We start from the raw sequence: 72,089 nt of genomic DNA, 5'->3' as shown, positions 1-72,089 counted from the left end.
TCCACTCTTAGCTCGACTTAGCGATCTTATGGAAGATCCACCATTATATAGAAGTATCATTGGAGCTCTGCATTATGTCACCATCATTAGACTTGAGATCTTATATTGTGTTAAGCAAAGTTTGTCAATTCATGCAATATCCCTCGAACATTCATTAGAAGGTAGTCAAATGAATATTGAAATACTTGAAGGGAACAACTAATCATGGTATGTTACTTCACTAACCCAACAATCTCTTTGTCATAGGCTACTTTGATTTTGATTGGGTCTCTAACCTTGATGATAAAAGATCTACTTTAGGTTATTGTGTCTATTTAGGTGGAAATTTGGTGTCATGGAGCTCCAAGAAACAACAACCTATTTCAAGACCCTTCAATAGAAGCACAGTATCGTAGTTAAGATCATATAACTATAGAGATCCTATGGTTACAAAGTCTTCTTGGAGAATTGGGTGTCAAACAAACCAAGGCACCATTGGAATGGTATAATCATATTAAAATAGTCTCCTTGTTAGTGAACCCAATACTACATTCACTCACAAAACACATGAAACTCTTAGAGGAAGTCATTGAAAAGAAACTACAAGTTTATCATGTTCCTTCTCTGGATCCAATGGTGGATATACTCACAAAGGCTTTATTAGCTTCACATTTTCATAGAATAAAAGGCAAGCTAAATGTTGTTTAATTGACCTCAATTAGCTTGAGGGGAAGTATTGAAGCTAGTAATATGTAAATAGTGTGGTAGTGGATTATTGTCAAGGAGTGTGACATGTATATAAGTTGTTTGGAATTTGTTTTAAATTTGAAAATGACATGTATTGGTTAATTTCCTTTCACAAAATAAAAATAGGGATGCCAGAGCCCAAAAATAATTATTTTTCTTGAATAAAGTGACATCCATTTATTTTTCTGCCTATTTTTCCTTGTCAATTTCTCTATTTCTATACACACTTGATGAGAAAAGAGTTTGATAGATTAGACTACCCAGCCTTCAAAAAATGAACAAATATTTTTTATTCCACCTAAAAATCACCTACCTCAATCAAAGGAACTTTTAATTGGTTCTTTAATATTTTCTACCACTTCAATTACCAAATTCATTGTTAAGATGAAGCCAATATTGCAATCACAATCACAACATGGCTCAATAGTCAAAGGTATCCTAGGCCTTTATTTCAAGACCGACTCAACTTGAGGTAACAAGTTTTAGGTAGGCCATTGGAATCTTTTTTCATTGGATGATAGAATTTCTTAATTATAAAAATACTTAAATAAATTTTATCACACTTGAGCCCCCCACCCCAAAAAATAACAATAATAACAATAATCTCACAACATGCTTACAAAGCTTCAACTAATCCTCTACCAAGCCACTTGTGGGACATATGTATCATTTCTGTGATGCTCAAGTATGAAAATAATTCATGGATGCCACACTAAATTTAATACTCTCTCTCTCACCACAAATGCCACCACCACGTCACCACTTGTTTGCTGATATGGATTCTGTTATGCTAAACGCGCCAAAATCTAGTTAAATTTTCATTATGTCACATCAAAATTATTAATTATCAAAAGTATAAATATTAATTAATTTTCTCTAGAAATGTGTATAGTTTGTTAATAAAAGCATTGCCAATTAAAACCTTTTTTTTTTATTACAACTCCTCCCAAAAATAGGTTCAAAAGTGTAGAGGATATATAATATGGGATAAAAATAAATAAATTAAAGAGGATTAAAAAACTTTTAAATTATTAATTTTTTTAAAATTTTGAAATAAAATCTTAGAACCTGTTTAAAAACTATTTTTGAGAATAGTTTTATGCTTTCCTAAATAAAAATTATAAATAACATAATATTTTTTCATAACATCTTTTAATTATTTTATATTTCTTTTATTTATTTTTTGAGGATTGTTTTAAGAAAGAATTATATAAATATATAAAATGATTAAGAAAATTTGAGTTTTCTTTTTTTTTTTTTCTTTTAATTTAAAATAAACAAATGATATGATTTGTCAAAAATATCTAATAAAAACTAGAAAAATAATGAAGCGGGGGGCCGAATCAATTGCCTTCCTTGATAGAGCCAAATTTGCAAAATATATTGAAGTTATTGTGAATGAAAATTTCCATTAAGCATAGATGAAGCAGGAGGTGGGGCATCCAACATGGAAATCAGCCTCACGTTCAGACAATTTAAAATAAGATGATAAGATTCCATCTAGTGTGATCATTTTTATTAATGACATCGAACAAACCCTACTAATCATACAACGGAGAGGACTGAGGAGGAGCCCCATCAAGCATGATGCCACCTGACACCTCCACCACAAACAATGCCGACGGTTGCAAATGAAAGCTTATGATTGTGATTGGACGGCCATGATGAGTCTGATCGAGGCGAATAGGCCCCCCCATGGCCTTAAAACTTAAAAGCATTGGGAGCAAGTTTTATGAGTGGAGAGCCAGCCTTAGGCAAATCAGACCACACTTTTTATCCTGTTACTGAAAATGGAATGTGGGCTTCTTCCATGACTTGCCAGAAATGGCCTCTCCATTTCTTCAGCTTCCCCAGAAATTCCACTCCCACCCTGGACTCATCTGTACTTTCTCTTCCCAATGAACCAAAACCCCTCCTCACAGAGGCCAAGGACAGTGGCCACAACCTAGGGATTTCTTAACCTTGAAAAAGGGTACAAGATGCTGCTGCCATTATCTGCTTCTTTTATGTTGTAAAAAAATACCTATCTCAGCTGTACTAAAAGCAACCCTGATAAGAAGGGAAAAAAGAAAAAGAAAAAAAATTTAATATAAAAATTTTTCAAGACCTTGTAATCTTTTGAGACAATAAAAAGTGAAAAGGACAAAAAGAAGATAGAAGGAGAAGCATTCAAAAGAATGTCCTAAAAAGAAAGAAAGAGAGAGGGGAAAGCAAAATTGGTGAAAAAGAAGAAGAAATGGAAACAGAAGAGAAGGGAGGGGAATGAATATTCAACAAAGACAATGATAATAGGAGTATTATTTGAGAGAGTAGAAGGAGGTGGAGGCAAGTGGCAACAGCCCCTTTCATTGTATGAGATTGAAAAAGATCACCAAGCACGTTGGATGGGGTCCCTTTATCCCCTCTGGATTTTTGGATTTTTCCCACTACAAATACCTCATTTTCCTATCATTTTTATCATATTGGACGATGAAATAACGGAAACAAAATTGCCATTCTCCATCTCAAATATCAAAATTTCAAAGAAATTTTTTTCACAGGAAGCAAAGGGACACTAATAACCTCAATCCAGCATGTTTCTGTACACCTTCATCCACTAAGATGCCCTCCAAATGCTATTATGATTCCAAACTATTCCATTACCGCCAGGAATCACATTGCATCTCAGGCCGAGGGTGTTTCCACCATTTCACAACAATTTAAAACAGGAAACCAGGAAAAAAAAAAAAAAGGAAAAAAGAAAAAAGAAAAAGAAAAAAGAAACAGCCCGATCCTTTTCTTTTCTCTCTCTTTCTCTCTTTTTTTCTCTCTCTCTCTCTCTCTCTCTCTCTCTCTCTCTCTCTCTCTCTCTTTTTCATATATTTTTTTTTTTTACAAGTTGGATTTTCACATCACCTGGTCCCGTGCCATACCTTCGGTCACCGACGCCAGCTTCTGCAGATTCAACTTCACCACGGTATCGGCGAACAAACGCGTGTCCTCCTCTGTGTTCCCTTCTGGCATATCCACCACGTACGATTCCAAAACAACGGTCCAGATCTCTCCCCCATGATTCTGATATTCATGCACCGTAGTCACCGACCGGTAGTTCCGCAGCCGATGCTCCCCTCCGATGATACTGAACCCGGTCACGTGCCTCTCGTCGTCCAGTATATCCAATCTCTCCGTGCTGGTCTCCGCCGGCAGACCAGAGATGACGTTGACGTCTCTGAGGCATCCCACTCTCATTTCGAAACCGTCTTCCACATGGCAGCTCTTGATGAAATGCTTGTAGGTCTGCGGCTTGTCGAAGCGACGGACGACGGACCAGACAGTAGGGAGGGGCGCGTGAACACGTTGAGCGAGTAGGGAGGAGCATTGGCCTGGGCCGACTTGGTAGGTGTGGAACTCGCTGATGGAGTGGGCCAACTCTTGGAACTCCGGCTGAGTCAGGCCTGGTGGGATGGTGAGGTGGTGGGTCGTGGGTGTTGTTGTTTCTGAATCTTCGGACTCCGCCTCTGCCATTGATGAGGTCTCAGCTTTGTTCATCGCCGCAAAAAGAGACGCTGGAGAGGAGAAATGAGAGGAGGTTTTGTATTTCTCAATTTCCTGGGTTATAAGGTGGGAAATTGGGAGGAAGCGTGAGGGCAAAATGGGAAATAAGAGTGGGTATTGTTTTTTGGTGTCAAATGTTAAAAAGAAAAAAATAATAAAATAATTGGAAATGGGAAATAAAATAGTAATAATTTTGGGATGGTGGAAAGGTGTCAACTTGGTGATGACGACAGCTGGGTTCTCTCTACCTCCCTCCTCTCTCCTTGCTTGACACCTCAATCTACCTCACCTCCATTTTTTACCTCCTTTTAAAAAAGTAAAAGTAAAAGTAAAAGTAAATAAATAAATAAATAAATACACTCTTTATTTTTTCATCTTCATGATAATTTAGTGTAGGTAAAAAATTGTCTGTGAGTTCTTAAAGGTTCCTTTTCCGTTTGGTATCTTTATATTATTTTAAAAGAAGTTGAATATTAAATAGAAATAATGTGAAATTGTAATTTCCCTATAAAAAAAAATTAATCTTGGTAAAATCAAATGATAAAATTAAATTTAGAATATCATGCATGGGCAATTTAATTATCCATGCTCATCGGTCTGACACGTCATTTTTGGATGCAAGCACAGGATAAGTCACAACTTACAACGCAGTGGAAATACGGTATGTGCCCGATCCAAGATTGGCCCACTCCAGACCAAGCCCAAACCCGAAATAGAACCGATAGGCTCAAGCCAGCCCATCTTCCCCTTGACCAAACCCAATTTCCACTCCAACAATCACATTAATCTTTTCCGCATTAAACGGAATAATTATTTAAAAAATATGAATTAATTTCGTACATAGTAGACTAATCAATTTCAAATCTGAGGGATGAAAAGCCCTTTGTGTTAATAGGAGTTAAATCGATCCGAGAGTATAGCATTTCTAGGACATAATAATATTAAAAGCTGGGGATAGAGAATATCACTGAATGACATTGATGGAAGCACTTAAATCATCTCAATCAAATTGACCCATTCATCATGCCCGATTGCTTTCATAAAACAGTTTCTTTTTTTTAATTTTAAATTTAATACCTCTTTTATTATCAGTACACCCTTACATCATTGCATCAACATAATATAATATTATTGCAACGCCATCACATTAATATAATATAAAGTTATTATGCAACTTGCCCGCGTTTGTCACGTTACGTGACTAGAAAAACATTTGATGAGACTAGCATCTTTTATCCCTTCTCATCGCAGCTAAATCATGATACATAACGAAAATTAAAAAACAAAAAAAAAAATGCCAGGAGAAAGTGGAGGATGCGTGGTTTCCCCCCTAGAAAGAAAATTAAAAAAAAAAAAAAAGAAAAAAAAAAGAAAAAAGAAAAAAGAAGCAAGGTGTCCACATCATTCCACGGCTGGTCCAGCTATGCAATCTCCATAATTCAAGTCACAACTTGCGCTTATTTTATTTTTCACCCAAATTCGTAAGTTGACCATTTGGGGCATGGTCCATGGTCCATGGTCCATTTTGAAATGGTCATACTGTGTCCTCCCAAGCTAATACAAAGCTGAGGAAATAAAATATAAGTTAATTACATGGCCATGAACCTTCCAACAGGGTTCTCAAGCAATCATGTCCATGAATTCATGTTGGCTTGTATATTTATTAATTTTTTAGTTAAAGGGGTTTTGGATTCTTGTTCATACTTTTGCCTGAACCTGTTAAAAAAGTAGAAAAAGGAGAATGTCAGATTGGTGTAAATTGTTTAGTTAAACGTCCAATTGAGGGGGACATGATGTTAAACATTGGTGAAGCCTCCATCTTTGGTCTGGTTTATTTATATTTGTTTAATAATTTAAATTTTATTAATATATACAAAGACTGCAACCTCAGTAAGTGCGGAATCTATAAAATTTAATAGTATAGTTTATGTAAAATAACCATTATGTCCTTAGAATGGATGTCTGGGCTGTCACCCACATCAAAGCACAGAATATCCATATGACAACTGAAAAAAACTTGGGAAAAGAATAAGGCCGGGAATGAAATTGCAGTATCGGGAGATATGGTATGGGATTAAGAAAGCAACAATAAAGAGTTAAAGGGAAGGAAAAGAAAGAAATTAGCTAGGTGAGGTGGACTAGCAACCCAACATTTTAAAGTGAGGCCAATTGGGAGGCATTCTCTTTCCACTTTTGCTCGTCTTATCTTCTTTATTGGTCCTATTCTTCTTCCCGACTTGCTGCTTTAGTGTACTTGGGTGTTTCTGCCTCTGTTGCCCTCTATCAGATTTCCCCTACCAAAAATATCTCACTATCAACACTTGTTCTCTACTGTATGATCTACTGTTCACTGTAATAATTTTTTTTTTCTTTTTTTTTTTTTCTTTTTTTGGGGGAGAAAACTGAAGATATTACCTGATATTCAAACCTAGGGACATGGAATTGGGAGGTTTGTTTGTGGCCATGATTATGATTTCGAGTGCTGAAAACTGGGAATGAACAAGAAAGTTCCTTCTTGGGTCCATGTCTAGAAGATGTTTCCCCAGCTGTTTGCATCCGTGAGGGATGAGGCTGCTGCTTGCTCCTAGTTTCCAGCTGCAAGGATAGCTGAAGAATATGGATTTGGCAAATACCAAAGAATGGAATCAGTAAAATGTGTATCAACAGTGATGCTATATTAAAGAAATCGAGTGACAGCCTTCCTCTTTTTTCAGTTTATCCTGACAGCCTTATTCTAAGGCCCCCCCATGCACATAGATAAAATATAGAATGCTGTGAATAGCACCTTTAGAAGCCTAAATGCATACAAAAAAGAGAGAATATTTTTGTTGATCTCTTCGATCTAGACTTCAGAGAATCTGAAACCTCATGTGCTATGTACAGTCATCAATTTAGAAAGCTGAAAAGCCCATCAATTCTATGTGGAACCCAAGGGTCCGTCCATGGCTCCACTACTTTTTTTTTTTTTCCTCCTCTTTTCTTTCAAGATGCCACTACTTTTCAAATCATAAATGCTCTGAACTTTTTGGCTTAATGAAACTGTTGTCATCTCCACACCATGAGGAAGCATGATATCAATATCAATATCAATATCAACACCATCCCCACGGCATTGAAGAATGCCAATCTCTCCTATCATGTTTTTTGAAGAAAAAAAAAAAAGAGGTTTGCAAACATGTTTTGAAAATGGGTTACTTTAGAAAACATTGAAACATCATTTCCGCCAGTTGGATTCATGACGATTACAGAGGGTTGGCATTTGTTTTTGTAAATAATTGCAACATAAATTACAAATGATCGCAATGCTAAGATAGGGGCAAAAGCAAATTTGGAATTATATCTAAAAATATTTTCATTTTTAATATCTAATAGAAACAAAATGATTAATGAACCCAAACGAAACAAAAATATTAAAAGCAAAAAATTGGAGAAAAATAGAAGCATGGATCACCTTATGAAGCCGCTGTTCGAGCCAAGTGATCCGATCTAACAGTGACCCTTTGAACTGAGCCTCTCTCACTGCCAAATCCATCGGTATGCATTGTTTCTCACCTTTTTCTTCCATTAAATTTTGCTTTCCCTCTAAGTATTTCATCTGCATTTATACCAAATCACACAAATCTTAAAAACCACGGCCATACAAGGAAAAAAAGAAAAGAAAAGAAAAGAAAGAGAAGAGAGACTGACAGTAGAATCCAAGCGATCCACCCTAGAAAAAAGAGGCATGCAGGAGAGAGGTTTTCTTCTATCACCCATAATTTTTTTGCCATAAATTTTTGGTGTGAGAGATTGAGGTGATTGGGAAAGGTTGAGAAGGGTTATGGTTATGTTGTTTGTTGAAGCGTTTTAACACGAACCGTTACAGAGAGATTGGATCCACTTGGCTGACCAAACCACACCACCTTGGATTCATGCAAACAGTTTGTTACACCACGTGGCAGAGTCGTAAGGTGAGGTGGTAGTGGAAACTGGAGAGGTCTTTGGCGGGTTTTGGGCTTTGGCAACCTCATCAAAACCACATTTTACATTTTGACATCTCCTCTAGTTTTAAAGCTGCCCCTCCTTACTTTTCAGCTTTGAAGCAAAGCATCGCAAAAATGGGGAAGACACCCACCTGGGAAAATACCTACTTAGTAGTGGGAAGTGACACCAATTGCAATCACAACTTGGTTTACAGAGAACTTGGTTTATGGAGAACTTAGTTGTAGGCTTATGAATGAATGAGTTAAGGAAAAAAAAAAAAAAAGAAGTTCGTTTCTCTATCCAACATTGGATTACACAATAGCATATCATGAATTCTCATCAAGCGTCTTAAAGAAAATTATACCTCTAATATCATCAACCCTGACACCTAGTCATGCTACCATTGGGTTAAAAGTATTTGATTCCTAAAGTTCATTTGGGTAGAGGAAGAGGAAAAGAAAGAAAAATGTTGAAAATAGCTTGGGAATGGATTCTATTATCAGAAGGTAACCTTTGTCTATGTATCTTTTTATATTGTGTGTGCATCTTCCTTTTTTCTTTCCTTGGTTCCTTCCAAAGTCATCTTTGTTTATGAACTCATATTTGCTGAGTGTCCTAGGTGAGAGGGTCCAGGGGAAACTCAAAATGTCCTTATTTGGTGAATTATGCCAACCTGGTGAGAGTGCTTCTGCACTATTCTGGTGCACAGTATCCATACGAAGTCAGGTGGGCCATAACAGTTTCACTCAAACTAGGCCCCTGACCCAATGTCCTCATCCATCTGCATCAAATTGGACTGATTCAGCCTTCTGCGAATGGTGCTTCTGGTTTGGGACACCCTCAAAGGAAGGCTTGGCCTTGGGAACTTTCTGCAACATATATAGGAGTCAGCTTGAAGGAAAAATTTCTACAGACATCATGCCTGAATGTTGGTCATTGCTTGATGGAAGCATGCTTGAAGCTCCAAAAGGAAAATTAAAGAAATCTTGAAGCATAGCATGGCCAAAGTTGGATTGACATTTTTTGATAACAGACTTCATTTAATGGCCCAAAAATGGCATCAAGATAAATGATAAGTAATTGATGGCTAAGATTTATTCAAATGGACTCAGTTCATTCATATCTTGGCCAGTTGGCAGATAATCATCCTAAACTTGATCTTGTCACCTCATATGCCAAGAAGCATGCTGCATTTGCTGGCACACTTCGAGCCATGGCAGGTCCGAACCCCTTGTACAGGCCTTTGACTCCCTCTGAAGCCAAGGTTTTCCTGAAGGCGTCAATTGAGCCAGAGAACTTTGGATTTTTATAATCATCCACCTGAATTACACTCTTGACCACATCGGTTGGGTAGACAGAAGCCCAGAAGGAAGCTCCAGCCAGGCCTCCAGCCAAAATCAAAGAGCCTCTTCCCAACCCAGATGTGTCTGGGCCACCTGCAAGATATTGCTTCAGTGCTTCATAGACACCAAACATTGCAGCGTTTCCAGGTATTTCACGTGCCATAGTTGGCACCAAACCCTTGAAAAGACCCCTCACACCACCTTCTGATTTGATAACATGCCTCGCCACATCCATTGGCCCTCCATACTTCACTGCCACTCCAGGTGAACCAGAACTTGCCAGTGCACTCTGAGCTTGAAGCCTGTTCCCAGAATATCAAGCAATGGAGTAACTTTGAACATATTAGTAGATTCCTCATGAAAAATAACAAAGTTACACATCAGTAAAATTCAGTAATTATTTGCTGCCACCAAATAGGAATTTGGGATCAATCAAGATAGAGTAATGACTACCTTCAAGAAAAATTCAAGAATGTTAAAGAGTTTCAGGAATAAAAATATTCAGGTTATCATATTGATCTGAGTAATGTTACACTTCATGACCCATTAACAAAATTTATGGACAACTTGGATGACACTTCTCTTCTTCATTTCAATTCCAAATAATAAGTTGTCCTGTTTACTTTTCTTTATGTTTGCCACATAAGATTACAAGATTAGAGAATACACATATATATGTGCATTGTGCACACACTAGAATCAAAAAACCATTTACAAATTCTACGGATAGTGTTAGTGCCACTTTCTTCATTTCAAATCCAAACAATCATAAACCATCTCATTATTTTGAAATATGTTGTTGCAAAATCAGATTTAAGGGATTTGTGATGGGGGATTTCATATTCCACGATTAGAATCATTAGGGAATTTCACACAGACCAGGACTTATTCATAACATTCAAAATACTAACTACTAATTTAAATTCAATTTGAACTTGTATGTAGTCATGATAAAAAAGAACAAAGTCAAATTCAGGCATGCAAAACAATTGGAAGTTCATGTCACAATTTAAGAGGAAAAATAACACCACAATACCGACCTGCACTTGATCAATTCAGTTGGGCAAGCAAGAAAGGAAACAGCAACTCCAGCCCCAGCCCCAGCAACGATCTGCTGGTTGACTGTAAGTGGGGCACCAGGTTGAGACCTCAGTAATGCCTCCATTTGGCCCCTCACTGAGAAGAGTACAGCATTGAAGGCTGCTACAGTGGCAAGAGGTGCCCCCATACCTTTGTACAAACCCCTTGGGCCTTCTGCTGCTACTGTCTGCCTGACAGCATCCATTGCACCAGAGAACTTGGGGGGTTGGCCAGGGAGTGGAGGAGGCTGGCTTTGAAGCTTGACCTTAATGGTATCAAAAGGGTGACCCACAATCAACTGTGCTGCCCCTCCAACAGTCCCAGCAGTTAGGTCCTTAGCTACGTCTGCCATCTGTGAATATATGAAAGGAAGAAAGAAACCAAAAAAAAGAGGAGAAAGTTAGCTTTGGAATATGAAATCAAATCATTGAATGGACCATAATGAATTGTCTAAAGAAAACACGGTTATCTTTGTTTTCCTGGATATATAGCCAATTGAACTCTGGATTTGCAATGGAGATATCAAGGACAACAGTTTTGTTCCATCAGCACTCTCAATTTTGAAATGATAGTAAAATGAATGAATGCTTCAGAGATGAGGATAAGAACATTGGGGCAATGTGGTGCAATATCCACAGGGTGTTTGAGATTCTTACAGAGGGACACAACAGGTCCTAACATGTAAACTGAGACCCACAAATGGAGCACTAAAAACTGTGAAATTAAAGGCTTTTCTTCTTATGGATCTAACCAAACTTCAAGAATAAGCGGCACCTGTTGTTGTCACTTTGTAAAGAATTCAGTCACCAACCAATGCTTGCATTACACCCCACAACCCTTTGTTCTGGGACTAGCAAAACTACAGCCACATTAGCTCCACTTGAGCATCCATCTTATTCATCAATGACAGATCACCTACCAACTCTTTTACTTGTCATAATGACCATTAAAATGAAAGAAGGTCCTAAATCATGTTCTTTTATTACTTCCAACATTGTTGAACATCATTTTCAAAGGTGATGATAATATAATGAAACAATAACAGGAAAATGCATTAATGTACAGAGATCAATCAAAAGAAATCAAAGATATTTTTCTATAAATTGGCAATACAAAGCATGTAACAGAACCCAATAAAAGATTTCCTTGGGCAATGAAGATTGTTCAACTCAGCTCAGACAACCTCTTTCCAATTATATGGGGTCAGCGAAAGATAGCTCCAAACATTATGTTCCACATAATCAAACAAGAAAAGTAATTAAATACTTGACTAGAACTTTAATACTATTCAAGAAAAGAAACAATTTATGAAAGAGATCAGATATATGAGCATGGATCAAGAAACACAAGGTCTCTGACATTAGTGCTGTAAGTGAAAGCAAATATTAATAAACCAGAAGAAAAGTGGCATATGCAAGGAGAAGTGGTGTGGCAGTGGTCACCAGAATTTCTGGGAACAGAAACTGGACTCTCCTAAAATGATAAAGCATATGGATGCTTAGCATGCTCGTTCAATTCCATGATATCATGGAAAGCTTTTGCACCTAGGAAATGATGATACCCAAATCATTATTTTGTGTGGGATTAGCTTACTGATATTTGGGCATAAGAAACAATTACTTTTATATGGATGCACATTGTATAAAGATGAGATAGAATTATCTTTTGTTGACTATTCAAAACTTGGCTGCAGACAATGCATTTCCTATTGCTAATATCTATTGTCAAATCTACAATCTATAAATGCCATTTATTATGACCAATCAAATGGAATTTGCTATGAGGCAATCTAATGGCAAGATGAGAGCTACCCTGCATTGGCACATATCAACATCTAATAAGCCCCAGTTGAGGATATCTATTGCCTTACGTGAGAAAGAAGTATTCCATGTAAAAATGTAAAGATTGAGATCACTTAACAAAATACTTAGTAAAAAAGGCCAATACAAAATTAATTACCCTGCAATGCAGTTGAGTTAGAAATTGTTGGAACTGTATATGAGAGACACCAGGATAGCACTCCAGTCATTAGAGGCTCCTTACTATCCAAAGTCTATATCTATAAATCTGTACTATAGTTGAGCCAAATACCATATTCTCTCCTAGGTAGCTCTCACTGTGTCCACAATGGATCTACTACATATGTCATACACTATACTAAACAGCCATTCACTTAAACTAATAACTTATGTTCCCTCTCATCTATTTTTCCTTTGGTTTTCATTTCTCCCTCTTTCTCTCTCTCTTTATTCCATCAACTACACTAAAAGAAAAATAACAAAATGACTCCATTTTTCCATATTAGAGAAATAATCAAGTAAGAGAGGAAAGTCACAACTTCTCACAATATATAACCGTTCTCTACATTATATTTTGAAGACACTTTACACAGTTGTCTGTGGATTCATTGCACATGTACTACCACTTAGACTTTCCATTAAAGAATTTATAATATGCAACAAATATCTGAAAATATACTTCAACCCGGAATTGATTTGAATAGCCCTATTCCATAACCAAAAAAAAAAACACTCAAAATCTACTTTCCTTTAAAACATTTATAAATCATCTCATTCATGATGCAACAAACATCAGTAAAATCTATTTCCACCCAGAATTGATTTTAAGAGCTATCATTCACATCCAAGAAAAAAACAGCCAAAACCCAATGTAAATTTCAGTAGATTTGGACTTCAAATCAGATAAACAAAATTATATTTTTCCTACAGATTATTTCATTTCCAATGCCAGAACTGCACCAAGTTGATTCACACCAAAACAAATGGAGTCCAAGTGAAATCAAACGATTCGCAAGTTCAAATACAATAATTCCCACTTCATTACTAATCTAAAAATCCGAGTATAAACGAAATCAAACGATTCAATAGAACCCGAATCTCACCAGTTCCGACTTTCACGCCAGCAAGAAGTTGCAATGGAAAGAAGCGCAGAGTTGAACCCAGCAAAAACCCTTTACTCAGAAAGGCCAAACTGAGAGACCCAAAAGAAAAACCAATAGAAAACCAGATCTAATAATAAAAAAAGGGGACAGAAAAAGAAAGAGATTAAGAGAAAATGGTAAAATACCCAAGAGTGAGAACTAAGTTGGCATTGCAACCGCCCTTAGAAAGGAGGGAATGGGCACCCTACAATCGCTAAAGTTGAGATTTCTGAAGCAAGCAGAGAAAGGGAGAACTCACAATTATCCCCTTATATAGAAAATAAATAAGAATTAAATAAACTATCAAAAGAAATGAATATAAAGAATCTTTGAAGATTCAGAGCCTCAGGTTGAATTGGGACAAAAGTGAAGGGAAAGGAGATATGGTTGCGATGTGAACCAGTGAGAGAAGAGGCTGCAGACTAGGACACCCATCACACTCTTTCAACACCAAAAATCAATCTCAATTCTCAACCTCTCCAACGCTCCTGGGATCCCTCTCACTCTCCACTAACAAACAATTCCTTTTCCCCCATTTATATAGTCATCCTTTTATATACTAGAAAATGCACGCCAACTCATTATTTCTTAGGAGTTCAAATAATTGGATCACTTACCTGAATCTAAACAAGACACAATCATTTTTTGCCTAAAAATTTACTCTTTTTTTTTGATTTAATTGTTGTTTGCTTAGACACAACCTCTTACCTACTATTTCTTAAACTATGCTCTAAATAAATCAAAGAATAATTTTTAAAATTTGGAAACAAAATTATCCCATTACTCATACAAATAAATTAGAGGATATGTTATTAAAAGAAATAAAATTATGTCTAAATTAAAATTGCAACGATTTTTTAGAAAGGGAAAATGACACTTTTTATTTATTTATTTATTTTTTAACAAAAATACCCTTCAATAGATTTATTAAAAAAAGGAAAAAAGGAAAATCTATTTTTATCCATCTAAAATTACATTTATAATTGTAAATATGAGGTCATTTTTAATATTTTAATTGTTTAGCCCAAATATTCCATAAGAATTATGTCCACATAAAGATATCTATGAGACTATGAAAATAATGTTTCTATATCTAAAATTGTGATTATAAAAATAAAGATTAATTTCATTTATCTCCTCTAAGGTTTTAGCTAAATACACATAGTTTTTATTGATTTCAAATTTCATCCAACACCTCCTCATCATTTTTATTTCTAATTTTCATTGACCTTCATTTTCATTCAAAATAAAAGAGATATTTGATGAAATTTCAAACTTATGAGGGTTAAATTTATTTAACTAAAACCTTAAAGGAGGGGAATGAAATTAACCATAAAAATAATGACTATAAAGGGTTGCAGATTTGAAATTAGTTTTGGGGAAGGCCTACCCAAAGGGGTGAAAGGAAAACAAATTTCAATTGTATTTGTGCCCAAAAGGTATTAGATCATTGTTTTCATGAGTGTAGATTGAACCCAATTCTAAATGAAGATCGACAGAAATGTTGAATTTTCCACATTAAGCTTAGGCTCAACATAATCTAAAAAGTGTGAGAAAAACACAAAACTAGTGGTTTTTTTTCCCTCTATGTAACCCTAAAATGAGGGTGTGAAACCATAAATTTAGGTATAGACTTTAATTAATTCTAAGAAAAGTACGAAAAAGAAACAAGTATGCAAATATGCACTAATTTGGAGAAAAGAATTAAAATTTGAAAACTTGATTCATTTTTACAACTTGAGTACACCTCTTTCAAAAAAAATTCCTTCAGAATGCATTTTCATAGTAACATCTCAGTTATGTAAAAAATATCTTCACACATAAACTTCTTTTAAATAGAAAAAATTATGGAATAAAATGGTTTTAATTGATTTTCAAAATTAAGAGTAAAATCTATATACATCATTCTATTTTGTAATATTAACTTTGAAAGAGCTTAATTTAGACGATGGCTTGATCTTGGGCTAAGTTTAATCCTTGACTTGAATAACTTTAATTGAATGGTAAATACTTGATTCAAATTGAAGATGCTTTGAACTTGTTCTTCAAATCTTTGAAGGCTTGAAACAAGATCTTTCCAACTTTTCTCATGTGTTCAAATGTAAAAAAATATGCATCTTTTGAAAGACGAAAACGTCTCCTTATAGAAGGATATAATTTAACTTTTTATAATTTATCATATATTCAAGTTAATTATGGATCAACAAAAAAAATCAAATAGTCATAATTATTTTATAGTGTGACTAACTAAAAGTTGCCACATGATATAAATTTTTCTACCATTAAATTAATGTCATGAGTAGTATGTGTCTCTCACAAAGATAAAACAAGTTATTTTCCACTTGTATAAAAAAAATACATGTTTAGATCAAATTTTATCATCAATGAATCAAGTCTAGTGATAAGAATTCACTAACCTAGTGTAAGAATTAAAAATATCATATTTTGGTATACTTGTAGAGAGTTAATCTTTTCTCTTACTCTCTCTCCTCCTCCCCACCCCCTTAATAATTAGAGATAAAAGAATCCAAGAATAATAGTTTTTACCAACATGGTTGCACACCTTCATGAGATCCTCCATTGGGTCATACTCCTTTTCTAGATAACAATGACCTTAGCCACTCATGATTGAATTAACCATCCTGAACAATAATAATAAACAAATTGAAAGATTCTATTGAATTGGATTAAATTAAATTAGTAAAATGAAATTAATGAATGTACTTAATGATGATTTATCTCAACGCATAAATGAATGTATATATAGGGTGCATGGTAAACCCTAATATCAACACTAACATACCATGTCTTCTTTCAAAAAATACTTAAAAATGGAAAACAAAGGATTTTGAAGTGATTTGCTATGATATGGAACTAAATTAGAAGTGTGCCCAAAGTTGACCATGTTTTGCATATGCCTCTACTCAAGGATTGATGTGGTCACCATAGTGTTGAGTTTATGCATAATGTGGTGTACATATGTTGAAGGGGTTATGCTTATGCACAGTCATGTACACACTTGGTCCTCTTGGAATTTATTTATTTATTTATTTTGTGTTGAGTAGTTTGTGCATGGTATGTGTGCACACTTGGGCTCATGTTGATTGTTTTTTCACTTGGATTGTAGTGTGCCTATGCACACTACATTTGCTCACTAAATTTTATGCACACTTAAGTGTTCTTTATGGTTCATATATGTGCACACACTCTTTTGCACATGGTTTGCTCTTACTCATGGTCTTTTGCAAACAACTTATGCACAATACTTTGTGTACACTTTAACTTGTGCATAGTCTTCTTTCTTCATAGTTTGTGCAAGCATAGTGTCTTTTACATACATAGACTTAGATGCTATAAGTTCTAGTAATCTTATCTTTGGTATTTTATTATTATTATTATTATTATTATTATTATTATTATTATTATTATTTATTAAGGATATCATATAATTTAGGCCTTAGTATTTTATTACAACAAAACTTTGTAGTCACTAGCTAACAAAATTTTCTACATTGCCATAAAGTATCTAGTCATTGAACTTGTAGAACTCACTTTTGTTTCTATAACCTTTGTTAATCTTAAATGACAAAAAACAATGTTTGAGTAGTTTGATGTACATATTTGAAATGGAACTTGAGAGTTTTTTCCTCTATCTCTATATAGAATTATAGTGGGTGTAAATGAGTTTTACATATCAATAAAAATTTTGATGGCTTTATTATAAGGTGTAATGTTTGCTTAGTTTCAAAGGGCTTTCATTGGTGCCTTGATCTTAATTACACAAATACTTTCAATCCTATTAACAATCTCATAAAACTTCACCTTGTTTTATGTCTTGGTTTTGTTTTGTTTTTTTTTTGTTTTTTTTTTTTTTAATATTGGACCCTTCTACAATTTGATGTGAACATTGCTATTTTTTAATTAAGGTCTTCTCAGTGACGAAGCTTATGACCTTGTTTAGGATAACTTATCTTTGAATTTAGTTGGAGTTGAAGTTAATACCAAAGACACAATTTTTAAAGGATAATATTGATATTGTAAAAATTTTATTAAATTGAAAAAACTTCTTACATAAGCCAAAGCTTCGACAAGAAAGAACATTTTCCTAACTTCTATATTAAGATTTTTTTTTTCCTAACTTCTATATTAAGATTTTTTTTTTCCTAACTTCTATATTAAGATTTTTTTTTTAATAAACCATAAGCTCTTTGAGCAAAATTAGTTAAAGAGACATAGAAATAATTATTGAGCTTAAAAAAAACCTTTAAATTCTCAAAAGTTGATCTAAATGGGGCCTATATGTCATATTCATAAGACTTTGTCCATCCCATTTCTCTAATTACATTTCTAATTTGAAGAAAACTCTATATAGCCTTCAACAAGAATCTTGAGTATGGTATACTAAGTTGCAAAATCATCATGTTATTTGTTGGCTTTCACAACTCTTTTTATTTATTATCGTGATAAAACGTTGTATATCATTTGATCTATGTTAATGATATAATTTTGATCAATAATAATAATTTTATGCTTGGTTTTTTGTAAATAAATCCCTACTAAGTTGCAAAATCATTTATTATTTGTTGGCTTTTGCAACTCTCTTTATTTGTTGTTATGATAAAAAGATTTATATCTTTTGATCTATGTTGATAATATAATTTTGATCAATAGTCATACATTTTTGCTTAGCTCTTTTGTAGATTAAGTCTATACTATGTTTTCCATCAAGGACTATAGATGTCTTCATTATTTTTTGGGTGTTGAAGTCATTCCCACAAAAACGGTCTTTATCTCTCTCAAGACAAGTACATTCATGATTTATTTGAGTGTACATCCATGCTTGGTGCTAAGGATGTCCAAATCTTTCTTACTAACCTTACACGATGGCTCTAATTTTGTTGATGCTATTGAGTACTACCATGTTGATAGTGACCTTTTATACCTCCCTATATTGCTTTCATAGTAAATAAGTTGTTAATATATTGAGCTAGTTGGAAATTTTGTTATATTTCTTATTAATTAGATGCCAAATACTTCATTGGGTCTTTTATTACCTTCTATTTGACTTCAAATTACTTCAAGGTTAACTTTGAGCCTTTTTAGAGTTAATGTTTTTCAAGGTATGTATTCATTTAAAGTTGATAAAGCTTATGGAATGGTAGAAAAGAATTCAAGATATAAATGATATAGAAAAGTTTGAAAATCATGAAATTAGAGAGCTAGAAAAGGGAGAACATTCAAACAATCAGCGGGGTCAAACATTATTTTTCAAAGTTCAACACCCTGCTTAGGCGTTCAAACATTCAACCTTCTAAATTCATTTCCTACTTTGTTACTAACTCTAAAAACTTGTTTTTAGAATGTTTCAAATTGAGAAATTATCCATAATTAATTCCTTAGGTTTTTCAAGTATAAATAGATATGTTTAACTGAAAATTGGTGCACTCTAAAATCCTAGAGAATAAAATCATTCTTAGAATTTGTATATTTATCCCAAATATTTCAACTTCTTTCTTAAAAGAACCTTTTGACTATAATAAATGTCTAGGAGTTGCATTTCTTAAACTTTGACAAGGACTTCAAGGGATTTATTAAATAGCATGAGGGAGAGCAGCATCTAGGATGTCAAAAATGAGTGTAGGTGTTAATGGTATAACACAACTATATAAGATCCTAAGGAGTAGTGCATCTGATTGGGTAAAATTAACCATGTACTCTTTTATCATATATAGTAGATTATTTAACAATTAAGAAACCACCAATGATTTTTTTTTTTAACATGGTAGGTTATTAAGTGGTTTGTCCATGTTATATCCTGTGTTTATTATGCAAATCTTGTAGGTGTTAATGGTATAACACAACTATATAAGACCCTAAGGAGTAATGCATCTGATTGGGTAAAATTAACCATGTACTCTTTTCTCATATTTAGTAGATTATTTAACAGTTAAGAGACCACCTATGATTTTTTTTTTAACATAGTAGGTTATTAAGTGGCTTTTCCATGTTATATCTTGTGTTTATTATGCAAATCTTGTAAATGTAATTGATAACATATTAATCATAATGGAATAAGAAATAAATAAATAAAAATTAATTTAGGGTTTGTTGTTTGGAATATGTAATCACCCCCCCTCTATGTAATTCTATATATCAAGGCTTAGAAATTTCTTTCATAAGCCTTTCAACTAATGTATGAATTGCATATTACTCGTTGGATTGCAACTAAGTGAATTTTATGGTATCTTAAAGATACACCATTTCGTTAACTTTTTCTTTAGAAACGTTCTCCACACCATCTTCATACCTTTTCAAATGCTAAGTGGGTTGGGAATAAAAATTGTAGGACGCTTACAAGTGTTTATTGATCTTTCTTGGTCATAATGCTATATCTCATGGAACTTAAATAAACAATGGTTGATTGCCTTTTCATCTACTGAAACTAAGAATAAGACCATTCCCATTATTATAGCATAGCTTAGTTGGATTTACTCTTTATTAAATGAATTTGGGGGTGTTTGATTAAAAAGGTAACCACTAAAATATAGAAAAAACAATAGTAAGTCTTATTTTTTAAATACATTTGATAACACACTTAAACTACTTGACTTAGAAACTACCAAATCTATTTAGTAATAGAAACTTGACTAATCACATGTAGTAGCAATACATGATTAGTGAATTATAAATTTATATATTTTTTTAATTCCATTTTTATTATTTTTTATAAAATAAAGATTTTATTGTTGAATCCTTTATATAATAAATTAAAACATTTTATTATATATTTTAATCGATTTATGGAATATACTTTTAATGGATTTCTTTTAAAAATTTATCATTTAAAAAAAAATTATTATTAAATTGTAATTTTTTTTAAATCAAACATTAATTCATTTTATGTAATAGAATTAAAATTCCTAAAATTATATTAAGTGATGATCCATTTTTAATTGGTTTATGTTGAAATTGACTTTCTTTATAATAAAACCATTTATTTATAATTATTTAATACAATAAAATTGGATTTTAAAATAAACTCTATTTCATTCATTTATAAGAACTTCTAGATTACATGTCCATTCGATCACCCAAGGGGACACATTGTTTTAATCTATGAGATATCATGGCACCTCTATTGAGAATACCTATTGCCACTAGCTCCATCAACAGTGACCCAATCCATAGAGATATATGATCACTTTAGGGTCCCACCCATGGGTCAAAGCCTCTTGTTAACTTTGGCAAAAACACAATATCCTCTTAAAGTTACAAAGCAGAAGAGAGTCGAAGGTAAAATGAACAAGAGCTAGGAGCTAGCCTATAACTCTTAAGAACATACTAGAATTTATGTTCTTGAATAAATTGGGATGGAATGGAAAGACTAAATAGCTGTTTAAAGGAGGTTTACCCAACTGTAACCTGTTGATTTCATATGACTGGACTCATTTGTGTTGTTGAATTGTTTAATGTATTGCTGGAAAAGAAAGGAGGGTGCTGGAAAAGAAATGAGGGTGTTGTAATAGAAGGAAGTTAAGTGATGCAAACCAGATTAATCTGATTCCTCTCCGACATCAATTATTAGAGTATATGAAACAGTAGCTTGGTGAATCATAACAATTGATAGCCTTGTGTCATGATTCACTGTACGTCCTTTCCAATGCGTATCACATGCACTAGTACACTCACCATAGGAAAACCATCATGACAACCAAGACAAGTTATCTCTCCAATTAGGAGGTAGTGTACTATAGTCTCAGATGGATAGCCCAAATCCATGAACCAACTATGGACAACTCATTACTCTACAAAGAACCCGTGATTTGTATTTTTTTATCCAACTCCTAATGCACCCAAGTCATGTACAATGTAAGTGATGTAGGGTGTGTATGCTCAAATAACCAATTAATACAAATGAGATATTCAAGAGAAACCAAGAAACATAAATAAATAAATTTATAAATGAATCTCAATTTGTTACATCATGTCGTATTTTCCAGGGCTTAATTCCAACATCCTCGACCATGATAATCCTCTTATCCTTATTAATCATAATGTTGTAACGACCTACACCCAACTGTATAAATATTGTCTACTTTGGACCCAAGTAAGAGGAGTCTATACATATATAGTGTCAAGAACTTTATCTTCTATCTAATATGAAATATCACAAACACTTACCCATGTAAACATAACGTCCTTGTTGTGTCTTATGAGACTGTGGGGTCAAACAAATAGACACCTCTCATAAGGCCAAACAAACCCCCATATTGGGGTCGAAGATTAACTATGATACCATTTTATAGTGACCTACACCCAATTATGTAGACATTGTTTGTTTTGAACTCAAGAGGGCTCTCACGGTTTTAAAACACATCTACAAATTAAGAAGAACTCATACATATATAGTGTTAAGAACTTTCTCTCATATCTGATATGGGATATCACAAACATCTTCCCATGTAGACACAACATCTTTATTGTGTCGTATGGGATTGCGGGGACAAACAGACAAACATACCCTATGGGCCAAACAAGCCTCCATATTAGGGTCAGGGATTGGTTCTAATACAATTTGTAATGACCTGCACCCAATTGTTTAGATATTATCCATTTTTGGGTCTAAAAGGGCTTTCACGACTTTAAAACGTATTTATAAGGTTAAATATATATAAGATAATAAAAATATATAAATTTTTTTATGTATTAGATTCAATATAACCATTAGATTAAAGGAAATCTTCTTTCCTATCACACTTAAATATAACCCTTAGATTCGATCTTGTTTTTGCTATCATAAAAACACAAAACTAACCAAATCTTGATCTTACATCCTATGGGCAGTTATGGGATATGATAAGGATATTGTATGTGCTATCATAAAGAAGTTGGAAATGTTTTTTTGATACTATGTATGTATGAGCTTCTCTTAATCATGTAAACATGTTTTAAAGTCATAAAGACTCATTGGGCTTAAGACAAACAATATGTACACCAATTAGAGCGAGTTTGTGTAGGAAATATATAAATTATGTTACATTAATGAGAATAAAAGTAATTTAGTCATTATATTAAAAGAATAATGAATCTCTTCAAAAGAAAAGAAAAAATTGTTTTCATCCCATGCAAAATAATAATAATAATAATAATAATAATAATAATAATAAAAATTAAGAAATGAACTAAAAGAATTGTATATAATCTCTTTACTGTGTTTTAATCTTTTGAGAAAAAATTGGTAATTAATCTAATCTCTCTATTGTGTTTTGATCTTTTATTTTTAATTAACAAATTTGAGAAGTATTTAAAATGGAAAATTAATTAACTAGAAGGAGAGCTTGAACCTCCAACCTTGTGGTTAACAACCACATGCTCTAGCGAACTGAACTATTCCAACTACATTTGAGTTAGAAAATATCATAATAAATTTTTATTATTATTTTTAGTAGTTTTTAAGATTGAAAATGTATAAATTACATGACAATAAACACACTTTAATCATTATATTAAAGGAATAACTCTTTTAGTAAATTTCTTCACAAGAAATAAGGTGTGTTTTCGTCTTGTAAGAGGAAAATTATATTAAAAACTAAAAATTGTGCTAGCACATCGTTTATGGCATAGTTTGACGCATCTATGTCTAGTTTAAATGGCTTAATGTAATTTGAAAATTGCAATATAGGGTCAACAATCACTACCTACTTTAGGTCCTCAAAAGCTTTTTGACACTCTTTTGATTAGTGCATTGTCATGATCGTTTCATACGTCCCTTAGGAGATTTTTGAGTTGAGTAGCCCTCTTTGAGTACTTCACGATGAATCTTCGGTAATAGTTCACAAGCCCTAAAAATAATCTTAACTCACTCACATGGATCTTTGGAAGTTGTGGCGGTGGGCTTTGATCACTAAGAAAATTAGTGGGATACAAAATACTAGACCAAGGTATAAAAGACCTATGGAAAATGGTTTTGATATGTTAGACCTTGACTTGAGTTCTATTTGTTGAGGTTATACTTGAAGAAGGATTATCTGTATGTACTTGAAGAATGCCACTTTAATCATTATATTAAAGGAATGACTCTTTTAGTAAATTTCTTCACAAGAAATAAGATGTGTTTTCGTCTTGTAAGAAAAAAATTATATAAAAACTAAAAATTGTGCTAGCACATCATTTATGGCATAGTTTGATGCATCTGTGTCTAGTTTAAATGGCTTAATGTAATTTGACAATTGCAATATAGGGTCAACAATCACTACCTACTTTAGGTCCTCAAAAGCTTTTTGACACTTTTCTGATTAGTGCATTGTCATGATCGTTTCATACGTCCCTTAGGAGATTTTTGAGTTGAGTAGCCCTCTTTGAGTACTTCACGATGAATCTTCGGTAATAGTTCACAAGCCCTAAAAATAATCTTAACTCACTCACATGGATCTTTGGAAGTTGTGGTGGAGGGCTTTGATCACTAAGAAAATTAGTGGGATACAAAATACTAGACCAAGGTAGAAAAGACCTATGGAAAATGGTTTTGATATGTTAGACTTTGACTTGAGTTCTATTTGTTGAGGTTCTACTTGAAGAAGGATTATCTGTACGTACTTGAAGAATGCCTTATCTCATTGTTAGCAAATGGAAACTAGAGTTTATTCCATGCACAACATCAACCAACCCAAGTCTTTCATCATAGAAAGGGTAAAAGGAGCCCTCATACCTGAATAGATATAAGGTTGTCAGTGTTCAAGCTAAGCCTTCCATTGGTTTTAGCTTGAAAAATGAAAAAATAAAAAAATAAAAAAATAAAAATTGAGAGTTAGCCACAATCAAACAAAAAAATATTATAATATTTTTTATTTAATAGTTTTTGTAAGATTGCAATTGTATAAATTATGTGATAATAAAGTTACTTTAGTCATTATATTAAAAGAATGATTCTTTTGTAAATCTCTTTGCATGAAATAAGATGTGTTTTCGTCTTATGAGAAAAAAAATTGAGAAATGAAAAAGAAAAAAATCGAAAATTATTAAAATAGAAATTTAATTTCACTAGAAGGAGATTATAATAATTTTTTATTATTTTAATAGTTTTTAAGATTGAAAATGTATAAATTATGTGATAATAAAGGTACTTTAATCATTATATTAAAAGAATGACTCTTTTAGTTAATCTCTTCATATGAAATAAGATGTGTTTTCACCTTACAAGAAAAAAATTTGAAAAATGAATTTTTTTTTAGAATTAGCCACAATTAAACAAGAAAATATTATAATATTTTTATAATTTTTAATATTTTTGTAAGATTGAAAATGTATATATTATGTGATAATAAAGGTACTTTAGTCATTATATTAAAAGAATGTTCCTTTTATAAATCTCTTTCACATGAAAGAAGATGTGTTTTCATATTATGAGAAAAATTTGAGAAATGAAAAGAAAGCTAAAAATTAATGAAAATGGAATAAAGAGAATTATTAAAATAAAAAATTAATTTTAAAAGAAAATATTATAATAGAAAATAATTATATTAATTTTAAAATTATTTTAATAGCTTTAAGATTAAAATGGTATAAATTATGTGATAACAAATGTACTTTTAAGTATTATATTAATAAATCTCTTCATATGAAATCAGATGTGTTTTCATCTTATAAGAAACAAATTGAAAATTGGAAAAAATAAAATAAAATTAGCCACAATTAAATAAGAGAATATTATAATATTTTTATTATTATTTTAATAGTTTTTTAAGATTGGAGAATGTATAAACTATGTGATAATAAAGGTATTTAGTCATTATATTAAAAGAATGATTCTTTTAATAACTTCACGTGAAATAAGACATGTTTTTGAGGAAAAAAAATTCAAAAATAATAATAAATTTCGCTAGAAGGAGGGCTTGAACCTCCGACCTTGTGGTTAACAGCCACACGCTCTAACCAACTGAGCTATTCCAGCTTTTTCGCTTAAGGGTTATTCTTGTCTTTATTTATACATATTAATTAGTTCTTTAGCCTTTTCTTTTTCCTTTTTTACACATATTTTTCTTACAAATTTTCCTTCCTTTATTTTTTTAAATTTTTTTTTCTTGTGTTTTTGTTATACATTTTTTTTTTCTGTCCTAATCACTCACCCATTGTTTTTTTTTTTTTTTCACTTTATAAACACATATCCTTACATTTAAATCACAATAAATGATCATTTATCGATGGTTTTATTTGAACTTTAATTTTAAAAAATCATAACTAATTTTACATGCACATTTGTTCTTTTTATATATACACATTTTTTTTCTTTTTTAATACAATTTAGATAAAATAAATAAATAAATTTATGATTTATGAAATATGTATATCACATACCTTAATTTAATATTATTTTATCTTATATAAAAGAAAAATAAAAAATAAGGTTTTGGTTCAATATAAGACATGATAAGTGATGAGATAACTAATATTATATCATTGCTAACGAAACATGACATAGGATATGTTATCTCATGTCTTATCGTATCCATATGATATCCAACCAACCAAATATAACCTAAATATTTAAGCAAATAATAATTTGAATAATACAAAATCAACCTATGGTGGAGATCTATATGATTTTGGGATAATTATCTTCAAAGTAAAGATATTAACTTATTCCCCAGCAGTTATCATACTCCTATTACTAAACAATTTACATATATAGGATCCTCAAACCGGAAATTGGTGGCTTGCGATAGCTGGGAAACATGAGGCACTGGTTAAAGTAGGGTACTGGCCAAGGGAAATTCTGACCCACTTAAATTATGGAGCAAACACAGTGGCATGGGGAGGATATGTGATTGCGGGGACCGATGGGGAATGGTCACAGGCCAGATGGTGATTATTCTCATGCTTGTTCTTTTACCTTTTACTGATATCATGCACATAGACCAAGCTAGGCAAGGAAGTTTGTTGATAGACCTGTCTGTTATGGCTTGGAAAAAGGACCAGAGACTTGGAAGGGTAGATCTATAGGTTATGGCTTCACTTTTGGGGGTCCAGGAGGCCTTTGTGATGACTAGATAGAATATGTATGTACCCCTTTCTCCTGCAATAAATAAATTACTTTTAAGCAATTTAAGTCTATGTAGGCAACCATAAATCTGCTATCTATCTGTATGATGCAAGGGCACACATTCAATACTGATATTGCCAATTGGAACCACTAATGCGGCTCTTTGGATGGCCCATTGCTGCCAATGAATGACAGAGATCCTAAGCAGACCCTAATGAGATGGTCCAGAAAAGTAAGTTTTCACTGTGTTGTGGTCATTTCTTTAATTTGCATGCCTTCATTTCCCTAAACAAACGATATATGTTCTAAATTAAACTATCGTATGCATCCACCATGATGTACGTACTATACTATCACATCGGTCGACCTAATTTATTGTTAAAAGTTCTACAGGTCATGAAAGGAGTAAATTGGAGTTAATTCACAATACCCACAAAGATAATTAACTAGCAAAAATGAAAAAAAAGAGTGGAGAAAGTGTGGCATTAATTAAATATGATTAGGACAATGATACACTCTAAAATGTTTCTCCTACATGAATACATACTTGACTTATACTTTATTATTAGTATTATTATTATTATTATTTGTATTATAAAAATCGAAGACATTACTTATGTCTCGTGCATGTATTTTAATAAAGTATAATAATATTATGTGGGGACCTAGGGGTTACTTCACTTAGTCGAAGTAGCGGACTGAAGTGGGGAATATGGAACTCATGTCGAAGAGGAGAAAACCTTGTAGCATTAATTAATTAATTAATTATATATAAAGCATAAAATATGGAAAAGGAAATTAAAGTAATTTTACATGGCCTTAGGAATCTTATCACAAATTTTGGTAACCAAAATTTGTAATTTTAAATATTCAAATTTATCAAAAATATCCTTGCAACAATAAATGGGGTTGGAAAAAAAATCTTTAAATATACCAAACTACCACCAGTAGTAACACTTAAGCATCTAAGTCATCCAATCGATTGTTTGAGCATTGTTAAGACCATTCAAGTACTCAATAAGAGTGCTTAAGCATTGAAACCACTCAAGTGCTTGAGCTCTACCGCTACAAATTTTGTACCCAATAGACTCTCCTTCACATCTTTTGATTGTTTTTCCATCGAAAAAGCTTATCTTGAGGGTTGGTTTTCCTTCATGAATGTATAAATTAACCTTCAATCTCCTCTCTTAGGTATAGACGGATAAAAAGCTATTTTTACATGGAATGGAAAAATCATATGCTCCTCAAAAATGGAGTTAATAACCCATCTATAAAAAAAGAAAAAAAAACTTTTTACATTGAAAAATAAAATCCTATACTCCTTATGGACTTTATTACAACCCAATCTAGAGAAAAAGGATTCAAAAAGAAGATTATTCAAACAATCATCTAACATTCATTCACTCATCCCTATGACCTAGGGATGAATAAAAAAAACCCTTCAAAACAAAGGTAAGCCCACCTTAGAAAGGTTCTAACATGTCTTTCCCTAACCTAGGGCTCTAATACTAGTTGTAGGAATGATTAGAAAAAAAAATCATTAGGGTGCACAAAAACCTATCCTAAGGATCTCTAGATCTACAAATAAAAGCATTAACATAAAAATAAAATCGTAAATCTAGGAGTGTAAAAGCAATACTTGCAATCTAGATGTTCCAAGAATCAATTCTAGTAAGTGAAGTGGTTGGGGTGGATCTCAAATACCTCATGATCTTCCGCCTTATGGTTTTTTCCTAAACATTGGCATGTGAGGATGGTGTAATCCTCTTTATAGGGATAGAGGCTAGGGCTCTCTCCTTTTGGAAAACAGAATGGCTAAAGTCCCAAGCCCTAAACACTTAAAAAGGTTTATATAGCTTATTTGTGGGCTTATACTTAAATGCGTCTTTGATTTAGGTCACTTCAACTAGCGCATTGGCTCTTAATTAATTAATTAGTCATATTAGGTTTTATTAATCAATATTTTCATAACCAGACCGGTGATTAAATCGGAAAAGTTACTAGTTCATGGTTCATTGGTCGGACCGGTGATCGAACCGTGACATCATAAATAATAATTTATATATTATATAAAATTTTAAATAATTATAAGAAACTAAAATTATATATAATTAAAATTTTAATAATATTTCATTTTTATATTTGACATATCAAATTAAATGGTGAAGAGAAATATAAATATATTAATATTTTAAATTTTATTAAATAGAACATTCACAATATTTAAATATAAAGATATATTTCAAATGAAAAAAAAATATATAATATTTAATGTTATTTGCATGTCTTTTGTATTTTATTATTTTGAAATTTTATATATATTAATTTAAATTATTTTTTTAATTACATTATATAATTATTATAAAAATAAATGTAAAATTGTTTTATACTTTTATACAATAAAAATTTGAAAAAAAATATTAATTGTTTTATATATTTTTATTTGAAAATATAATACAATGAAGAAACTTCATAACTTAATGGTTAAGCTTCAATTTTTACACTTGAAGGTCTCAGCTCAAGCTCTCTAGCTTGCAAATATATATATAGGGATTGTGGGATATAAAAGACATGCAAGAATCATTAACTTGTAAGACTAAAAGCTTATTAGGCTTTATGACAAATGGGTCGGATGAGCTCCTCATAGAGTGATTTGGTTCTCTTAGGAAACATTGTCGATTTGGTGCCAAAATGCATCAAAATATTTTTTTTTGGCCTAAAAATTGGCTTAAAAAAAAAATTGTTGAATGGGTCAGTTCGTCCAGTTCGACCGCCAGTTCAACCAATTCGATTCGGGTTCAACCCTTAGCCAACTCATTTAGTAGAATCGAACCGAAACTGTAACCGGCCGGTCCAATTTGATTTTTAAAACCATGTTATTAATTAATCAACCTTATGCATTTACCGAAACTCCCTTATGCACATATATGAACAAAGAACCTATATGTCTCCCAAACAATGTGCCACTAAGGAATATGAACTCAAGCGTGGACTATTATAACCTATAGGAATATATTAACTCCATCAAAACCCAATTCTGAAGTTGACTCAACATCCCTCTATAGAAACTCATCTATACTCTAATATCTTATGATATTGGATCAGGATAAAAAAATTGAAGTCCATGACCCACTAACGATACATGTAAGCCCCCCATGAATCGGTGTTTGTAATCTAACAAGGTGAATGTTATCAACCCCTCAATATTACTTCTACTATCCTTGAGTTTTAGATCCTTTTATTATGTGATCAACTAACATGTTTTAACTCTTTAAGAGAATATGTCAAATTCCACTTAAGAAATAGTTACGGTCACAGATTTCATAATCACATATTCTTAGGATCACACAAGAGAACACACTATCTGAAAACTATGAGATATCATGGTTCATTTCTTAAGAATACATGTTGTCACTTGCCTTGATCAATAGTGACCCAATTTATAGGAAATATATGACCACCTCAAGTTCTCATTCATAATTCAAAGTCATTGAAAACCTTAACACTAGTATAATATTTGATAACTCATGCAATATAATAGATTGGTGAAGCCGTAATTACTCGATAGTTAATGTTAAGACTCATCGTAGGTCTTATCCAATATGTAACCATACACATTAGTGCACCCACCATGGAAACCCCATCTGACCAAGATAAGCCACCCTCTAATTAGGAGGTAGTGCAGGACAACCTTAGATGGATTGATTAAATCCACAAACTAGTTGTGAACAACCCATTTTCTTGCAAGGAACCCATGACATAGATCTTTTATGTAACTCTTAGTACACCCAAGTCATGTATAACGCAAGTCATGAAACCATGGATGCTTAGCATAGATAATGCATAAGTAGGAAATGAAAGGAAAATGGGAATCATAATATAAAGTTAATGAATTCCATGTATTCTTATATCATGTCATACTTTTAATGGCTCCATCCTAAGATTATGATCCATGACCTATTATCCACTACATATAGACTTCTCATGAACTGGTGTTTATAATCTAACGATGTAGATGCTATCAACCTCTCAAGATTATACTACAATCCTTGAGTCTATCTTCTTATTATGTGATCAACCGATGTATTTTAGTTCACCAAGAGAATATGTCAAATTTTTCTAAAGGGATTATTATGGCACCATAAATTTCATGATCATAAGTACTTAGACCAAGAAATGTTAACTCTATATGACCCAAGAGGAGATGTGTACCAAAGCATACTTTAATTTTCTTTGTAGAGATCTAACCCTAGAAGAAAGAAAGATGCTTTTATTATGGAGAAATGTAAAAGGAATTATCATTGGCATTGGTAATATTGATAATGGTGTTTCTCCCAAAATTAAAATACTTTAATTTGAAATATCATTTTGCTAAACCTTAATCATCTTTTAAGAAAATCTTGAGAATCATATTTTGATTTATCATTTGAATACACTTTCCACAAAAGAAAATTTTTGAAAAAATGTAATGAACCATCTCTTAGTTTCAAATGGCTTATACGATTTTATAGATGTTAGGATAGAACCCTTTAAAGCATGGAATGATGTAATAAATTCAGAGTTTTTTATTCATTTAATAAAGTTCCAATTTTACTTCAATCTATCCTTATTTTATTCATTCCACCTTATGATCATTTTGGTCCCCATCTCTTGCACTATACATAACTTGGGTGCATTAGAAGTTGTATAAAAGATTAAAGTTACGGGTTCCTTACAAATAGATGAATTATTCATAACCAAATCACAGGCTTAGGCAACCCATTTGAGACTGTAGTGCACTATCTCCAAATTTGAGAGATTGATAGTTTTGGTCATTAAGATGGGTTTCCCATGAAAAGTGCACTAGTGTGTATGGTTATACATTGGACAAGACCTACAATAAGTCATGACATAAGGTTATTAGGTAATCATGACTTTACCAAGTTGTTATGTTGTATTATCTCTCAACTGTGAGAGAATACTGAACTTGTGTCAAAGTTAGCAGTGACTTTGACATATGACTGAAATCCTAAAGTAATCATATATTTCATATGGATTGGGTCATTGTTCATGGAAACCGCTAGCAACAAGTATTCTCAAATAGAGGCACCATGATATTTCATAAGATTGAGACAGTGTGTCCCCTTCGTTGATCCTAAGAAGGTGCATTTATATAAATTATGATCATAATAGTTCATTAAGTGGAACTTGACATAAACTCTTTATGAACTAAGATATGTCAATTGATTACATCATAGGAAGATAGTACAAGTAGTCTTGAGAGACTAAGAGTTTTCACCTTATTAGGCTACAAATATTAGTTCATGGTAAGACTATATATAGTGAATAATAGGTCATAGACTCGAGCACTTAATGTCTCATTATCATTTACATAAGGTCCTAGAATGTAGTTGATTCATTATCCCATAAGTCCCAACGGTCCTCACTCAAGCTCATATACCTTAATGTCATGGTTTATGAGGATTAGATTGACTCTTGATTCACTTATGTGCATAAGGATGTTTTGGTGATTTCACAAGATCACAAATGGCTTCTTGGAAGGTTTCTTTATATTAGACTAATTGATTAATTAGACAACCCTAATGGGTTAATTAATGAATTAAGACTCTTTTGAGCTAGATTAAGTGACTCAAACTCATGGTAAACTTAAGTTACTTAAGCCTAATAGGAACTCTATAAATATTTCTTTAAAGGTTAAGGTTTCAATCTTTTGCTTCTTCTACCATCCAGAAAGAGAGCCCCAACCTCCATCCTCCAAACCCCCTATTGTTTGAATGCCAAGGTTCAAGTAAGAGTTATTAGGTAGAAGATTGTGGGTGTACAAGGCTTCAAACAACATCATCTGGTTCTTTATCAAAAGGAAAAAGATTTGGGAACATCTAAATATGTGATAAAGTTTTATAAACCATATATCTAGATCTATTGTTTAAAAAATGCATTTTTGCTTTTGTTGCTAGGATCTAGATACCTTAGGGATACATCCATGCACCTAACTTGATCTTGGAATAGGGAATGAAGTGATCCAATATTCCCCACAATAGACATCTATGATATTTGATCAATCTATCTTTTTTTATTGAGTATATGCCAAAAATGATGATGAAATATAAATTAGAAAAAAAAATCGATGAAATTTAGCCCAATAACAATGGAAAGTGAAGGAGAATGAAACCTCAAATTCAAATGAGGTTGAAGAAAACTCCACAACAAATAGAACAAGCAACCAAAGAATCTTCTTGAGAAATGGAGATAATGTAAATCATCATCAAATGGACCATATTAATGTAAGTGGAGTAAAGATTTTCATTCTTAAATTAAATATGCTTATTTCTCTTGTCCTCTTATTAAGTTGAAATTTTTATGAGGCAAAATTGATAATATTTCGAATTACAATCATATATAGAAAAACTGATAAATCACTTTGATGAAATTGACATAATTATGAGCCCAAGGTTTGAACTAAGAAGAAGCCATCATTAATGAAAACCTTAAGTGAAATAAAACAATCATATGCTTACATGTTTCAATGGAAAATCTCTCATTCCCCTCAATTTTTCTCTCTAAATTTAAATTGAAAAAAATGTTCTAAGAATGACTAAATTTTTATTTGGAATATGTTTTCAAATCCTAAAAAATAATTATAATAAAATAAAATAAATAAAAGAGAGAGAGAAAAAAAATGATTTCATATTGCATATCTTACATATTTCCATGTAAAATGTTGTTATGTTAATTGTTTGTTTTTATGATATAATTTAGGATTAATGAATTCATTTATCATGCTTAATTAAGACTTTTTATTGAAGACAAAAAGGAGGAGAAATAATTTTATTTTGTTATTGTATTAAAATGTTAATATTATTTTAAACATTCTATTGATGTCATGTACAAATTAATTATATATGTATACATCTTAATCAATATCAATATCTTGTCAATTGCCAATTGTTCCTTGTATTATTTATATTTGGGTATATTATTTGAGCACCCTTATTATACTCCTTAAAAGTTATTAAATTTGAATATTTTTTTACACCAAAGGAGCATAGTGAGGGAGAAAATTTTAGCAATCTTGGTTTTGTCATCATAAAAAATGGGAGGATTGTTAGACTAAGATTCAGTTAATCTCGATTTAATGATAACAAATTAAGTATTATATCTAATTTGACTTTTTAACTCCTATATAAAGACCCTATACCACATTTAATGCGGAAAAAAGAGTTCCAAATTATTGTTCAATGATCTTTTAAGCCTTAGGAAATATCTTGAGTATGTTGAACATAAATTTGCATCTCATTCTTAATGCATCACTCAATCTTAATTTTCTTAGTATCCTTAATGTCACAAAATGCTCCAAATAACCCTACCCCATGGCTTATAATAGAGGACAAGAAGCTTTTGGAGATTCCATAAGTACCACACGAGCTTAGGAAAAAACCAAGTGCATGACATCAAGTTTAATATAGTGGAACCTCAGCAGCATAAGTATGAGGAAGATTTTGGGTTTGTTCACATCTAACCCCACCATGGATGAGGTAGTACAGCTTCTTCAACCATAAATTGATAATCTGTCTTGTGAGGACACTTGAATCTTTTTGTCCATAATCATCAACTAATTATCTGATGTTGTTAGCCCCTTTTATTTTTTTTCCCAAATGGAATCACATTTTCTTCCCTAAGCATGCTCCCATGGAATGCATCAGTTTCTGTATAACGATGAAAATACGTTACTCCATTCACGTCAAGCAAATGAGACACTGTTGTGGCTGATGTACTAAAACAGCCATTGCACGGTAAGGATTTAACTTTATGGATCCGAATTCTTCATTCTTGTGAAAAATATTTTTGGTTTATAAGCTTTCCTCATGATGTAATCTGATAAAAGATCGGGCCCTATAACACCCATTGTATTATCTCGCATCAATTGTTGCATGTAGCATTCTATTCTGTGTAAACCAGCCTTGCTGGTTGGTATAAAGCCTAAAGGTGTTAAACAACAACATTACGGTTAAGAGATACCAAAATGTATCATTTATTGTTAGGAACTTAACCCACATTATCCTACTCAACGCAGATCTACTCCCAACTGTAATTTTCAATTTCCAGTGAGAAAACAACAGCCCTAAACTAAGCAGGTGTTTAACCTAATAAAGATAATAATAAGAAAGCAACACCCAGACCTAAATCTTGTTGGGATTCATGCTATCCACCGTAAACTTCCTTCTTAGAAGGATAAAGGAGAGGAAGCAAGACAAACCTTGCAACAGCAACAGCTGAGAGACATGCCACGGCTTTCTCACCAGCTGAGTTAACACCCTTACCCCTTTGGAATATCTGCAGAAGGCAAAAACTTTAGCAATTTATCCTGATAACAATATATTGGAAGAGACAAGCAAGCCATGTCATGATTTTAGATAAACATCTGCAACTCCTCTCAGACAACACTAGGTATGGGTTGCCGTCACTTTGTTTCAAGTTACGCCAAAAAATGAAACCATGCCTACGCAGCAAGCATGAAATAAGAAATGAACAAAGAAAAAAGGAAGGCCAAAACTTTGCAATCTCTTGAAGGTTCTTGTATTATCATGAAAAGATGGAAAATTGGTGGTCCTTTACAGAACATGGTCAAGATTATTGATGATCCTGTACACACCAACATCCAAGTTGGGCGACCATGAGCAGCACATATTCTGAAACTAGTTGGGAAGCCACCCAAACAGAATCAAAAAGTATTCATAGCATGCTTCTCAGGCAAAGGCTGCACCACTTTTGAATCAGGCTCTGGCATTAGTTCTGTCAGGGAAAGATAAACCAAGAGAAAGAGAAAGGGATAGTTCTTCATCACTACTTTTCCTGTTTGACTCTGGATTTTGATGCTTATCTTGATTACTTTTCTTGTTCACAATCCCAAGAAATGAAGGCGCCATTTCTTGTTTTGTTGGTTTCTTTTCAGCCCCTAAAGAAAGCTCAAGATTTGGATACCCAGATTTTGCCTGGTCTTCTCCATCTATTGAGGGTACTTGCTGCTGACTGAACTTGACTCCCAAACCAAGGTCTACTGAACCTGATGCAGAAAATGCAGATCCCCCCGTCATCTTTAATTTCTCAGAAATCTCAATGTTATGAGCTCCCTGACATCTTTGATCCTCAACAGGGAAACTACAATGAGGATCATTCACCCCAGATGGATATCCATTACCCGAATACTTTGCGTCTCTAGCAGTATTGTACTCATACATTCCACAGAAGTCACTCTGAGCCCTCTCACATTCAGTTTTTTCCTCAACTTTCATGCCTTCACTCCTATGTTCTCCCCTTGCCTGAAGACACAGTTTGGGATCCACCTCCACTCTTCCCTCACAACCTCTATGTTCATTCTGCAGGAAGACAAATATACATCAGTAGTGATTTAACGGGGTTATGAACATGTTGGTATCTCATGCAAATTTGGAGGACATCAAAGCAAAGAAATGTGAGCGATGATAAACAACAACAATAGAAGGAGAGAAGCCAACACACAACATATTCATTAAAGAACATAAAAGGGAACATGAGGGATGTATAAGTGCCAGCATCAAACACATTCACTCCTAAATCATGTATTCCTCTGAAAGTAACCACCATAAACATTCTAAGAATATTGTTTCAGGCTTGTCGAATATTAATAAAGTAACTATCATAAAACAATAAGGAAAAGATAAAGAAGAAAAAAAATTAGCTTTAAGTTAGTTTTACTTCTCAGAAAATTGAACCATTTTTACTTCAGAAACTTAAACCGCATTACATGTCAATGATGGCAATAACATTATGATAAATTATTTCTCAAAATAATAACATACTGGTTGCAGTCATTGTATTTTCAGTGTTGGTTGTGCACAGCAAGAAATTTTCCAAGTTACATTTGCTCTAGAAGGTTATCTGTTTCTTTGGCAATTTAGTTCTAAGAAGGTCAAGGCCATAGTTGTCAAAAAACAATACAAGCCTGAGATGGCTCTGGTGATTGCCCAACACTGGGCCAGGTCAGAGTTACTTAGACACTGGCATACTTGGCTGGGCCAGCCTCATGTGTTCCATTATTATTAATGATATCAGTCAGCAGTTATATGCTTCTAGATGATCCAATTGTATACTGAAATACCAAACAAAGCCTGATTATATGAAGACAGCTAATAGAATTTTATGGACAACTACAAAATATACAGAAAGGCAAGACAAGAAAGCATTTCAAGTATCAAAACTAATGAATTTAGAATTAAAAATCAGAAAAAGTAATTTACACTCTGCATGATTTTAAAGACAGATGTCAACTGACGACAATAATGCTACTAAAGCAGGGACCACATCCATCATAAGCATCACAAGACAACATCAAATCGAGGAAAAAGGAGATGAATATTTTCCATATTCATCACCCACCTCAACTTCTTGTATGTATTTTGCATTCAACAAAAATTACCAAGTAAAATCGAGTTTCCAATTCACGTTGTTTCAAATGTACAAACTCTATCCTAACCAATAAGATCATTGCCATTTAAAAGTAAATGAAGGTACTAAGCAATAAAATACTAGTTAAAACTATCCATAAGATTTTAAAGGCCAGAAAATTTTGAATAAAACTGAAGAAAGTAAATCAATTAATAACACGACCAACGTGCAAACAAACCAATATTACCAGGGAGATGTTAGTCTGTAGCATATCATTGGAGAACTGCTCTCCTATAGGAGCACTAGAACATGAAATGGTATTGACTCTACTTGGTTTCTGATCAAAACTTGTCCTTCCAGAATTGATGCGTCGTAATTCCTGTGGGGCTACGTTAGTTGCAGATCGACTTTCAAACAACTGCCCAGAGGTAGTAATAGACAAATCTTGGTCTGAGGGTAATATATTCAAGCAGGGAACAGAAACCTGTATATGAGAAGTAGGGACATGTTCTGAGTTATTTACCCTCCTTACTCTGAATACACCCCATAAAAATGATAATGCATTCCAACCTGCCAAGAACAGATTGTATAAGTTAGCAAATAAACATATGCATGAGCATGTACTTTGTGCTTTGCACATGAGACATGGGCTCTAATATGAAGGATGGAGTATTAAGACCATTCTTACGCTGGGATTTTTCAGGAAGCAGTTTGGATGAAAATATCAGAAGTTCTATTCCCTTGAGATTTCCTTTGAGGGCTAAATCATTCTTAATCATCCATTCCAGCAAGCTCTTGTAGTTTCTCCCATAGCTGCATAAGAAGCATATTTAAGAGAATGTCAGTAAGAAAGGAAGCAATAGCAATTTATACATGGAAATTTACATGAACAAAGACAAATATGGCTAAAAACCAAACCTCTCAAGATCTGCTGCAAAGAAGTAGAGAGCAATGTTATCTTCAGTGGCATAATTTTCCATGAACTGAGCTGGCCAAGTACTCAAGCGAGGTACTTCCTCCAAAATGATTTTTGGAGGAAGCATGTGCACCACTTCAAGAACTTTTGGTGATGCACAAGTCGATAAATGTGCTTGAATCCCAGTATAATGACTTGAAAGCCTTCCAATTCTATGCACTTCAAATCCTCCTCTGCATGAAACATGAGAAATTTGTTCATTAGCATTCAAAAGGAACAGCAATGATTTGATTCAAACGAACACTCAACAAACTTAAAAATGCACATCCTGAAAAGAGGAAAAGGCTATACTGCCATATGTAATCAAGCTCTGGAACAGCAGAAATCCGAGAAGGAAAGGACACCGTAGAAGCAAGCCTTGGCACATCTCTCACATACAACCTTTCATCAGAAGGAACAACGGAATTTGAGTTCTCCACTTTGATCATATTTGCTGCTTGTGTATTGTGCTCAACATGCCATCTCACATCCTTAGCAACTCTAATTTGTTGTTCATTGGTTTCATCAGCAGACAACAGATTCACTAACCAACTTGAATGCCTTGACAGGTAATCGCTTGAAGAAACTTTGCTGTTCACATTGGAACTGGACATAGATAATTCATCAGATTGATTGGGACATCTGGACCTTTTGTGTAATTCATCTTTTCCAACAATAGCAGCTTTGGCCACATCTCCCATCTTACTACTTTTGTTCACTTCTTTTGAATTTCCAGCATCAAGAATAGGAACCTGAGAACTCATGGTTGGGCAAGATTCTCTAGAATGGCCTATTCCTTTGCATCTGTGGCAGTGTGCACTTCTACTTCCAACTGAGATTTTCAGCCTGGGCTGGCTGAAAGAACAGATAACCCTGGATTGTTCTTCCTGATTAGAGGATTTTCCCGTTTGAGATGATTGATCTTGCAGAATAGCACCAGGATTACAGTTATGCCTATTAATAGTCAATGATGAGCTAGATGTGAGCACAACCTCAGGGATACCTCGGTTCACCTTGGGTTCATGAGAAGAATCAGACATTCTGGGAGATGGATCTTTATCCACATCAGATAAACACAAAGCTGACCTCTTTGCTCCACTAACTCCTGCTAACCACTAGAAAATAATCGATCAGTGCGAATCAAACATTCAACAAAAAAAATAGATGAACCAATAATCAAATAAAGAAAAGAATAACAGTATAAAAACCATAATTTAAATGAAAAAGAAATAATTTCCTGCCTTGGCCATGGGAACATTTTAAGTCTTTAGGAGCAAGCCGACTGGTCGGTTCTGAAGAATTATTAGAATTTCTATGAAACTGCATAGACCTCAACTCATTGCAAGTGATCCCAGAAGAATGGGCTAATACAGTTTCACCACGAGAAGCTGTTTTTTTGTCAGTTGTTGGTGCAGAATCACCAGAGCCAGCCACTGGTGAAATCATGTGAGGGTTATATGATTTGGATTTATGATCCCTTTGAAGTGAGTTCTGTTTTGCATGTCGTAATCTCTTCAAATCCTCAACATGAGAAAAATTAGAAGAGAACATTTTAACTTTTGATTGAGCAACATTCAAATGTTTTGAGCCAACACCATTAAATGACAAGGATTTACTCATCATTCTGCCAATCCCCTTTTTCATGTCACTGGTATCAGTTTCTCTGGTAAATTTTTGCTTCTGAAGAACAGCTTTCTCAGACAGTTTAACTTTCAGATTTGCGTCTAAAATGTGGAATGAATTTGATTTAAGAAGAGAACCTGTAAAAAGAAAGACAAAAGAAAAGAAAACCCCCAGTTAGTAGATTACTACCATAAACCAAAAGTCCACCTAGAAATGCTAAAGCTTCTGTTTCACGGATAAAATGATCTTCCAGGAGAAAAGGCTTTGTCAGAAAAATTTACCCCGTGACATTTGTAGCTGTTGTGGAATTTTTTGTGACTTATAATCTGACACAGTAGGTAAGCATGCACTTTGCAGAGTATTATTAGAAGAATTATCACCAAAAGATGTTTCATGGGCTTGCTTCACTTTCCCCTTACACAAGTTCCTGAATGAAGAATCCCATGATAATATATCTTTTTTGTGGGGGCTGGGCACCTTAGTTGGTCTGGTAATGGTTTCAAGAGTCCTCTTTTTCGTAACTGGGACAGTTTCTAGACTGTCGGCAGGTCTCTTAGCAGAGAATTGGGGTGCAGAATCAAGGCTTTTTGTTCTGCTTCTGGAAACAGTTGAATCCATACTCTCAAATTCCAAGAAATTCTCAAATTTAGAAGTACTTGAATTCCCAGAATTCTTTCTTGTTTGATTCAAGGATGACCCTTTTAAAAATCCAATTGTACACTTCATTTCTTTTTGAGTTTCTTCCTTGGCCATGCATTCTTCACACATCCAACCCCGTCCAGGAACTTTCTCCAGCTTTATGCGCATGCAGTAACTGCTTGATAGGAAGTATGTTAGTATGTTGATTTCTATATACAAGCAGTCATTCAAAATTCAAGCAACAAGGGGAAAATTTTAAATATATATATATATATATATATAGGACTGACATGTGCTCTGCCCCATCACTGCACTTGGTACAAGTAGCAAGCAGTTCCTCCAGACCTGCATCCCCACATATATCACAAACTTTTACCTGTTTACCAGAGGCACAAGAAAAATAACCATGCAATGTTATTCCCAAAACAATCATAAAAGAAAGAATGTAGTGGACTTCAAAGAGTCAACATCAATGAAGCAATCAAAACTACAACAATGATAAAAATAGGAAAAAGAAGCAAAGATGATAATGTGGCTTCACTGACATGCCTTTGTCCAATATAACAATCATAATTTCAGATAAAAGTACCCTCCAAAAGATTTTAGCCCAATCAGATACTAAAGCCTCCAAAAGGTGCATTAGTTTCATTTAGTTAGGCATATTTATGTCATAAATTAAAATAGATGTTGATAAGCAGAGACATTAAATTCATTCAACAGAACACAATTGAAATCTCTGGATCAACTTTACAACCTCTACACCAAAAAGGGAAAAGAAATCAGGCTTTCAAAAGATGATAATTATGGATACTTAAGTTCTTTTATAGCTGAGCAAAATATAATTGATAATTCATTCTCTAAAAGTTTTTACACCACAGCATTAAGTTTTGGACTGTAATAATTAGCGAGAATTTTGCCCCTTCTCAGGTGAGCATTGTAAATCTCACACTAATATAAAGAACCTATGGTCCTATAGGGTTCTGCAGTTACCCTATAAATCAATGTAGGGTATAGTCCATTGTACATTAAAATTTACTGTTGGCCATGGTGAAATCAAAAGTAGTCTAGTAACAAATAAAATCACATGTCGATTTATAGAGTGAGGTTTGACACCCACCCTATAGGTCCATACACAATCTAGTTCATTTAATTTGCCCAGGTCATGTTGAAATCAAAAGTAGTCTGGTAGCCAATAAAATCACATCAACCAACCTTTCTAAAGATTGAGAGAGACCAGATGATGCATCCTATTTATCAAGTATATAAAAAACAGGCTACCTCCATGGAAGTTAACCATTTGTCCCAGTAAACAGCAACACATAATGTAGACAACAAAAGGATGTGAAACTAAAACTAAAATAGAATCCACAAAATAAGGAGTACCCATCAAAGAATATATAGGCGATATGTAAAATGGATGGGTTAGATTAACAATATCTCAGATCATTTTCACACCATAAAACAAACCAGAAGAGTTTACCAATCCATGGTACAGACCGGCTTAGCAATCATAAACAAAATGATTTCTCATGTAACACTTTTATTTCAGATCTCAAAATTGAGAAGCCTAAGAAATTGCCTTCCTAGGAAATGACAAATATCTCTTTATAATATAATTTTCTGACTTGTAAGGTCTTCTGGCACACTCATACACCTGTCCTCCCCACTCACCCCCAACACCCCACCCCATGCAGCCCAACCTAATAATTAAAAGTTCTATTATAGAAAAACCACCCAATCCCTAGATTACTACCAAAGTTAGTGGTCATTAGTTAGTATAAAATATAAAAATATTACAAAATTGAAGATAGCCAGACTTTGACCATCATCCTTCACTACTGCAGCTCACAATGTGTTACAATTGAAACACTGAAAATGGGAACAGCAGAACAGGTCTCCAGAATATCACATTTCTACCCCTGTTCCTGACACCATGTCACCTAGGTGACCATAAAAGGCCTCATAATTGCTGAATATGTAGACCACAGGGTAAGCAATATAAGTGCCTTTAGCATGAGGATGCCTTGACTACACCAGTTCTTAACTAGAGAAAAATTACCATTGCTAATAAAAAGATAAATAATAAATAATAATAATAATAAAAAGAGGTGTTCTCAGTGCCATGAACAGATATCTTGGTAATATAAATTGAGAAGAAAAGATGCTTACTTCATATTCCAAAACATCTGATTTAACATTATCATCAACAAGCTGAGATTGCAAAGGACCTTTCTGTGCGCTTGATGTCTCAAGCAATGCACAAGACTTCTCAGAATGTTCCTTTTTGTCCGAAAAGTGTACAGCTTCAGTTTCTTGGTGCCCATCATCCAAATCAATATCAGATTTCACAGATCTAGCACAGTTGGGAATACCTGGCATTTGACCACCAAAGCTAGAGGTTGCCACTGCCACTCTTGCCGATGATGATTCAACTTGTTTTCCAGAGCATTCAGAAGGTTCTCCCTGGAAATAAAACAGGTATTAAGTAACAAACCCTTGAGATTCGCATCATGGAAAGGAATTTTTCCATCTAGAAAAGAAACTTTGAAATCTACACCTTCCGTGATGTTGGACTTGGACCAGCATAAACACCTCTTAAGTAAGAAATCTCTGATGGGTCCAATTTGTTTGATAAGCCAGCAGTTTTCCTCATAGATTCTTTAGTAAATTCAGATTTGTGTTCCAATTCTTCTCCACAATGACTACTAACCAGACAATGTGAAGTTGGTTCAACATTGACGGTAGCTACAGCTATAGGAGAGCTATTAACTGAAGCAGAACTGTATGATACATTCTTCCTGTCTCCTTCCCCATTATGATCACCAACTGGGCCATCAGCCCTACTAATGCATGAGATATCATCACCAGGGCATTCTAAATCATTCTGATTTTTGTGCTGATTTGAGAAGACTATATTACCATGAAATGTTGATGGATTTGGAAGACCACTATCTTCTGCAAGAGGTTGACCCATCTCAATGTCTTCAGAAGTATGAGAAGCCCTCAAAATAACCTTACTTTCAGCATTTTCAGAGAATGACTCATGACTTGAGCACCCGCTGAGAAGATTACTTGTTTCGCTACTTGTATGCTGCTGGTCATCACTGGCATTGCTCTTGCAAGGAGATAGCAACTCCGCATCATTGAAAAAGCACCGACTAGCTATCTTTTCCTGACAGCCTTCATCTGAAAACTCAGTCATTTTTCCCACTAGTGATGCCACGCGGTCAAAATGCATGCAAGATGAGCACAGGGTAGCACACACGTTGCATATCTCAGATTCTGCTCTTGTATAAAGTTTCCCACTTGAGAAATGCCCACTAAATCCTTTTTCAGTACCACATGATCCCTGTGATGAAAACAGTAAAAAATTATAACCAAAAGAGATGGATCTGTAAAAGGAAATACCATAATCTAATAACTAACCTACAAGTATTTAAGCAGAGATTAAAATTTTTTAAAAATTGGGAAAAAGAGAGAGAGAAAGATAAATGAGGCTGGCAACAAAAGAGGGTGGGGGATTAACAAAACAAGCTACTTGGCGACAATGCTGAGCACAGGTAATTGGAAAGAACTGGATACAGTTGCAAGTCACCCAATTCACCACTTCAGAAAATTAGGTTTTCAGGAGATGACAACTTATTTGAAGAAAATAGTGAAGCAAAATCAAGTAAACAGAATTGAGTTAGATTTAACAACACTGGATCTTATGAACAAGATAACATATACGTGAGCAAAGGTTAGTGAGCTTACTAATGCAACACTATCAAATTTTTTATGTAGGTATTAAGTTACAAGACTTCACATCCCAAAATTATGCATTAATACTGAAAAAAATAAACATCTTGCATATAAAGATCCAGAGTGTAATTGCCCAATATACGGCCACATGGCACTGATACATTTGGAAGTGTACATTCTATTTATATATAAATTCACAGATTCATTTCCCAGTGTATAACAGCAACAGTGGGAAATAAAACATCCAAGACTATGACTTATTCGAAAGCATCTATGGTGTGTATGCATATGTAAATGTGATTTCCAAACACAATATAATAACAAAGGATGCAAATGTCAATAAAATATTGGTGGTTTGATTTTATATAAATATCAACATTGAATTAGTAAAAAATGAAAGAAGTCATGAAAACTGATCCCAAAACATGAAAATTCTGAATGAAACTTTGAGAAATTAAAAAAACAATCCACAATTTGCAAATTAAACTAATTTTGTTAACAATATAGCTATATCTATCTATCTATCTATCTATCTATCTATCTATCAAATGAAAGAAAAATGAGAGAGGTGTTTCAATGAGAGAAAAACAAGATAGGGGGCTTATTTATAGGTTGGAGTTCAACCAATCGTTGAGGACAAAAGTTACCATTGGAATTTGTAAAAAGGAGGCCCAACAGTCATAATGGAAATATCTAGTCTCCCAACATATTGCCAAAATATAGGAAAATATTGGCAATATTTTGACACATTTAGTGTTAAATTTTCCTCATTTCAGTGATATTGATATTTTAAGATATTTTGGCAATAGATCAACAACATTTTGAGTAAATTTTGTAAATTTCCATATATCCCCCTCTTTTTATGGTGGTACCACCAAGTTATTGACATTTCGACGAAAATATCAATTTTTTCATCCTTTGGCAATAAAACTTCCAATTTATTCTTCTTTAAAAGCTCTCTCTCCTGGTGATAAGGTTAAGATGTAAAATCAATTGCAATATTACCAAAACCTGTTTCAGTGGGGCCACAAACTAAATTGTCTTTTTCAGTGGTTAGGTTTGTAGGCTTGATGCCAATTCAACCAAACCTTATGTCAAGTTGGATTTTCAACCAAAGGTTAAGTCAAGTCAACTAACCAGCACATACTCAAAAGAGTAACAGTTACATGCAAAATTATGCATCTATAGTATAGTAAGGAATTGAAATAAATCACAAGAAAACATAAAAGCTTACAACATATATATATATATATATATATATATTTATGGTAAAAGCAATCGTATTAAAAAGAAAAGAGTATACACGATGTATACAAGCAACCAAAAAGCAAAAAGGCACAGATACACAGAAACAAACAACCTCACCTTATGGAGTACCTAACCAATCCACAAAATCAAGCATCGATAAAGAGTCATCCCCAATATACAATCTAACCCAATCCCAAAATAGATACAAAAAAGGACTTTTAAAAGAATGATCTAAACTTTTAAAATTCTCAAAGGCTCTCTTATTTCTCTCCCTCCAAATGATCTAAAAAAGCATAAAGGAGCAACCTTTCAAGCCTTTTTCCTTCTTCTACCAACAAAAAAGCCTCCCCAACTCAAGAGCAACCCTCTCACCGAAGAATGCATCACCCACTGTACACCAAATAAAGCAAAAATCAATTGCCACAAAATGAGTTTTCGGACAATGTAGAAGAATATGATCACTCATTTCTTCTTCTTCTTTGCACATGTAGCATCTATTAGGCATTGTTCAACTCCTCTTTCTGAGTTGATTCAGAGTGAAAATTTTGGCCCAAGTTGCCTCCCAAGCAAAGAAGCTAACTCTAATAGGAGACCAAGAGTTCCAAACTGTACCATGAGGGAAAGGATCTACTCCCCTACTATCCAAGGAAAAGTAGAAGGACTTAACTCAAAAAACACCACTCTGTGTCTGCCCACTCCACTAAGTTCTTAGAATCCATAGAAAGGGAATGATCATGTAGCCTCCCAAAGAAGTTGTCTACTTTCTCCAACTCCTAATCATTGAACTGTCTAATAAACCTATGATTACAACTACCACCGTCCCAAACATCAACCACTTGAGCATCTTTAGAGGAGGCTATAGAAAAAAGATTCGGGAAAGCATCCCTCAATGGAAAATCCCCGCACCATCTATCCTTCCAAAACCTCACCTTGTTCCCAGAACCAACCATGAAGCAAGTTCTAACTTCGAAATCCTCCCAACCATTTCTAATTGCCTTCCAAACCCCCACTTTATACTTCTCTCTCACCCCATTCATGCACCAAACCCCATCTTCTTGTCCATACTTGCCAACAATTACCCATTTCCAAATAGGATTTTTTTCAATCACAAATCTCCAAAACCACTTACCTAAAAGGGCCTTATTAAAAGTCCCAAGAGTTCTAAATCTCAATCCCCTTTTCACTTTTTTCCAAGCAAACAACCAACCAGCTCAACAGATGGGTTTTTTTAACCAAAGCTCACCCACCCCAAAAGAAATCCCTTTGAATCTTTTTTCCAATCTAGCCACTACCCTCTTAAGGATGACAAAGAGGGACATATAGTAAATCGGTAAGCTAGATAAGGTACTCTTAATCAAGGTCTGTCTTCCGTCTTTAGAGAAATACCGCCTCTTCCACCAAGCAAGCCTTTTCTCAAACTTCTCCTCCAACCCTTCCCAAACCTTAGAAGACTTGAAAGGAACACCTAAAGGGAGACCAAGGTAGGTGGTTAGGATGGCACCCACCTTGCAACCTAAAACCTTAGCAAGCTCCTCCAAATTTAGGACATTTCCTACTGGAATCATCTCACTTTTCCCCAAGTTCATCTTCAATCCTAAACACACGTCAAACCACATGAAAACTGAACTCAGATACTCAAGATTTTCCTTACTAGCATCACATAAAATGAGGGAATTGTTTGCGAACAACAAGTGAGACACCTCTACTCCCACACCACTTTTTCCTCTGACTAAAAAACCATTAATAAAACCACTTTCCTTTGCCCTAGAGAGCAAGTAGGAAAGAGTCTCTATCACCAAAATGAACAGACAAGGAAACAAAGGGTCTCCTTGTCTCAGCCCTGTAGAATTTCAGAAAAAAACCTGAAGATGAACCATTTACCAAAACAGAGAAACATGTTGTAGATATATACCATCCGATCCATCTTATCTACTTAGAGACAAACCCCATTTTCTCCATACCTGTCAAGACAAAATTCCAATTAACATGGTCATAAGCCTTTTCGATGTCTAGATTGCATAAGACACCTCTCAAATTGTCCTTAATTCTGGAATCAATGGCCTCATTTGCTATCAACACAGCATCCAAAATTTGTCTTCCCGCCATAAGACATATTGAAAATCTGAAATTAAGGAGCCCACCACCTTTTTAAGTCTATTGGTTAGAACCTTAGCCAAAAGCTTGTAAAGCACTCCAACCAAACCAATAGGTTTAAAGTCCTTTAGGTCATCTACAAATCCCTTCTCCCCACCCTCTTTTCTTAGGCACCAAAACTAAGAATGGAGCATTCAAACTCCTCTCAAAAGACCCCAAGCCATAGAATTCAGCCAAAAAACCCATAACCTCAAGTTTCACAAAATCCCAACAATGTTGCCAAAATGCTAAGGAAAAACCATTCGGGCCTAGGGCCTTATCTCCACTCAAGTTGGATAAAGCTACAAGGATCTCCTCTTCAAAGAAAGGGGTCTCCACAGCTTCAGATCAACAAGCTGCAAGGAATCGAAGACCAGCCCATATATACTCGGCCTCCACTCCCCTGTTTCTGCCATAATTCTTTGAAAAGCATTTGTGATTGCTTCTTTGATGCTATCCTCCCCGTCTAACATTACACCGTCTACCCTTAGCTTGGCCATAAAGTTCCTTCTTCTACAAGCATTGGCCATTTTGTGAAAGAATCTAGTGTTTTTGTCCCCTTGTTTTAGCCACAACGCTCGACTTTTGTTTCCAAGAGATTTCATCCATCTCTGCCTATTTCTTAAACTCATCCACCACAACTCTTTTAACCTCAGTTTCCTCCACTGTGAGAGCTCTTTCCCTTTCTTTTGCATCCCACAACCCTAGTTGTGCCAAGGCCTCCAGTTCCTTGGTGGTCACATTTCCGAGAACCTTCTTATTCCAAGTTTTCAGGTCCTGTTTCAAGGCTTTAAGCTTCACTGCCAGAATGTGACAAAAGGACCCTTGAACAATGTACCCCTCCCACCAATTCCTAATAAGATCTTTGAAGTCTTCTACCTTTAACCACATATTCTCAAATCTGAAAGGTATCTTACCTTTCCTTATCTCTCCACCATCCAACAATATTGGCGTATGATCTGAGACTGGCCTTGAAAGGATGCTTTGAAACAGCCCATTGAAATGATTCTCCCAATCATCAAATACAAGAAAGCAATCCAACCTAAAGGCAGACCCATTATTTGACCCACCACACTAAGTGAGCAAACCACCAGAAAAGGGAAGATCTTTAAGGCACATCTCCTCAATAAATTGAGAAAAACGCCTCATAGAAGTCGATAATCTTTGACAATTCCTCCTTTCCTCCGAGAATCTTAGTACATTGAAATCCCTTCCCACACTCTAAGGATCGTTCCAGAGACCTCTAATAGCACTCAATTCATTCCAAAAGTCTTCCCTCTCCTCAGCCAAAACAAGGCCGTACACCCCTACAAACATCCAAATAAAATTATCCCCGCAATTTCTGAAACAACAAGAAACTGAAAATGCACCTAACTCCATATCCATAAGCTCCAGCACCCGATTGTCCCAAAAAACCAACATACCCCCTAATTGACCCCTAACATACATAGCCCCCCAGTCTAAACACCTCCCCACACCCAAACTCCTTACCAGGCAAGTTGTCATTTGTTGTACCTTTGTTTCTTGAAGACAGAGAAGGTCAACCAAGTGGGAATGAATCATAGATTTAATGATTCAGCACTTATCCCCCTCATTAATCCCACGCACATTCCAAGAAAAAATTCTTAGCTTCATGGACACACTTCGACTAATTTCCTAGAAAATTTCCTTCCTCTTCTCCCACCAAACAAATTAGTTTTATAAGAGACTAAGCATTCCAATTTCCTTAGCTCCCTCTCAAATTTGGACCCATCGAAGCTAGGCTTTTTCACCACCTGCCCCATAGACTTCCTATTTGTTCGGAATTCCAATTTTCGAAAAAGACCCAGAATTTCCTCTTTCGTAGCCATCCACTTGAATTAGGGTTGAATTGAGTTGGATTACAATTTACCAACCTAAGCCTATCTATTTCCAAGTTGGTCCGTCCCAATTGGGAACCTGCCAGGTTTCCAAGCCTAGTTATGAGGGAATATGGATTAACTCGCTTGGGTTAAAGGATGGTAATATCACAATTCAACCAAACTGCACCTTAGGTTGGAAGTTTTCAACCCATGGTTGACCTAAGTCATGTTGATTGGGTTGCTTAATTTAGGTGAGCAATGAATGTTCTTACTAAATTATATATTTTGTATTTATTAATGCTTAAGCACATTGTCAACTAACCAGTCCATGCTCAAAAGAGTGACTATTAGACTTACAAAACCCTGCACTATAGATAGGAATTTAAATAAGTTGCAAAACAATATAAAAGCTTATAATACATATGAAATGAAAACAATTATGGTTTATATAATTAAAAAAAAAAAACAAACATTGGTTTGGATCATGGTGTCCCATCAACGTTCTGATAATGGGTTGCTCCATTTTCTATTTCATATTATACTTTATCCACTCCATTTCCTTTTTAAATTTATGCCACTTCTAAAAACATCAATGGTTATTGATAATTTCTCACCACTAAAATCTCATTATAGCTTTAAAAATAAATAAATAAATAAATAACAATAAAATTTAACATCTTACATATAAGAACATAACCATAAATAAAACTACATAATAAATGATTAAATATGGATATGTTAGAGTAGATTAGGGTTGGGTCGAGTTGGATTGTGATTTCTCAATCCAAGTCTATGCTTTTCCAAATTGATCACAAATAGGAATAGGTCAACCTTCCCAATTTCCTATCCTAGTTCTATGAAATATTGATTCCTTGCTGAGCATACAGCCTTCTTAAACATTCTTAATGATATTTAAGCTTATTTAGTCTTTCCTAAACTTATCACCAGTGACAACACAAAACTTAAAAATAAATAAATAAATCATCGTCTATAAACAGATGATTTAATTAGTTCTCTAGTTTTATCTAAACTAACCTCTTTAATTCCAATTTAGTTCTCCAAACTTTTCACAGAAGGCAATAGCATGAATACACAATAGTTATTAATATCCCAAAAGACTTAACTGACACTTCGCTTTACCAGCATTGCTTAAGAACTTTCTTGATTAAGTGCATTGACAAGCTAATTAGCTAAAATCAAACATATGCTATATTCCTAAGAAAAATTACACAGATAGAATTTTAAAGAAAGAAACAAAAATCGAGGCCTCACCATGGTCAACTGAATTACAGATTCTGCATCATCTGCTGGCCCCTGTATCCGATAACCCCCTTTCAGGACTGGTGTGATCTAAATAGCATGCAAAAACTCAAAGTTAATTACCATTCTCAAGATCACAAACACCGAAAAATACAGATTTTTCTGGGAGGGAACCACAGAATTGCCACATATATATATATATATATTTAAGGTTCATATTAAAAAAAAATGTCTTTAAAATGATCAAATGCAGATATGAAGGTGATCGATTGAGGTCAATTCAATTTAACCTCTCTTCTAATAAGCAAAGAACTTAAATTATGAAATCATCATAAAAGACCAGTTTTTCATGTTTCCTAAGACAAAACAGCATAATAACTCAAAACTTTCTCTTCCTTTTCTTTCTTCACCTTGCGCCCAGTCCCCGGCAAACAAACAGAAACTGAACGAATTCATCCACACAAACCACTGAAACAAACCAGCCAATAACAGAAAACTAAAAACAACCCGCAACCCAAAACCCAAAAATGGAAGAATTCAAACACCAAACCCTAGTCCCCCGAAAGCAAAACCAGCAAATCACATAGCAAAACCAAAACATTCGCAGAGAATGATAACAACTGGTGCAGAAACCAATCCAAACCCAAGAAATAGCTCAACAGAGACAAACAATCAACGCCAAAATCCATGCCTTGGGTTGCGAAACCTCTTCACTGACACCATACAGCTCTTCCAGAGTTCGAAACTTGTGCTTCGCCATTGTACATAAGTGTAGACTAGGAAACTTGACCCATCAACGACCACAACAATCAAGAATTATCAGTTCCGTATGTGTAATGGTGTATGTATATATAGAATGAACAAAGTGAAGAAACCTCAGTCTCTCTCTACTTTCTCTCACCACACAGAACCAACGTGTTCTTTGCTTCTCTCGGTCTTTCTTTCTCTCTCTCTACACTATTTCGAGGAATATTAGAAATTAAATTTTGTTGAATGAACTGCCTTTTTTGAGAAGCAGATTTTTTTTCTGGGGAGCGCCAATTTCGTGTTTCGAATTCTCCTTCTTATAGTGGGGCTTCGTCTCCGCCGTACCAGCTCTTCCTGACTTGCCTGCCGTTCGATTCCAGGGTTCTTCGGATTCGTAGCTTCTGGATTTTCATCGCACGGTACGATTGATACGTGCTGGATGTGCGCTAGTACACCCCTTATTTAACGCTGCGGATGGAACAAGCAACGGACAGGTGGCACGTGCAGTGCTCATGAATTTGGAAGTGCTCTTCCGCTTCCACGTCCATCATACTTAAGCTGCTCCCTCCTTCTCAGATGAAGACACGCGATCTAGACTCTAGAATGTGGCAACTTTGGAGAAAAATCATTATTTCAAAAAGTAAAATTGATTTATCATTTCCATTGTTCTTGCCAGGTGGCAGAATATCATAAAGGAACAGGTAGTGTCAGAAGCAGGTGATAATTCATTTCAAACGGTAGTTATGGACGTCACGCTAGGGTCCGGTAGCAATCGCTATCTTGCGCACAGTGCGTTCTGTCTCTCTAAGGGTGCCATCCGCAATATGACACGTGTCGTGACGTATCGTATTCAAACGTGAAAGTGCTGAAAATTTTCATGGTCTGAAATGGTTAACTGTAGCGTGAGAGTCATGATATATAGTTTTTAATTCGACGGTCCTGATTGAAATGCATTCAATCCAACGTCTCTTCCACTCCAGATCTTTGAAAACAGCCCTGATCCCATGTGGTCCCTCCCATAGCTGGTAACATCGACCCTCGGCTTCTGAATTCCTCAACCTCATGATTTATCTTAAAATATGAAAATGAAATGAGATGTGATGGAAGTGTTAGGTATAAATTTCCGAGTGGCCAAATATAGTATTTATGGAGATTAATATATAGAATTAAAGAAATTAAAAAGGAAACAACTTGTATTTAAATAAAATATTTTTTTTAGTGATGTGGACTCATAGAAAAAGGAGAATCAAATTTAATAATTATTTTAAAATTCCATACCCATTACCTTCCTTCTTATCAATTTCTCAAAATATTTTATATTACAAAATTTTAAAGCATGTTTGATAACTGTTTTTCAAAAATAATTTCAAAAAATAGTTTTTGAGAATTATTTTAAAAAATTGTTCTTTGATTTTTGCATAACAAAAGTTTGTTTGAAAACCTAAAACATTTTTAATCTTTTTTTTAATATTTTATATATGTTTTAAAAATTATTTTTATATCTATTGTACATGTTTATATAATTATTTATTAAAACAAGTGAAGATAAAAAAAATTAAAAAATATTCTTTGATAACATCGTGTTTTTTGTTCTTAAAAATAAAAAACAGAAAACAGTTTTTGGTTGTTAAATACATTTTTTTATATTTTTTATTTTAAAAAAAAAACTGTTATAAAAAATAATTTCCAAACAAATCCTTAATAACATTTTTATTTAAGTGATAGTTGTGATAATGAGCATAAATGGTATTTTTCCAAATAAAGATTCTAAAAATATTTGTGATTTTAGGTAAAATTATATAACATATGATTAATTTATTAGAAAATCTTATGTTATATTTAAGAAAAAATAGAACATGAGAAAGTAGGTGACCATTAATGAGGTGAAGTGAATCACCCATATTGCTTAGCTTACTTTTGTTTTGAGAGGATGTTGCTTGTTAGTCTTGGGAAAGCAACAAATGCATCTTTAACCATTATTTAGGAACAAATTGCCACTAGGTGCTTTCATTTTTGAAAGCAACATTTTTCCTTTTGGCTTCTTATACTTCATTCTTATTTTCAAAGAGAGGTAGCTGGCCACACATGCTTCATGCCCATGAATAGGGATAGGTTTTTGGGGAACTGAAAATGAAATTTATAAAATATATATATTCATTATATATGTTACCATGGTTTCAAAAGAGGAAAGGAAAATTTGGTGCTTGAACCCTACACAAGTTAGTGGGTTGTTTGGCTTTCTATGGTAAAAACCTAACATGGTGGAAAACTATGTAATTGGAATAAAATTCTCATAATTGAATAACAAGAAAGTTCAGAGAGAAATCGTAACAGATGATAGAAGAAAAAAAAATTGTAAAAGAAAATAATACAAAAGAAAAGTAAACATAATTAAAATGAATTAGAAACTAGTTTATTTGTCTAATTATATAATATTTATATAAAGTAATTATAATAAATAAAATAAGTTTGAAATCCATCTCAAAGCATACAACCTTCTTTCAAACCATATGGTTTTCTAAACGAAGATGACAATATCATATAATGAAGTATCACAAAAGTGGATATATATGAATTCAAATCTACCAACCACTCATATTATGATTGACTTATGTTTTTTATATAGCATTAAACTGAATGAAATTATATTGATACTTTCACATATTATGGGTAACGTAGGAAATATATATATTTTTCCTCAGTAAATCTTTAGAACCATTGTAACTCAATTTTTTTTTCCTTCACTTTCTTTTTTGCTTTTACCTTTTCTCCTTTTTTCTTTGTCTCGTATTTTTCCTCAAATTTTACAAAACCAAACACAGCCTAATATCTTCATGAGATTTTCCTCATGCCTAGTTAAATTCATATGATTTTTAATCATCATACAACTTGAACTCCATGGCCTTGATAACTTTGGAGTCTATTTGATAAGAATTCGTTATAACTCCCCTGATTTCATAGGAGTTTAATAAATTAGGTCATTGATTAAACAATCAAATTTATTGGAAAATAATTTAGTTATATAAAAAATAAAACCATTTCATTTTCATTGGGGATTTTTTAAAAGTATAGTAATAATTCATTTTATACCAATCATCTTCCCTATCTTACTCAATATTGCAAATAATATTTAACTTTGTCTTGTAATCTTATTCATTTATATTTTGGCTCCATTATTAGTACTTTGATCCCATCATTTGCAAAGCCGACATATGCCCCAAAAGAGCAAGTGCACCCCAAAAAGCAAAATTCCAACTAAATTAAAAGAAAAAAAAAGGTATAACAACTAAACTAAATTTACTTCTTTATATGATATTGTTCCCGAAAGTCAATTTTTCTATTTTACCTCCTTGTCCAACATTTCTAATTTCGGTAGTGGATCTTAGTTTTTGATAATTTTGATAATTGAAATTGAAATTTTGATAATTAATTATAATTGGTATTTTAGGTGGTATTTGTTTTTTGACTGAATAAAAAAAAGTTAAAATATTTGATTTTTTCTATGCAGATAAAAGTAAATCAACTATCATAATTAAACTAAACTTATTAATAATAAGTTCATTTTAATTAAATTGGTTAATATCAATAAAAGTTCTTTTAACTTAATAGAAAAAGCCAAATTTGACTTTTTTTATTCGATCAAAAAACAAACACCACCTTAATTTTTGACTTTTTCCAAAGGTTTTAAACATATTCACTCATCCACCTTGTATATCAAGGATATAATAACCCATGAGATAGACCTTTGCTTTACCTTAGGCCCACACTAAAAAAATGCCTACCTTGCCTAACTTGTAGATTAAGCTATGTTTCTCCCATGGTTGATGCAAACAACGTTTCGATTAAATTGTTTATTTTATGATCCGTCAAATAGTTTGTCTTCCCTAACATATTTTATGCCTTGAAAAGCTTGGATATCATGTGTTTTTCTTTTTTCTTATTTTTTTAATCTAAGAGTTTGGTTTTAATGGCGTGATTTTAAAAAAAATATATTATTTAAAAATGATATTACTCTCTGATTTATTATGTATTTATAGTGAACTCATGAAAAATGAGTTTATCTTTTACACGGAACTCGTTTTTAAGAAAATGATTTTAATTTTTTTATTAAATTTAATTTTTTTAAAAATAAATTTTATGCGTAATTCAATTGAATACAAATTATAATAATTTTTAGATTAATTTAATAGAATAATGTTTTAAATATTTATTTTTAAAGGAAGGAATCCGTGTACTTAGGGCAAAAAAAACCCTTAATGATGCTTGGAAAAGGATTAAGACATGGAACTTGGGCTACTGTAATCCCACGTGGTTTGGGTGGTGTGAGTAGTTATCAACTATTATAGCAGTAGGTTTGGAAATCTTTGCATGCATATAGGCATTACCTACCACGTGGGAATTTTCTTCGTGTTTTTTAAAGTATAGTACGTTTTTTTCGTGGCTTTTAAAGTAGTGTAGTACGACCGCGTTTTAAATGAGTGTCACATGCATGTCATCCTACTTTGACACCAAATATGTCGGTCTGAAGAGCGATAATTGAAGATGGGTGTGGCCCAAACCCATTATCCTTCGGACGTGGGAATGCAGAAACGGGCGGCTTCTTTTCCTCTTCCCTTCAATCACGGGAAATGATATGTAGCATGAAACAAGAGAGACTATTCTTTGTGAACGATGAAAAGGGAAATAAAATTTTATTTTTTTAAGCTTTTTTTGGGTCGTTTAAAAGAAAATAGAAAATTTAATTTAAAATATATAAATTATCTTCTATATTTTTTAATCGATATAATATAAATAAGATTTCGTTTGATAGTAATTTTTTGAAGCGTTTTTAATATTCTTAATATTTAAAAAATTTATCATTTAAAAATTAAAAATGATAAAAACACTTTCTAAAATCACTCGTAAAAGTATTTTAAAAGTTCCGTTTAGTAATAATTTTATGAAATACTTTTACTTTTTTTTAATATTTAAAAAAAATTATTTTTTAAATATAACTTTATAGGATCACTGTAAAAAATATTAGAAATTTTTGGTTTATTTTTCTTATTAAAATAAGGGTATACATTTTCAAAAAATTTCTCTAAAAAGAAATTAGTGTAAGAAAAGTTGTTCTTTCATTGAAACTATCATATAAAAATATATCATATAAAAAATGGTACATTATAAGATATTTCCCACCTTTAAAGGCTCTTTTTAAGTGAAATTAACATGTTTTTAGATATTAAAATAAAAATAATAATAAATTTAATTTATTTATATATCTTATTATTAAATATTTATTTTTATTTGACATATATTTGTGAAAAGGTTATAAAATAAAAATGAATATTTAAAATACATATCAAAATAATTAAATAAAGGGTTACTCCATTAGGGGGTTTTTAATACACACGAATATGGAATGAAAATAAATATTTTGTTTTCATTCCTATTTTTTGGTAAATGAAAATGAATTTGGTGATTTTATTTCTAGTTTTTGAATGAACCTAGAATTCAAGATTGAAATGATTATTTATTTTCATTTTAATGTTTGATGATAATAGAAAAGAAAATGAAAAATAAATAAATTGATAATAATAATCTTACACATAGTTTAAAATATATTTTTTTTTATTTTCATTTAAAAAATAAAATTTGACAATTTTTTTGTTACTAAATAATAAGAGTAAAAAAATAGTTTTATTATGGGATGAATAGATATCGAGGTTTGATAAATGAAATTCAAGGGTAAAATAGTAATTTTAGATTATGTTATATTTTTTTTATGGGATGAATAAATCAGAATATTACCTACTTGCAATGAATTGAAATTCCACTAATAAGTAGGATTTGATTTCAGTCTAAATCATTTTTAATTCTATTATTTCCTTCATAAAATTTATCCAAACATGAAAATGAGGAAGACAATGAATGAGATGTCTATTCTCAGTCCTAATTCTCACATATCAAACACTTCCTTAAGGTTTTAACTTAATACAACTAGTGTCGTTAGTTTGAAAATTTGTCAAATACATTTCTTATTTTGAATTAGATGGGAGATGAGTGAAAATAATAAATGAAAAAAATGAGGGGAGGCATTTAAAGAAATTTCAAACTAGTTAGGGTCAGATGTATTAAACCAAAATTTCGAGAGGTCCCTTAAATAAACTATAAAAAGCACGAGATATTTGATTGAACGAGAACTTACTATTCAAGATATGCATATTAGAAAGTGGGGAAATTATATGGAATTTTTAGATTATTTTATCTTTATATCGAGACACTAACATGTGACATTAAAGTTTTCATTGATAATTTAATTCCAAAAATGTCAATCCTTGAAATGAATGGGTGACAAGACACAAAAATTTGCTTTTAATTTTATAAATAAATAGATTTTAGGTTGGGGCAATTGTGAAAGCCTATTTTCAACGACAAATTTTGATATGGGGAAAAGATTTTGGTACAAATATATTAATGGAATGGCATAAATTCACACACAGCGATGCTGATATGTTTTTAGTTGCAGAGGACAAGCTAGCTCTTAAGTCTTAAGGACCACAAGGCTGAATATAAAGACAAACCAGCCTTATGGTCAATGTTTGTTGAGTATTGGACCCCCCATACCGACTGCATTTTCAATGGCTCATCTCTTTTGTGGATGGAAAATAGACTGTTGTTTATATTTTATTTTTGTACAATTCTGATATGGACTGGGTTGGGCCAGTCACCATCTATTCAAATTCAGTGCAGGCCCAATTAGCTCTTCAGAAAATCTTGAGGCCCAAGTTTGACCATTTATATATGTTCCATATTCTATGTGTAATATTTGGATTTGCATACGGTAGATGCTCATGATATATGACAAAAATTGTGAAGGGAAAAGGGAAGAAAATTCAAATAGGATAAAAATTATTTAAAACTTACCCATTTTGAGAATTTCACTTTTAAATATATACATATATAAAGAAAGAAGGAAAATAAATTAATAAAAATACGTGAAATCTTTTACTAAATTTAAGTTTGTATTTTATTTTATTTTTCTTTCCTTTTTTTTTTTCCTCACCATTTTTGTCTCTCTCAAACTTTCTAACAAATCTCATTGTCTTTTGATATCATAACATATAAATGAATTATTATAAGTGAATTACCATCTTTAGATTCAGGTGATAATGTTGTTCTACTCATCTTGGTTTAGGATTTTGCGTATTTTCTTATGATTTACATTATTTGAAGGCTCAAGATTCTTCTAAAATTAACCCAAGATCAAACATATAAGTGTGATTGAGTTAAGAATAATGGCATAAAAAGTATAAAATGGACTTATATAGAAATAAAAAAATATAAGAGCTTGTTTCAATACATTTTTTGTTCTTTGTTTTTAATAACAAAAATTGACAATAACTTTTATATAAAATGTAAGAACTTTTATCCAAAAAGATAATGAGTATAAAAAATTGAGACATTAAAAAAATTTAATACCTCAATTTTTTTAAATTTTAATAGTATTTTTTAAGGACATAAGATATGACTTTTAAAAATAGTTTAAAAAATTAAGGTTAAATTTTTTTTACTATCTCAAATTTAAAAAATTTTAAAAATAACTTTTAAGGATATAATATGAGTATATATTTTTTGTATAAGAGTTTTTGCATTTTATGTAGAAGTTACCATTATTTTATATCTTTAAAAATAGAAAATAAAAAAAGTATTCAAACAACCTCTAAGTGTTTTGAAAACATATATATATATATATATATATATAGGTATTTAAAAATTGCAAAAATAAGAAATTTTAATTCGAGCGCTCAAGTGAGCCCTCAAGGGTTACTTAAGCAATCCTAGTGCTCCAACATCCTTAAAAGGTGCTCAAGTGCTAAAGACAAAATAAACCGGTTTCTCTCAGTTTCCAAAATTGCTGAAAGATCTTAATTTTAATTTTGGTAAATTTTGATTTCTATTTTGACTCCAAGTCCACTAGGGTTTATCTTGTATATATTGAGTAATTTTGCTAATGATGTGCCTAAGCTTTATGTTATCATTCTTTGTGGTGAACTCAATTCTCTCAAAGCATTTCAACATTGTTCATGGTAAAAAATCACATCCCCTCACGGTGTTGAAGAGTCCATTAAGGAGTAAGGAGATGCTACATCATAGATATAAAAGTAGGTGTAGGTACTGACACTATAAATCTCAGGGAGTAGCAATTACCACATAAACCTATGTATCTATTTCTTTATAATTAGTGAGTTTTAGCTCTATGGTTTCTAACTTCATGGTTTTTATATTTATGAAGTCTCTAAGAGGCTTTGTGGGTTGTTTTCCAAAGCAATTGCTTGTGCACTTATGTGATTGGAGTTCTTAAATTAATTAATAATTGTCGATCTAATTAAAGAATCCATAAATTTTTTTTTTAATCTTTAGGCTAAATAAAAAACAAAGATTTAAGGATAAAATCCATAAAAATAGTGATATGATGTAACAATTTGATTTATATCGATTATTTTCTATCTTGTTTGCATTGTTTATCTTATATAGATGAATATTTATGTCTATATTACTTTTATTGTATATGACTTGAGTGTCTTAAGAATTGCATAAAAGATTCAAGTCAAAAGTTCCTTACAAGGTGATAAGTTGTTCACGACTAGTTCATGAACTTTGGTAATCCATTAAAAATTGTAATGCACTATTTCTAAAGTGATAGATGTTATTTGTCTTGGTCATCGAGATGGTTTTCCTATGATGAGTGTATATAGTCACATATTGAATAAGACCTACAAAGAGTCATGACTAGATTATCAATTTGTCATAACTTCTCTAAGCTTCTACATCGCATGAGTTCTCAACTTGAGAGAGTATTGTATTTATCAGTGACTTTGACCTATGAGTGAAATCCTAACGTGATCATATATCTTCCATGGATTGAGTGATTAGTAATTTAAGCAAGTAGTAATAGATATTCTCCATAGAGGCATCATGACATCTCATAGGTTTGAGACAATATATCCTCTTAGGTGATCTTAAGCATTTATAAAACCCATAACTATAATAATTCCTTTAATGAAATTTGACATATGTCCTTTATGGATAAAAGTATATCAGTTGATCATTATGTAAGTGTATCTAAGATTGAAGGATTAAAGAGATAATCCTAAGAGGTTGACATCTACTACCTTGTTAGATTATAGATATTAGTTCATGGTCTCAAAAGGTGTTGAGTTGAAATCCTTAACAAATTTGGTGCATCTTTAAAAAAAATTGGTACATGCAATCCTTGAGTTGTCGAGACCTCTATCTTATTACCCATGGTCCGTTTATTCCTTTAGGGAACTTTGGGAAGTGATTGGAGGTTGTTCCCTATCCCAAAACGGACTTTGGAACCCTAGGGACATCCTTAAGGAAATTTGGTACATTCAATCCTCAGGTTAGCGGGACCCCTATCTATCTTCCTATGGTCCATATTATTATTTGAGGACCCTCAGGTAGTGTGATTAGATGTCATTCCTCACCCCAAAATAGACTTTGAAGTTTTATGTACATCCTCAAGAAAATTTGGTACATTCAATAATTGGGCTATCAAGACCCTTATTTTCGTTTTTGTGGTCCATTTGTTCCTTTGGGGACTCTCGGGCAATGATTGGAGGTTGTTTCTTGCCCTCGGAACAAACTTTGAAACTCTAGGTACATTTTTAAGAAAATTTGGTACATCAAATCCTTAGGCTACTAAGATTCCTATCTCCTTTCCCATGGTCCATTTGTTCATTTAGGGACCTTGGGTAGTGATTAGAGGTCATTCCCCACCTCGAATTGACTTTGGAACCCTAAATACATCCTTAAGAAAATTTAGTATATTCTTAAAAAAAATTGATACATCCTTAAGAAAACTTGGTACATCTAATCATTGGGCTACTGAGACCCCTATCTCACTTCTTATGGTCCTTTTGTTCTTTTAGTGACCATCGGGAAGTGATTGGAGGTCATTCCCTACTCCAAAATGGACTTTGGAACTCTAGGCACATTCTTAAGAAAATTTGGTACATCTAATCCTCGGGTTACTATAACCCTTATCTCTTTTCCCATGGTCCACTTGTTCATTTGGGGACCCTCGAGAAGTGATTGAAGGTCGTTCCTCATCTCGAAACGAACTTTAGAACCCTAAGTACATCCTTAAGAAAATTTGGTACATCCAATTCTCGGGCTGTTGGGACCCTTATCTCCCTTTTCATGGTTCATTATTCATTTAAGGACCATCAAGAAGTGATTGGTGGTCGTTCCTCACCTCTAGAATGGACTTTGAAACCCTAAGTAAGTCCTTAATAAAATTTTGTAAATTTGGTACATCCAATTCTTGAGCTACCGTGACTTCTATCTTCCTTCCCATTGTCTATTTGTTATTTTAGGGACTCCATAGGAAGTGATTGGAGGTCGTTCTCTGCCTTCAGAATGGACTTTGGGACTTTAAGTATATCCTTAAGAGAATTTGGAACATCCAATCTTCAAGCTACCAGAACTCTATTCACATGGTCCATTTGTTCATTTGGGAACCATCGAGAAGTGATTAGAGGTTGTTCCCTACCTCGAAACAGATTTTGGAACCCTAGGTACATCCTTAAGAAAACTTGAAATAAATTGGCATATGGTAATGTATATTTATTTATTTATTTTTACCTTTGAGTTGAATGTTTTCTTTTTAGCTGTTGATTGTCTTATTTAAATTTGGACTACATTGCTTAGGACAAAAGAGGTGAACAACTTCAAATGTACAATCGTTAGCAATTATACTTTATATTTCAATGGATAAAACAAGTAATGTTGTCATAAATTCACACAAAGGGATGAGTTCAAGCAAGTTTATAAAGCTATATTAGTTGATACTATATTATATGAATTCGAACCATAAGCAAGTCACAATGTATGTATTATTTATTTGAAAATGTTCATATAGAATACATAAGTTAAGTGATTGAAGTAATTATGATTCAAATGTTGGTTTTTTGCACACCCCAATGAATGTAAAGTATATGATTCTTTTAACAAACTTTATTTGTGGTGGCTAATTTTTTGAACCAATTATTTGTGAAGTATCAAGTATCAAAGAATTGTGGTATGTGTAGTTGTCCTCATTGTATACAAAATTGAATTGAAATAAGGAAATATATTGAAGACATTCATTAACTTCATGAAGTATAAAACCATAAGTCTTATACAATTTAGATTGATAGTTAATGCAGTCCTAGATTATATTTATATGGTTTTATAATGGTTTGATGTTGTTGATCCAAATGAGGTGGTTGAGTCATATTTCATATTCATAAAGGAAAATAGATTGTGTTTATTCATGACTAGATGAAAATGAATAATAAATGAGATTATCGTCACATTTGATGGTATTATACTGTGAATCATTTGAATGGTTTTCTTCAAAATATTTGTCAATTTCAAATGGACTATAATTGAATTGAAAAAGGAAGGAATATAGTTGTAATAAGGAGGGGTGAATTTCTGTGGGCATTATGGAAGAAAGAGGTCGACCCTTATATGTAAAAGTGAGCCTAAAAAAAAAACAGATTCTTAACTAATAGGCATAATAGTGACCAACCTTTTCATATAGGGGTTGACTCTTTTTGGCTTATGACCCTTCATCATAATATTAGTTTTGTTTGAAGTGGTCAGTAGCTAAAATAAGGGTTGACCCTTTAGTTTATAGGCAGTCCCATCATGTTTTAAAAATAGGTTTTGTTTTATGTGGGTAGTAGGCAAAACGAAGGATGATCTATTAATTTAATAGGTAGGCCTTTGAACATGGACATTGTAACCTTAGAATGTGGATAGTGAGGAAAATAATGGTTAGCCCATGTATTCAAAGGTGGAGCCTGGACTTATATCACATATCAAACAAGTATCCAAAAAATAAATAATCAAAAGTAAGTGCATTGCGTGATGTTTGGTATAGACAATACATTTCAATATTTAGCACATTAATATCATACCATAAAGTGTTAATGAAATTGACTTGGATAGCTCATAATCTAAGCGAGACATTAATATACGATGAGTATAGGTATGCTCATGACAATTATTATAAGTAATTAGTTTTGACAGGGAATAAAATAATTTATACTTATTTTTGTAAATGATGTAAGTATTTTTATAAGGAATATATGTATTATTGGAAATATTTATGAACATATGTAATTTCTTGATATATATATATATATATATATATATATATATATATATATATATATGTATGTATGTATGTATAAAAAAAAAGTAAAATTAGGGATGTACATCCATTCCTCATAAGGGTGTACCTAAGGTTCTGAAGTTCGTTCTAGGGTGGGGTTTAGAATAACCTCCAATCACTTCCCAAGGGCCCTTAAAGGAACAATCAGACCATGGGTAATACGATAGGGGTACTGATAGCTCGAGAATTAGATGTACCAAAATTTATTAAGGATGTATTAAATTTTGTTAAGTATGTACCACGGGTTCCAAAGTTCATTTCAGGTGGGGAACAACTTCCAATCACTTCCCTATGGGTTCCTAAAGGAACAAATGAGTCATGGATAATAATATAGGGGTCCTGGTGGCCTGAGATTGGATGTATCAAATTTTGTTAAGGATGTGCCAAATTTTGTTAAGGATATACCAAATTTTGTAAAGGATGTACCTAGGGTTTTGAATTCTATTTTGGGGTGGGGAATGACTTCCAATAACTTCTTGAGGGTCTTTAAAGGAACAAATAGACCATGGGTACTAAAATAAGGGTATTGGTAGTAAAAGAATTGGATGTACCAAATTTTGTTAAGGATGTATCAAGGGTTTCAAAGTTTGTTCTGGGTGGAGAACAACCTCCAATAACTTTCCTATGAGTTCCCAAATGAACAAAGAGACCATAGATAATAATATAAGGGTCTCGATAGCTTGAAAATTGGATGTATCAATTTTCTTAAGAATGTATCAAATTTTGTAAATGATGTACCTAGAGTTCCGTAGTCCGTTCTAGGATAGGGAACAACCTCTAATCACTTCCCAAAGACCCCTAAAGGAATAAACAAACTATGGGTAATAAGATAAGGGTTCTAGTAGTTCAAGGATTAGATGTACCAATTTTTTTTTAAGGATGTACCAAATTTTGTTAAAGATGTACTAAATTTTGTAAAAGATGTATCAAGGGTTCCAAAGTCTGTTCCGAGGTGAGGAATGACCTTTAATCACTTTCCAATGGTCCTTAAAGGAATAAACGGATTGGATGTACCAAGTTTTTTTATTTATGTACCAAAGGTTCTAATATCCGTTCCAGGGTGGGGAACGACTTCCAATCATTTTCAAGGGTCCCCAAAGGAACAAACAGATCATGGGAAGGGAAATAGGGGTTCTAGTAGCCTGAGAATTGAATGTATTAAATTTTTTTAAGGATGTATCTAAGGTTTCATAGTTCGTTCTAGGGTAGGGAATGACCTGCAATCCCTTCTCGAGAGTCCCCAAAGGAATATATGGAATATAAAAAGGGAGATAAAGGTCTTGATTTCCCTAAGAATGGATGTACCTATTTTTGTTAAGGATGTACCTAGAGAAAGGATATCTGAACACTTATTGAGGGTTTCCAAAGAAATATATAAACCATAATAATGGAGATAGGGATCTTGACATATGTATATTATTTTTCTCTTAAGGATGTACCTATATTTTTTTTTTTTATGAAATTAATATCAAATGTTAAATATAATTTTTTTTTAAAATATATATTTTATTTTAATTAAAAATTGAAGTTAAGGATTGAATGTACTAAATTTTCTTAAGGATGTATATAAGATTCCATAGTCCGTTTCGGGGTAGGGAACGACTTCCAATCCCTTCTTGAGGGCCTCTAAAGGAATATATGGACTATATGAAGGAAGATAGGGGTCTCGGTTTTGATATATCTATTTTTGTTAAGGATGTACCTAAGGAGATGACCTTTAATTACTTATTGAAGGTTCTTAAATGAATTTATAGACCATGATAAATGAGATAGAAGTCTCGATTCGTCTAGGAATAAATATACATATTTTTCTTAAGGATTTATCTATTTTTTATGAAGTCAATATAAAAGGTTAAATACCATATTTTTTTTATGAAAAAAATATTTTCTTTTATATTTTATTTTAATTAAAAAATTGAAGATTTTATTAAAACAAAAAGTAAGATCCACAATCAAGTTAAAATCATAAAAAAAGATAAAAGTATCATCACTTATTGTGATTTTGATATGATAAATTTTAAATAAAAATAAAAATAATAAAATAGTATTACAAATATATTTTTACTTTTACATTTATAAAGTAAATAAATATTTTATTTAATATTAATAAAAAAAATCTTATGTCATAAACCTCTATAATAAAATATAATTTTTAAATTTAAACCTTAATTTTTCAAATGCATTATTATAATTAATATTTTAAATCATCAATTATATTATTTATGGGATAATATTTTATTTTTGTCTATTATATATTTATGTTTTTATTCAATTTGTTGTATTAATTATTTATTATATATTATCATTAATTTTAATACATAGAAATAATAATTAAAAAAATAAATATAAAGAGATTAGAGTGAAAAAAATTAAAATTAAAAAAAGTTTTATGGGAGAATAAATAAGTATATTAAAAGAAATGTAGAGGAAGAGAAAAAATTGACCATAGGTGGCAAGGGATAGGATGGTTGGAGTGGGAAAAAAAGATAAAAAAAAAAGGGCAGGATAGACATTTCAAACCCGGTACCACAAGAGAGTCCCATGCATTTGTCTCACTTCCTGATGCGTTTTTGGCGATGCAAGTAGGGAGCCTAGCTTTTCATAACCAATGTACTTTCATACTGTTTGTGCATTATCTTATTCCACGTGGTTCCGTCCCCTTGGCCGCTCAGATTTTCTTTCGAATGCACGCCATGTTAACAAGCATCCGAAACAGGTACATCACAAAAGATGTGGGCCCAGTAGGCCCCAGTTCTTCCACCATTCTCATTTTCTCACCGTCGGCTCAACCCCTATCACAGATCCTACGGCCACAACAACGTCAACTACTTTTCCAGGTCCATTCAGTCAAATAAACAAATGGTCCAGATCCCTCGTCTTCCTCACAACTCTGAATCCTCACGCTCAGCAATGCTCCTCCACGAACACGAACTTCACTTCGTTCGAAACTTCGGTTGATGGAGATTCCGCTCATATCTCGGACCCCACATCCTCCGACGACATCGTTTTGCTCCTCTTCCGGGGGAGCAGGGTTCTGTGTTTTACCGGCCACGAAGAAGAGGAATGAGTCGAAGCGGTGTTTTGGAGGCTTCGTTAGGGCTTCGGCGGAGCGGAGCAGGGAAGGGATCGATGGAGGGAGAGAGGGAGAGCGTGGCGGAGGGTTCACGAGCCCGGCCATGGAGGTGACCACATTGAATCGGAGCTTCAATGACACTGAGTTCCCCGTTTGGGAGAAGATCGGAGCCGTTGTGAGGCTCAGCTATGGAATCGGTATTGCTCTTTTTTCTTTTCTGATTCGGAATGGAATAGATTATGTACGCAAAAGTTTATTGTCCAAAAGGGAATTCTTTTGCCTTTTGGAATGGAAACATTTGGTGCTTTAACACGTTTGGTTAAGGAAAGCAGCGAAGAAAGAAAAAAAAAAAAAAGAAGAGAAAAATCTTAAAAAATGATTTTCTTGGCTCTAACAGTCGAAAATAGGGGAAAATAGCATTATTCAAGTCACAAGTAGAAATTTGTTTTTTCCTTTTGTCCTTCTTTTGCTTGGAAAACAAGAAAAGTGCTATTGAAATTTTAGATAGTAGTTGTATTAGTCAAGCAATATCTTCATGGAACTGTGATAATTTATTTATTTATTTATTTGTTGGATATAATTCTTGTTTGGGTATTTTCAGAAACAACAATCCTTGAAAAATTGCTTGTTGATAGTGTTTCTATGCTCAGGCTATACTGTTAAAATCCTTGCTAGAGATTATACACAATATTTTGTGGACCCCAATGTTCTTTGTGGCACAAATTATTTCATGTTTTTCCAACTGCTCATTTCTCTAGGATTCTATTTGCAAAATTTTCTTAGGCCCTGTTTGGCACAGTCTTAAGCTTTCGAGACCTAAAAGCTCTCTTGGTCGTGGGTGAGAAAAGCTTTAGGATAAAGCTTTTAGAATTTATAGCTTTTAACAAGAATATGTAAACTGTGGCTCATATAACGTATAGTTGATTATTTTCTTTTCTTTTCTTTTCTTTTATAGTGAAGGGAGAGGAGTGTTTTAATGAAATGCAAGTTTAATTTTAAAGTCTCTGATGGTTCTTCCACCCACTTTTCATTTGGGAAAATTTTTAGGTATATATGGTGCAATGGCTTTAGCGGGAAGATTCATATGCTCAATGACTGGAATCGATAGCATGGGAGGTTTCAATCCATCTTTAGATGCGATTCTAGAGGGTCTTGGATATGCAGCGCCACCAATCATGGCCCTTCTCTTCATACTCGATGTATGTTAATCAGCTTTAACAAATTTGGAACATTCTCAAATTTGTTTATTTGAGTTTATATTGGTTTCTTTTTTATGTTTTCTGGCTGGAAAAATTCATAATGACAACAATGACAACTGTTGTCATTGTGAGATTTTGGATATTCTTTCCATTTTTTCTCAATTTGTTTTTGCTTTTTCTTAATTCATGGCTAATCTAAACAAATTGATATGGTTACAGGATGAAGTTGTGAAGTTATCACCCCATGCTCGGGCCATCAGGGATGTAGAGGATGAGGAAATACGGAGTTTCTTCTATGGGATGTCACCTTGGCAGGTTTGTTTTAAATTTTATATTGGTAGGATACCCTTTTTCATTTACATTTGGAAAAAGAAACCAACAATTTTTTCAATAATATGCTACAGTTCATACTCATGGTTGCTGCTAGTTCAGTGGGGGAGGAGCTTTTCTACCGAGCTGCTATTCAGGTTAGGCTTGGAGAAGTGTTATTCAATCTTTTTGTATGAAATGTCAAGGTTGTTTTTGTGTGGATTACAAGATATCATCTTCCAAAATCATAGGCTAGTGAGAAATGTCAAGCTGACTTTCTTGTTCATTGAGGCTTGGGTGCTTTACTGAAATTATTCTACTAAAGTCTAAGTAATAATAATATAAAATAATGTAACTTGAAAAGATGTATTGACAATAATATCCGCCACCATGTGTCTCCTTAAAAGCATTCCCCACGTTGGTTTTATTTTATTTTTTATTTTTGGATTTATAGGAGCTGTTCTGCTTGGAGTCTCAGATCTTTTTTGGCTTTGTCTGTTCTACAGGCCTTGTAAAATGTTGTTTAGTTCATTCATCAGCCAAAAAGGTTTTTCATATGTTTTAAACCTGAAAAGGAGTGCTGTATTATACTAGTTTGAATGAGAAAATAATGTTCTGATCCAATAATGTTCTGTTAGGCAGCCATTTGTTCTCTTTCCTTTTTGTGTTCTCAAGCAAGATGTATTCTTTGATGCTACTAGTGATATGAGAAATTGTGATATTTGTTGTAGGGAGCATTGGCTGATATATTTCTAAGGGGCACCAATTTTGTGACCGATGCTCGAGGGATGACATCTCTGGTAAGAGCTCCTTCCTTGGTTTCGGACTGTCATGACAACTGAATTTATATCTTACTGTGAATTCTTCAAATTGTAGACTGGAGTGCTGCCTCCATTTGTGCCATTTGCCCAGGCGTTTGCAGCTGTAATCACAGCTGCTCTTACTGGTTCCCTCTATTATGTGGCTGCCTCTCCAAAAGGTTGATTATATCAAACCTCTTTTAAACAATGTACCTAATCATTTCATTTCCTACACTTTGATTTACAAGTTTCTTTTTCCACATCAGATCCTACTTATGTGGTTGCACCAGTTTTGCAATCTCGCTCCGGTCGTGCGGATCTAAAAAAGCTCTTTGCAGGTTTAATCCTTGTTCCTCGACTTATTAATCTGTGAATAGCTTCATGGTGTTACTTATGTTTTTGGGGTGGTGGATATTTTTGATAAATGAATAGTGAATACCATGGGTCCTTCACCCTTGTCTATTTCTGTTGAACATTGTGCAGCCTGGTATGAAAGAAGGCAAATGAAAAAGATCTACTCTCCACTTCTGGAAGGACTCCTAGCCCTTTATCTTGGGTTTGAATGGATCCAGGTAACCCTGGTTACCTACTCTTTGTGATTATTAAACTAACTGCTGGCTTAACGTCAGAGATCGAAACCTGATAAATTTTGCTGTAATTTTTCTGATGCAAATGTCAGACAAATAATATTCTTGCTCCCATCATCACACACGGTATATACTCCACTGTTATACTGGGACACGGCCTTTGGAAGATTCACGACCACCGCAGAAGACTGCGCCAGAGGGTCCAGCAGCTTAAGACAGAAGTAAAAAATAAATCATGAACATGTGTAAAGGGGTAGCTGGGTTTGGATCAGATTTGTATATTATGTAGCAGAGCCTGTTGTGTCTTGGACGAATCTCAGAGGAAGTAGAACGTAGGAATAATTGTATACAAACAATATATACAAAATTTCATAATACTAAGGGGATTGCATTCATGGCTTATTTGTTTATTTATTTTATTTTTTATTTTTACCGATAAACTATTCTCTCATATTCTAATTTCTATTAACCAAGACAGTTTCTACTCGGCCTGCAAAAAGAAATTAGTCAGACAAACTGCAACTGATGTAGGGCACAATCTATTGCAGAATCTTAGTATGTTGAGCATGAGATTGTCTGAAAACATAGAGAAGGGGAAGGAAAACAAAACTAAAGGCAGTCAATATCAAATCAAGAAACGTAAGCCCTGCATGTAAAACAAGTAACTGGCTTTGAAAACTTATACAATCCCTTTAATACTGAGAGGATTAGAGAAGAAACGTGAGCATTTGCATATTTTATGTTTGCTGGTATGATTTAGCAGTCAGCAGTGTCAATCTTCCAACTGGGAAATGATGCTGACAAACACTTGGTAGCCTTGGCACATATCAGAAAGAAGGCAGTATTCATTCTTGGCATGGTATGTCGCCATTAAACCTGCCAAGCAAGGAACACCGTCAGATCAACAAAAGCATGCTTTGTTTACTTTCCTGAAAACTCCATTCAAAGGTAAAACATCTTGTTTAGGTTCCATTTGGATCCAGGAAATTAAGAGAGGGAGGGGAAAGGAAAGCACAACCAGAGGAAAATAAAAGAAAATATCTGAGCTAAATAAGATTTTCCTTAACCCTTTCTCCAACTTTGTTCACTTTTTTAAAATAGGGAATGAGGAGTTCAGGCAGAAATTATAAACTGAAAGAGGCAATATTGCTGCTGGAAATGCTATGCTGTGGAATCAGGCAGAAATTCCTTGAGCATCAAAGTGGCACATATTAGGATCTGTGTGGCTTTTAAAACCCTAGAACCCATTTAAAATGACAGTTCTTTGGATATGACTCCATTTAGGATGCCATTAAAACTTGTTATTGGTTTCTTGTAGGTTTGCCCTTTATTTCTTTTTAAAATTATTGATTGTATTCCGTTATGAATGTTGCTAAGGAATTGAAAAAAGACAGTAATTATTTTATAGGTCAATAAAAATTAAACTATTATGGGCCTAAAGCCTATAAAACAAAAACTATTAAGCCCCTAAAGGGGACACTGCCAAGGTACACAGGATATAAGCGACGATCACTCAAGAGACAGAAAATGAAACAAAAGGGATTCCCTCCATCTTAAAGACATCCCAAAGCATCAGTGAACTCTAAAAACAACAGCATTACATTTCTAACTGATCTCACTAAACGCTCAAGCAAAGAATTCAAAGAAACATTTATAGTAGCAACTCTGTTTGCTCTAACAAGTTATTCCAGTTTGAACATTCCACAGAAACACCAAATAGGCAGAGAGCCTTATTCCATGGCTCCTCCCCCCCTGTAGACTTTCCTTGCCAACTAACCAAAGCTTTCTTAATTGATTTTGGTAGCACCCAAGAAGATACCAAGACAAAAACCAAAATACACAATAAACTCCAAGCCATCCCATAATGGATAATCAAATGTTTGGTCAGATTCCCCATCCTGCTAGCACAAACAACACCAATTTGCTATTCTTAGTTCACTCTTCCCCTTTCCGAGCTTGTTCAAAGTGAGGATATTCTTCCAAACCACTTCCAAAATGAACAAACAAACCAATGCATTTCACTGAAAAGCATCCATCTTTTGATAAATTTCACAAAATGTTATCCTCCTTATCTACAGGCACAACAGCTTCCTGAATACAAGATAGGAATGATTCTACCAATTTCAATTCCAATCATGAACCTTTTGATCAACCTTAGATCGCAATTACCCCAAGTCCCTTCCAGATTAGAATGTTCAACCATAGTATTTTAAGAGAGGAAAAAAGTTTCAGAAACTTTAGCACTAAATCCATCACCGGTATGTTTGACCACCACCAAATGTTTGACCAAAATTTAGCACTAAATCCATCACCCACAGAGACACAGGTCATATGATAAATAACATTCTCTTTTTCTGAAAAACCTTCCATAAACCTAATCTATCTTCTCATCCTAGAACACTAAAACACTAGCCACTGTTTTCCTCATTGAACACAATGAACATCCTCCATAGTAGAACAAAAGTCAGTATGGATGTAACAAAGCTTTTAAACTTCAATTAATCAAATTGTAATTTTGTTTTGGTACATGGAACCTTATCCACACACTCAAAAGCACTTTAGGGAAGCAAAACTCTTCTAAAAACAGGACCAAGCATTAGAAATCATATAGGACTCAAATTGCTTTCAAATTGAAAGTTCCTAAATGCTCCAAA

The 72,089-nt window shown here is 33.2% G+C and overlaps 6 protein-coding genes and 1 non-coding gene across 16 annotated transcripts in view; 1 reads left to right on the top strand and 6 right to left on the bottom strand.

Annotated features, from left to right (window-relative positions):
* Positions 1–2,086: 2,086 nt before the first annotated feature.
* On the bottom strand, positions 2,087–4,451 carry LOC100267793 (abscisic acid receptor PYR1). The gene is made up of 2 exons (XM_002280325.4): positions 3,622–4,451; positions 2,087–2,775 (listed from the first exon to the last, which is right to left on the bottom strand). The coding sequence occupies exons 1-2, from the start codon at positions 4,252–4,254 to the stop codon at positions 2,764–2,766; spliced, it is 645 nt and encodes a 214-aa protein (XP_002280361.1). The 5' UTR covers positions 4,255–4,451; the 3' UTR covers positions 2,087–2,763.
* A 1,689-nt stretch (positions 4,452–6,140) lies between these two features.
* On the bottom strand, positions 6,141–8,437 carry LOC100262636 (uncharacterized). The gene is made up of 4 exons (XM_002280332.4): positions 7,948–8,437; positions 7,712–7,855; positions 6,676–6,867; positions 6,141–6,554 (listed from the first exon to the last, which is right to left on the bottom strand). Exons 1-4 carry the CDS (start codon positions 8,014–8,016, stop codon positions 6,399–6,401), a joined length of 561 nt encoding a protein of 186 aa, XP_002280368.1. The 5' UTR covers positions 8,017–8,437; the 3' UTR covers positions 6,141–6,398.
* A 785-nt stretch (positions 8,438–9,222) lies between these two features.
* Positions 9,223–14,172, bottom strand: LOC100257503 (mitochondrial carnitine/acylcarnitine carrier-like protein). The gene is made up of 5 exons (XM_010665261.3): positions 13,988–14,172; positions 13,734–13,816; positions 13,549–13,637; positions 10,607–10,998; positions 9,223–9,868 (listed from the first exon to the last, which is right to left on the bottom strand). Exons 4-5 carry the CDS (start codon positions 10,996–10,998, stop codon positions 9,367–9,369), a joined length of 894 nt encoding a protein of 297 aa, XP_010663563.1. The 5' UTR covers positions 13,549–13,637; positions 13,734–13,816; positions 13,988–14,172; the 3' UTR covers positions 9,223–9,366.
* An 11,291-nt stretch (positions 14,173–25,463) lies between these two features.
* Positions 25,464–25,537, bottom strand: TRNAN-GUU (transfer RNA asparagine (anticodon GUU)). The gene has a single exon. It is a non-coding gene; the product is annotated as a tRNA-Asn (tRNA).
* A 9,643-nt stretch (positions 25,538–35,180) lies between these two features.
* On the bottom strand, positions 35,181–51,821 carry LOC100243800 (uncharacterized). 10 transcript variants are annotated; one of them, XM_059734285.1, is made up of 14 exons: positions 51,183–51,821; positions 50,504–50,581; positions 42,826–43,617; positions 42,438–42,731; positions 40,559–40,644; positions 39,911–40,443; positions 39,248–39,766; positions 39,010–39,111; positions 38,319–38,928; positions 37,970–38,200; positions 37,740–37,864; positions 37,536–37,621; positions 37,299–37,430; positions 35,181–36,003 (listed from the first exon to the last, which is right to left on the bottom strand). In XM_059734285.1, exons 1-14 carry the CDS (start codon positions 51,249–51,251, stop codon positions 35,401–35,403), a joined length of 4,260 nt encoding a protein of 1,419 aa, XP_059590268.1. In that variant the 5' UTR covers positions 51,252–51,821; the 3' UTR covers positions 35,181–35,400. The 10 variants fall into 10 exon arrangements, with proteins under 10 accessions (XP_059590268.1, XP_010663589.1, XP_019080087.1 ...); XM_010665287.3 differs by having other exon boundaries at positions 38,319–39,114; XM_019224542.2 differs by having other exon boundaries at positions 37,575–37,621; positions 38,319–39,114.
* A 14,258-nt stretch (positions 51,822–66,079) lies between these two features.
* On the top strand, positions 66,080–69,830 carry LOC100247252 (uncharacterized). Its single transcript, XM_002280412.5, has 9 exons — positions 66,080–66,737; positions 67,588–67,739; positions 67,959–68,054; positions 68,144–68,206; positions 68,780–68,848; positions 68,925–69,027; positions 69,115–69,186; positions 69,332–69,420; positions 69,528–69,830. Exons 1-9 carry the CDS (start codon positions 66,425–66,427, stop codon positions 69,672–69,674), a joined length of 1,104 nt encoding a protein of 367 aa, XP_002280448.1. The 5' UTR covers positions 66,080–66,424; the 3' UTR covers positions 69,675–69,830.
* Positions 69,831–70,034: 204 nt separating this feature from the next.
* The window catches only part of LOC100252374 (acetylornithine deacetylase), a 10,238-nt gene continuing 8,183 nt past the window's right edge, over positions 70,035–72,089 (bottom strand). The window contains exon 11 of the mRNA XM_059741068.1: positions 70,035–70,311. Coding sequence (XP_059597051.1) covers positions 70,208–70,311 — 104 coding nt within the window. The 3' untranslated portion in view covers positions 70,035–70,207. The remainder of the gene's footprint in view (positions 70,312–72,089) is intronic.

This window comes from Vitis vinifera, chromosome 2 (assembly GCF_030704535.1).
Source record: "Vitis vinifera cultivar Pinot Noir 40024 chromosome 2, ASM3070453v1".
NCBI classification, from domain to species: domain Eukaryota; kingdom Viridiplantae; phylum Streptophyta; class Magnoliopsida; order Vitales; family Vitaceae; genus Vitis; species Vitis vinifera.
This window is presented reverse-complemented; position numbering and strand designations above follow the sequence as displayed.

Excerpts from the sequence above, each read along its gene's own strand:
- LOC100257503 (XM_010665261.3), bottom strand. The coding sequence starts at position 10,998 with ATGGCAGACGTAGCTAAGGACCTAACTGCTGGGACTGTTGGAGGGGCA. Across the intron at positions 9,869-10,606 it reads ACTGAATTGATCAAGTGCAG|GCTTCAAGCTCAGAGTGCAC; the intron begins GTCGGTATTGTG and ends TTCTGGGAACAG.
- LOC100243800 (XM_010665271.3), bottom strand. The coding sequence starts at position 51,251 with ATGGCGAAGCACAAGTTTCGAACTCTGGAAGAGCTGTATGGTGTCAGT. Across the intron at positions 38,201-38,318 it reads GAGCTTGATTACATATGGCA|AGGAGGATTTGAAGTGCATA; the intron begins GTATAGCCTTTT and ends TGTTTCATGCAG. Across the intron at positions 36,004-37,298 it reads TACAGACTAACATCTCCCTG|AATGAACATAGAGGTTGTGA; the intron begins GTAATATTGGTT and ends GTCTTCCTGCAG.
- LOC100247252 (XM_002280412.5), top strand. The coding sequence starts at position 66,425 with ATGGAGATTCCGCTCATATCTCGGACCCCACATCCTCCGACGACATCG. Across the intron at positions 68,055-68,143 it reads ATGGGATGTCACCTTGGCAG|TTCATACTCATGGTTGCTGC; the intron begins GTTTGTTTTAAA and ends AATATGCTACAG. Across the intron at positions 69,028-69,114 it reads TGTGGCTGCCTCTCCAAAAG|ATCCTACTTATGTGGTTGCA; the intron begins GTTGATTATATC and ends TTTCCACATCAG.
- LOC100267793 (XM_002280325.4), bottom strand. The coding sequence starts at position 4,254 with ATGAACAAAGCTGAGACCTCATCAATGGCAGAGGCGGAGTCCGAAGAT.
- LOC100262636 (XM_002280332.4), bottom strand. The coding sequence starts at position 8,016 with ATGGGTGATAGAAGAAAACCTCTCTCCTGCATGCCTCTTTTTTCTAGG. Across the intron at positions 6,868-7,711 it reads TCGAACAGCGGCTTCATAAG|CTATCCTTGCAGCTGGAAAC; the intron begins GTGATCCATGCT and ends CATATTCTTCAG. Across the intron at positions 6,555-6,675 it reads TCCCTAGGTTTGAATATCAG|GGGAAATCTGATAGAGGGCA; the intron begins GTAATATCTTCA and ends TATTTTTGGTAG.